Source organism: Aplidium turbinatum, chromosome 16 (genome assembly GCF_918807975.1).
Source record: "Aplidium turbinatum chromosome 16, kaAplTurb1.1, whole genome shotgun sequence".
Lineage (NCBI taxonomy): Eukaryota > Metazoa > Chordata > Ascidiacea > Aplousobranchia > Polyclinidae > Aplidium > Aplidium turbinatum.
This window is the reverse complement of record NC_137487.1, coordinates 11,063,345-11,135,433: the sequence shown is the minus strand read 5'-3', so window position 1 is coordinate 11,135,433 and position 72,089 is coordinate 11,063,345. Positions and strand designations below refer to the sequence as shown.

General features: G+C 36.6%; 3 protein-coding genes across 3 annotated transcripts; 1 reads left to right on the top strand and 2 right to left on the bottom strand.

The window, feature by feature from the left end:
- The first annotated feature begins 24,401 nt into the window (after nt 1-24,401).
- Nucleotides 24,402-42,462, top strand: LOC145785204 (uncharacterized). The gene is made up of 15 exons (XM_082596893.1): nt 24,402-24,810; nt 26,092-26,206; nt 26,822-26,991; nt 27,872-27,975; nt 28,315-28,357; nt 30,842-30,962; nt 31,907-31,985; nt 35,051-35,197; nt 35,535-35,769; nt 37,163-37,290; nt 38,898-39,097; nt 39,397-39,467; nt 39,612-39,862; nt 40,747-41,172; nt 41,258-42,462. Exons 1-15 carry the CDS (start codon nt 24,479-24,481, stop codon nt 42,118-42,120), a joined length of 3,285 nt encoding a protein of 1,094 aa, XP_082453019.1. The 5' UTR covers nt 24,402-24,478; the 3' UTR covers nt 42,121-42,462.
- A 4,907-nt stretch (nt 42,463-47,369) lies between these two features.
- LOC145785995 (spondin-1-like) lies at nt 47,370-50,896 on the bottom strand. The gene is made up of 3 exons (XM_082597685.1): nt 50,694-50,896; nt 49,302-49,466; nt 47,370-47,831 (listed from the first exon to the last, which is right to left on the bottom strand). Exons 1-3 carry the CDS (start codon nt 50,799-50,801, stop codon nt 47,532-47,534), a joined length of 573 nt encoding a protein of 190 aa, XP_082453811.1. The 5' UTR covers nt 50,802-50,896; the 3' UTR covers nt 47,370-47,531.
- Nucleotides 50,897-54,693: 3,797 nt separating this feature from the next.
- On the bottom strand, nt 54,694-58,658 carry LOC145785764 (spondin-1-like). The gene is made up of 6 exons (XM_082597471.1): nt 58,503-58,658; nt 57,957-58,121; nt 57,062-57,226; nt 56,545-56,709; nt 55,713-55,877; nt 54,694-55,465 (listed from the first exon to the last, which is right to left on the bottom strand). The coding sequence occupies exons 1-6, from the start codon at nt 58,608-58,610 to the stop codon at nt 55,169-55,171; spliced, it is 1,065 nt and encodes a 354-aa protein (XP_082453597.1). The 5' UTR covers nt 58,611-58,658; the 3' UTR covers nt 54,694-55,168.
- Nucleotides 58,659-72,089: the final 13,431 nt, after the last annotated feature.

The following is a 72,089-nucleotide window of genomic DNA, read 5'->3' as shown; positions in this document are numbered from 1 at the left end:
ACAAAAATTTACATTATGCGAATTTTTGAAGTTTTGTATTGTCAAGCCTACCATGCTTGAAACATCATTGCTGTCTTAAACAAGTAACAACTCGAAAAAAGAGTAAAACGTTTTTCTTTAGACAGTGCAATATGATAAAACGCGTTTTTTGTTTGAAACACCAGAAAATTGTAATTTCTTGATCTCAATTTTGCTGCGGTTGCTGCTTAAAGTGGTCTTCTGAAACATGGCTTTAATCAAGATAAACTACACACTTCACGTGGAGATTTGTTGAACAAATATTCAATCGGAATTATTTATCAGTCAATCAATGTAAGCAGAGTTAGAACATAACATCAGCTAACCTACTAAAAGTCCAATCTACCAACACACGTCACCAAATACATTGATACCCAAGAGCGCGGCACCGATTAACGCGTCATAAACGAGGCAGATTTTAATACGTTCAGATCATACAAGGATATAGGCTTGCATGTTATAAATCCGCTATTGAAGATCTTTAATCATATACTGCTGGTAGGCTATTTTAAGAGTCTTAAACGTCAGAATTATTAAAAGCGTTATTGATTTAGCTTAAAAGTTAAAAGACAATATAACGAACATTACCACTTACATATCATTTCACGGAAGCTGCTTTATTCTGGTTGGATAGTGTAACTTTAGAAATACCTTGGGACTACTACAATAGAACAGTAGCTTGTTGTTCTGTCGTGCTTAAAGGTTGTTCCGTTGTTTATTAATGCCAATTTTGTCAGTTGTTGCATTCCGCAAAACTATCGTATTGCCAATTCATAGGATTAATATCGATTAATATTAACAAGATTAACAGTTGAAAATGGAATAACATCGCCTGCAAATGTTAAATGTCACAGTTGTTTGCGCCGTTTGAAACCAACAAATATATCAACGCTTTCTAAGAAAGCTCGCTTGCCCAATTAAGACCCCCGGAGGTGTTCGTTAAATTGGTATTTGAGCACATTCAAGCATCTTGAGGCATTTGAGCAACTCCGAAAAGTGTAAAGCGCAATAAATTATTATCTTTTGTCAAGCGATGGCTAAGGCAAGTATTCTAGATCTGACAGAACGAGGAAAGGATTTTTTCAAAAACTAGTTTTCTGTTTACGGCTTTTGTTTTATGAAACTCAACCAACTAATATGTGAATCCCGGTTTTTAATCATTAAGGGGGTATTATTTTAGATAGTTTTTATAACTTTTAAATAATCGATTGTTCTGCAAAATCATGGTAAAAAACTTTCAAATTTGTTTAATAAATATGTTTCAATATACTGCGTGCAGTGCTGAGCTAAAATAGGTCTAACCTTTTGTTTTGGGAATCTACAACCAATACACTATACTGTAGGCTACTGCAATTGAGTAAAAAGAAATTACGTAGCTTATGAAAACCTGCTGCACATATAAAGCTAAAAATGCATCCTACATGAATTGAAGTATACCATGAAACAACAGTAATAAAGTATCTTGAACATTGTTATGTGGAGAATTTTTGTTATGTTTTGTGCACGATAAAGACGTCAGTTAGATTGGCTAAGGTAGTGTTGAACTGATATTGAGAAGCAGTTGCCATAGAAAGAAACTAGCGCAAATTTGTAGTAAATGTACACTCATCATAAATAATCGATATTTTACATCACTGTTAGCAGTGGTGTACGCAGAAATTTTTATGAAAAAGGAGGCTGAAAAAAGTCAACGAGACTACGCGTAGACTACACGCCGTGTAGTCATGGTAACCTACTTTTAATTTTACTCTACGGCAGAAACAAAATTAGGCCTGTAATCGGTCTCAAAACGTAAGCCCAGAATTATACTAGTGATGAAGGTAACACGATCGTTGAGTAACTTTTTTACCAGCGTCACATTTTTGGTAAAACAAAGTGCATTTTTCTTTATTTAGTGATCTACACATACCAGTTATTTAAGCGTGGATTCTCATTCATGTCATATTTGTTTTGTGTGCATAATGCAACCAAATTGCTACAATTTTGAAATGAAAAACAGAATTTTTTTTCACAATGAAATAAAACATTATGTCAAAAATTGTCAACATAAAACCAAATCAACAAAATCAAAACTCATTGCAGCTGAACCAAGTTTGTCAATTGTTTTCTTAAAATTAAAGAGAGTGGTGCTAAAAATTACATTAGCCACCAATGAAAAACAGACTGACATTTCAAGCGGATGATTGCCTGGACCGATAAATAGCCTTCTTTTGCTTTAAACAGCCCAACAATGCTCAAAAAAGCACAAAAATATGTATGTCTTCCTTAACCCTGATTGAGCCAAAGCTTTATGGCATAAAACCTTTCATGACCTGATAAAAAAATAAAAGTTCACCCGTAAAAAATTTTTTAAAAAGTAATAAAACAATACAAATTTCAGATACGCAGTTTAATTGGGTGGTTTGACCTCCACCTTTTTGCGCACATCACTGAGCATTGAGTAACTGAGGCATTCCAGACTCTTTTTCACGTGCTTTTTTGCACAGACGTGGAAGATCTATCGACTGAGCAATGCACTGTTTGGAAACGCTGAAAGATGGCTTTTGTTTCAAGAAACCTGTAGGCTACAAGATATCATAAATTAAAGATAGATTGTACTGAAAAAAATATGTCGCACTGTGTTGCACTTGCAAACTCGCTGATCAATCTAGTTCAAACACGAACTCATAAACCTATGCAATATTTATGTTCATCTTTAAAGCAGACGGGAAAGTGTAAACAGACATTGCTTAGCACGAAGTTTTTCTGCTCATGCAAGAGTTTGATTTCGCGAAGGACAAGATCTTAGGTTACAAGCGCTTTTTGTAAGGTAAAAGTAAAAATTGAAATGCGTTTTGTGTAACATTTATTAATAGTACATAGAGTTGAAAAAACGCGTCTGAAGATGGAACAGAAAAGTTAGGCTTTCAAATCTACGGTTAAATTTTCAGTGCCCACACGTGAGCTAAACTCTGCCCAATAGAAAGTTAATAGGCTACATTGTGGTCTACTTTGGCAAAGTTCAATAAGGTTATAATGAAAATTTGTGCAAATTAATTAAAAAAAAAATCAATGAAAAAGATACTGTTGTGTCAAGATGAATAGTTTCTTTGTAAGTCTCCAAAATTTTGTGCACTAGCGCGAGGATATTACTTGCTTTCTTTGTTGATAAAAGTATTCAATACAATATGGTCCCAATCGATGATTATGAAATAGCCTGCTTACTGTAAATAAGGATATCTTACTCTATTAGCCTATTTGAATAATTTTTTGTAGGCCTATAGCCGAAAGTAGCAATCAATACCTAATCAAGAGCCGGCACCGCGAATAAACTACAGTATAGCTGTATCCTGTATTTATCTAGAACACAGTAAAGGAAAGTGCAAGTAGTGGAAATGAAAATATTGCAATGGTCTCTGGAGTTGAAAAAGCAGGATAGAGTAAGAAAGGAAATCATCAGAGAACGAATGCAAGTCGGAGAGCTAGAAGACAAGTTAAAAGAGGCATGCCTTAAATGTTTAAGTCACGTGGCAAGGAGAGACGAGGATTATGTGGAAAAAAGAATCAGACAATTGAAAGTTGGTAAAAAAAGCGAAAAAGGCCGAAAAGAAGATAGAGAAATTGTGCAGGAAATAGTGAAAGTGAAGGAGGAAGATGCTGCTGACAGAGCGATGTAGAAAGCTGCAATCTGCACCGGTGACCCCACTTGAAGTGGGAATAAAGTCAAAAGAAGAAGAAGAAGCTATACTTATCTATGAGGTTAAATTTGCTTTTGTCATATCAAAGCTGACACGTTACGTCGAAAATTAAGTAAGACACAGTTGCATGCTCTTGGTGGTGTCGAAGCAGCGTTTTTTCAAACGTCTTGCCAGAGCTCTCACCTCTCGGCCATGCAGCCAACAAGAGTCATTGATTGGACTAAACATGTTCTGAACTTAAGTAGCTAAATTATTCAGTTGGTCTTGATCAGTGGTTTTCCGCCTTTCTGTCTTAGCAGACCACTTTTGGTGCCCAAGAGGCGGTCGCGGACCCTAAAATAATTATCTATAATTTTAGTACCGTACTGCTTTATAAGTTTCAAAACGACACACTTAGCAGAATTTTCTGAACTCGCGACGCACTTATGACGATTGATGACATTGACGAAGTTTTGTTATGAAATGAGCTATTGTTGGCACATAGGATCAAAAATCAGTAATTTATGTGCTGATCTGTGTTCCCTCTGAGGTGTGCAACTGAGCAGTGTGATTTGATTTCTGTGCACTTCTGTGCACACTGTGCAAAATTTCCGACTTGCAACCGTAACCTTGAAATATTAATACTAATTGAAAAAAATTATTGCTCTCTGAAATTTTTTTTAGAGGGACACTGGTGCTAATTTAATGTTTTTCTATAAATTTTATTGAAAATTGACAGATTTTGTTTTGCGATCTTTAACTTACAACGAATTTCTCACTTTCTTTATGTGTAGCCCAATCAAGATTTTATTGTAACCACAGTCATTGCAAAACTGTGAGTGCTAATAGAGTTGGTTTTGTTGGTTTGGAATCTTTATCCTCGGACTGACAAAGCCTTGATTGGTTATTCCTGGTAGTTTCGCACACTTGTAGAGGCTCTTGGCGCAGGGCCAGTTACCGAGATTGACGGAGTGAAGGTTCCGATTGTTGAAGTGTTGTCGCCGGGAGATCATTCCATCCACTAAGCGCCGCTGAATGGAGAGCAGTCCTTAGAATGCGTTGCTCATGTCAATGTGCACACCCTGAGAGTCGAACCAGCGCCGCTTGATCGTGAAGCTTTTTCGGTCACGAAGTCACGCGCTAACCAACTGAGCTATATCGTGGCGGAGAAGGCTGCTGACTGATGTTTGCATGTCTAAATTAAGCATTGTTTAACAATCCGCTGGCTTGAAGGAATGAAATAGAACATAAAATGGCCTTATAAAAATATTTTCTCTTTTACATGAAATGTTTTTAGTTGAGAAGCCGAACTTTTGCGCGACGGCCTTTGAAATTTCAAACGACGCACCAGGGCGTCGTAACGCACAGTTTGAGAATCAATGTAACACGCAAATAAAAACATAAAAAACTTTTAAATGTCGTATTTTATCATTCGTGCTGAAAATTCGGAAACTTTCGAGGACCCACTGGAAGCTCTTCGCAGACCCCAGGTTGAAAGCCGTGGTCTTAAATATTATAAATTAGCCTACTGTGCATACAGTAGCCTAAAGCATTTTTATACAGTGATGCTTGATTGCGCAATGCTACTTGATGCATTATATTGAAAGGTTTTAAGCTTTTTGTTCTGTTGACAGTAAATGCTTTGGCAAGATCCTTTTTCTATTTTGTTTTCATGGCAAAACCACGTCGTTTTAAAACGTGCAAAGTAGGGAAATGTAACGGCAATAAAGCGAAGCAGTGCAATGAATTTGTGCAGTTATTTCGATTACGACTAATTGTGGTGCCTCTGTGCTTGGAACTATTTTAAATATTTTAGAGAATGTCAGGTAGCCTGGTTGGGCTTTGAAACAATATGAGAATGGTAGCCTACAGCAAGGCCTATATGAAATTGAATACGTGAATTCAAGAAGGGCACAATTCCCACGAACCTGGTTTTTGAGATAAATGCTTTTTAATTATTTTGGTTATTGGGAAACATCGGTATGTACAAATGCATGTGGTTCAGATTTTCAGACTGCATACCTCATTATCTACCAATGTCCTGCAAACGGACCCCAGGATAGATATGTGAGCTTAAGAACGCTCGATGACCACACAATCGATTTGCTGTTGTGCCTGGATTTAACAATGTGATCTGCGGCGGCCTCAAACGCAAGAAGATAAGAATGAATTGATTATATGCTTAGACGCACAGGTAAGAAGCATTACGCGCGGAAATTTCACTAGGTAAAGATTCTGTCCAGAAACTATGGAAAAGTTGAAGCCCAATTGCTAGAGTTGGACCCTTTTTAAAATCAATGGGAATATTGATCGGGTATTTTTCATGTCTAGGCTTCACAAATCTGGTTGTTTGTTTTCAGGTATAATTTATAAGACATTGAAAGGAATCGGAAAAGCATAAAAAGTGAAATAAAAAAAACTGGATTGAGCCCTTATTAATTCACGTAGGCCTATTTAATTACAGTTTATAGTAGGCTATTACAGCCTAACATTGGCATCGCTCTCTGTGGTTACAACAAAATTAACTTTATCTGAGTCATGAGAAATGCATGCCACTAAAGTGAAGTCGTAGTCCTACTTTTCGTTGTTCTGCAAGAATGCATTTTTGCATGATTTTCGGCTCAGTTTTTATTGACCCATGTAAGCGACACGTCAAGGAGCAAGAATACTTAACTTTTTAATCTTAACTACTGTATCCACCAGGTACTAGAGAGCAGAAGCTATTATTTGAAAGGTGTTCAGCAGAGAGTTGGTAGTCTTTGCTTCTCAAGTTGTGTTTGTGGCTACATCAGAGTATCCCCTAAGTAAGGAGTGTTAAATGGCCTGCAAAACCGACAGCGTGGAATATGCAAGATCGAATTACAGGACTACAGTTGCAAAGTCACTTTCATTTCATACGTGGCCTATCAGTTGTCTAAAAAACTAAAGCACCGACAGAGTAAAAAATGCTTATTTTTCTCATTCAATTTTTGTAGACCAAGCCTTTGGCGAAGCATCACAATTCGCATAGACTCGACAAAAACGAACGTATCTGTTTTTGCTTTATTTGCTGGCAATCATCTACTCAGAGCCAACGAGAAGGACCAACTCAATTGCGCAACTTGTTTTTTTTACACTTTCGAATAAAACCGGTCTACAAAATCTACGAAACATATTTCGTGAGGCAATCAGTCTAGCTGAGTTTACGGTTTTAGTTTGAGCACTTTTCACCACAGACAACTAGAAGTCTAGTTTATATCTGAAGCCAGTGGCGTACGCAGGATTTTCTCAAGGGGGGAGGCATTGAGAGTAGCGTAGCCAGGAATTTTGAAAGAGGAGGTTTTGACGACCGGCAGGCGAAGGCCGAAGGCGTTTTCGCTTAAGACGACACCCAGGAGCGGGGGTCTGGGGGCCTCCCCCAGAAAAATTTGAAAAATTACTTTGAATTTGGTGCATTCTGAGAGCATTTTCAACAAAAATGTGGGTATGAATATTCCTGTAAAATGGTGCTGTCAGGTGGCATAGCAAAAGGATAAGATCATGTTTTCTTCGGCATTTTTTGGAAATAAAGCTAAGTCTCTATGTTTTCTTGTTGTTAATTCCTGGCTGAGATGTTTGAATGTTTGGTATTGGCAAAACTCGCTCTTTTAATGCAGTTTTGTTTAAAATTAGGCAAGTTTTTTTTAGACTGAAACCATCATTCCCAAGCATAAAGAAACTGAAAGCATCATTCTCAATATCGTGACGTCACACGCGTGCCAAAGTGGGGTTGTAACCCCTAAGGCCCAACCCCCCCCCCCCCCCTTTGGCTATGCCACTGAACCATTGATATCCCAGACGTCTTCATGATATCCCAGTATGGTTTTAGTTTAGACTTTATCCATTTCTCTCTCACTAATCACAATAATAGGCTTACAGAACACTATGCTACATTGGCATACCTGGGGTGGGGTAGGTGGATTGGGCCATGTATTTCGTATTGGCTTAGTCTATAAAACAACATTGTTACAGTAATTGCTTTGACAGAACAATGCAAAACATATTAAATGCCTTAATCTACGTCGTTAACTACTAAAACATTTTTAAAGGGGAGGGGGGCCATGGCCCAATCCCCCCCCCCTGCGTACGCCACTGTCTGAAGCAATGCATAAGTCTATTTACCACTTTACTCCTTCAATGTCAAAACCCATTTTAGTTTCACACTTTTCAATCGACAGATGTGTCAATGTTCAGTAGTAGACTTTTGTTTCTATCGAATCTTCTAAATTTGGTTGCTACACCACAGACTGGCACATTCTTTTCGACAGAGTAATAGATTGAAAGGTCCCACTTACTGAACTTGGTGGTAAGCCGAGACTGTTGCTATAATACCCTTTTACTTTAATCCTGTCATCGGATCTTTGAAAGAAGGCGTGAGTTGGTGCAATTTTCATGCGCGTGCCGGATTAAGATGTTTACAAAGAGCCAACATCAACCAGATCAACAGGATCGTGCTTGATCTCGTTTCGGAACTTGTGATTTTAAATCTCAACGTTTCTTTGTTAAACGTTTCGTGAGTTATCACAATTTTTGTGATTGTTTGGGTGGTTATAACTTGAATTGTATGAATTCGGTGGTTATAACATGATCAAAATACATTGGATGGACGACTGTCTGGTACTGTATTAACTTATATGCTTACAAATTTAGTAGGCTACTATACATATTTACAGTAGCGTTGAGAGGGGAGTCTAGGAGGTACGTTTGGACCTTGGCCAGGATGATTGTTGGGCCCCGTAACCGTTTCAATGAGGCTGGAAACTTGAACACACCACTGCGTTTTAATTGGATATACTGCGTTTTCATAGACGTTTTTTGATTTGAGTCCCGAAGATCTCGTAGGTATCGGGCCCCTAACTGCAAAAGCGACCCTAAGCACCAACTGTGGTAGGCTACCCTTCCATAATTTTAATAGGCAATAATAATCTAGCATAAAAGTAATAGGCATCTTTTATGGATTCAAATAAAAAGCATGAATTTGGAAACAGTTGTGTAGCCTTAACAAAGCTAGTAATCAAAAAGATTCTTAAAGCAACGTGTTCAACAATAGTTGCTGTAGGAAGAGAAAATTTCTTACCTCAAACAATGCTTTGACAGTTTTCGTTTTGTGCGACAGTTGATGTGCAAATTTAGCAAATTGGTGTTAAGTTTTCCATTTTTAATTTGAATGTGGAAGAGAAACTATCAATGACAACTTGTTTATGCCAAAAAAGAAAGCTACCGTGAAAGATTTCCTGCGGTCAGAAGCCTGAATCACTATCCGTCCACTTGAAAGAAAGCGGTAAGCTATGCTTTTGGTAGCAGCCTACATCTGTAGTTTTAGAACCTACTGTGAATTTTGTATTTTCTGAATTAGACTTATGTGACGGGTGTGGAAAGTTATTATACTTATCATTTGTTTATCATACGTCTACTAAATTATAACCCAGTCCATTGGGCGTGCAAACCTTGCAAACAGAGTTGAATATATTAGGTTGCTGTTTTATTTGAAAGTACGAATCTTTGCAAACACAAAAAAAGTGAGCAACGACATCGAAGGATTCTCCTTCACGATATTCTCGGTTATAATCTATTGAAGCTTAAATAAACAGATATTGTTTGATTTTGCAGATTATGAAGCAGAAAAATAATAATATATATTACAGGCCACGTAGTCATTGCTGTTGGTTTTGTTAGGCCTATCTATCTACTTATTATTTGTTATGTGGTTCAATCACATATTTTCAATCTTTCATTCGTAAAAGAACTATGTCAGTTTCCAGTTTGTAACACATTGTCACTTGTCTTCCAACCAATGGATTTATGAACTTTTTAACATTAATCGCAAGATGGCGCTTGGTATGGGTAAGTTACTTCTGAACGTCTGTTGCAACTACTTTATCAAAAAGTGGGGACTCATGTTGCCAACCTTCTCGTCGTGAGGGCTGATAATTCAAATTTATGAAGCAAATGGCAACAAACAGAGACCGCAGCTCACATGGCACCCGGGATGGTAAAAGGATAAACCCTCGGCACCGGTGTCCAACGAGAGAAATTCATCAAAAAGTGGAACGTTTTTATTGTTCTTTTTCACTGCTCATCTTTACGAATATTTGTTGTCATTGACATCACATAACAATTTGGTTTCACTGTTTTGCTGATTCTTAGACTAGTTTTTTGCAAGTAAGAATTTATCAGGAAATAAGGTGCTTGGATTTTGAAAGATACTCAATTTGCATGAGAAGTGAAGTAACAAGGAAGGGCTAAGCATAAAAAAAGAGTTCATAAAGTTTTTAACATCCTGTATATCCAGAACTTGAAGACATCAATCTGTTTCTTCATGTTTTTGTAACACCGTCCAAGTTTCAGAATTGTATAAAAGTTTATTTTTGTCGTATCCAGGCTTACGCCCGGTAGTTGAAGATTTAAATAAAGTAGACGTGAAGCCATTGAAGCCAATCTTCGTGCCCACCTTGCTAAAGACACAATCACATGCGCTCTTAAGCGGTGTCGAACGAGCGCCGTTTCAAACCAGGGCTCTTACTACATGGCTATGCAGCTGGATAAAAGGGTTACTCATGTATAGCATTTAAATATCTATTCACAAGTTGCTAAACTAAAATTTTGATTAAAATATTTTTTATTTTCCCAAATGCAGTTCTTGCGATTTCTGTCCGGTTTAGGATTTCATGGTCACACTTTTCATCTTCAATTATTGCATGACCAAGATGGGAAAAGTTGTTACTTTTTGGGTATTTTCATTATCACCTGTAATTTGGAGTAGGCTACTGGTGTGTCTGGTGATTTTAAGATTATCAATAATTTGGTCTTTTTAGCATTAATTTTCATATTAAATTCTTTTTTAATTAAATTAACATTGTCCAATATTTCTTGAAGATGTTCTTGCCATTCAGCTTACAGAACAGCAAGCTATCATCAACACAGCTAAAACTTGTTACGTTTAAACAGCCAACTTTTATCTCTGTCTAATAATTAATCAATGCGTCAAAAATCACTTTGGTATATAGAATTGAAAAAACATCATGCAGAAAATATACGCTACACATCCTTGGTGTACTCAGTGATGGGCATTATCGGCGATAATTTACCAGCGATAAATTTCTATCGCTTATCGTTATCGCTCAATTATTTTTTCAGTTATCGTTTATCGTTATCGCCAAAGACATATTTGATTATCGCCGATAATAATCGCCGATAAATGTTATTTCGGATCAACACACAAGTGGAAAGACCATGAAAAGTAATATTTTTACTAGCCACCTAGTTAATGAAACTAAAATTGAATACAGATTGAATCTAGATACAATATGATCTTTCTCATTTACCTATGCGACATAGCCTACCTCAATCAAATATTTTTATTCCCACTAATACAGAGCCCAGGCGCGGATCTATGGGGGGGGCCAAGGGGCCCAGCCCCCCCCCCCCGAAATTTTGTGAGAAATTGTTGAATGGTTTTATATGCTTCTAAACAGCTGATATTAGTCCCACAGCGGACTTACAACCCCTTTTTTGGCACGCGTGTGACGTCACGATATTGAGAATGATGCTTTCAGTCTCTATGTCTCTAAAACAAAGTTTGCCTAATTTTAAGCAAAACTGCATTAAAAGAGCGAGTTTTGCCAATACCAAACATTCAAACATTTCAGCCAGGAATTAGCAACAAGAAAACATAGAGACTTAGCTTTATTACCGAAAAAATACCGAAGAAAACATGATCTTATCCTTTTGCTATGCCACCGGACAGCACCATTTTACAGGAATATTTATACCCATATTTTTGTTGAAAATGCTCTCAGAATGCACCAAATTCAAAGTAATTTTTCAAAAATTTCTGGGGGAGGCCCCCCAGACCCCCACCGCTGGGTGTCGCCTTTGGAAAACACGCCGTCGGGCTTCGCCCGCCGGCCGTAAAAACTCCCCAAATTCCTGGCTACGCCACTGATTGTTCATATATGTTTTATCTTTTTATTACTTTTCAATTCATTTTTAAATTTTCTGGCCCCCCAAAAAAAACTCCTACATCCGCGCCTGACAGAGCCTATATTGTAATTCTTATCTCAACAACTCAGCATTCTGCTATTGCTTTAATGATAGTGTTCACAAAGAAAACAAAAAAAAATTATCAGTAAATTACGATAATTATGTTATTGTTCTAAAACAAACACGACTAATTTGACAAGCTTGATGGATTTCACAGTATGCACATTTTTACTACCCATAACGCTTAAGATTACTGATAAATTTTCAAGCATTTTGCGTTTTTTGGAATTTTTTTGATTATTGCTGACTTTGCTGTAAACAGCTCTTTAAGCAGAAAGCAAAATACAAAGTTTGAAATTTTTTATGGTATTTTCATTTGATTTAATTATTTTGCTTACTGCACGTAAGCGGCAGTGTAACTCAATTGATAAAAGCATCCAACTGGTATCTGATTATCTGAAGGTATAATTATGAGCATGGCGGTTACCTCAGTGGTTTGATTCTGGATCAAGAGGTTGAAGATTCGATACCCACTGCCGCTGTTGCGATTCTATTCATGCATAACTTACAAAAAGTTTTGTCCCTTTACAGTATATTATGTTCGATTTTTTGTAATGTTGATGAAAACAGTTCGTGCTGTATGGGATGGGGCAGCGCTAATCAAGAAAAAAAAAATTATTGTTATCGGATATTATCGGCAATAAGTTTATCGTTTATCGTTATCGTTTAACTTTTTCGATTTATCGTTTATCGTTATCGCTTTAGACATTTTTCGTTTATCGATTATCGTTATCGCTTAACTGAAAAATGAGTTATCGCGCCCAACACTGTGTACTCCACACTTGACGTTAATTCTATTACACAAATGTCTTTCAATGCAAATAAATGCTTTTTTGATTCCAGTAGCCTACAAAGATTGATTATTTTGTGCAAAATAAGCCTATAAGTGCACTGTGCAATTATGCACTTTAACTAAAAAGTTCTTACATAATAATTAGTAAAAGGCAATGATAGCCCGACTGACACACATCCGAAAATTCAATCAACCCACATTCAAAAAGTTAACCAGCCCACCGAGAAAATTACCGAATTCCTGGTGTTGTAATCCGCCCCTATACATAACATAACAGGTGTAGCAAACTAACGATGTAACAGCTTGTCGTGACTTACAAGTTGAAGGTAATGAACATAAATAAAACAGCTACCAAACGTAAATATTTCTGAGACAGCTGCTTAATTTCCTTTGGCTTGCAAAGCAGTTTTTGGAGTAGTCTAGAATCGAAAGGTATTTTGAATATAAATAATTAAAATTCTAAAACATGTTTTGCGGAATACAACCAAACTGCCAAAAATATATTTTGAGTGTTTAGAATATTTTGTAATTATCTTGGAATAGGTCGATGCAATAATTAGGAATATTTGCATACATCAACAGAAAGAAATGCCTTATAACAATTAATACGTTTGATGGGTTGTTTTTGTTTTGTTACAAGTGAACAAACTGTATCGGAAGATCCGTATTCATTTTAACGGAAAAGTAAATGTTTTAAAAGTTTTGAAGAACATGAAACATTCACGAATAGTTTTTGAAATGTACTTTTTTCAGACTTTTGATATCAGTGGCGTATGCAAGAAACGGTTTGGGGGTTAATCCTTCATTGACTATCGTCCATGTTCGTTATCAGCTTTATAATTTTCGTGTAAATCAAGTTTTTATTAAATCTGCGTTAAGCTATGCTTTTGTTGTCTGTTAGCCTAGTTGGGCTGTTTAAAGAAAAAAACAAACACCTCAAGTTCATAGCGATTTCATGTTTCAGTAACGGCATTCAAAGTATCTTTTTAAAATAATGCCCTATCGCAAAATTGCAGATCAGTGCTATTGAAGTTAATTTTTTTACCTCTAAAAACTGTTTATGAGCCAGTGACGATGCCGGATCAAATTAAGATGCTAAAACCATAAATAGATCAATTTGTTTAGCTACTCTTGAGTAGTTTTTGCTACTCTTCTAATGCTTTAACTGCTTGAACTCTTGGAAAGTTTTAGTGGATGTGTTTTAGTGGATGAAAAGTTTTAGTGGATGCATTTTTGCTGAAAAGTTTCTTGACTTAAGACACGATAATTTTATTGGTATCGGGCCCAAATTATCCCCTAAAGTGCCCAGTGTGCGCAGACCTGTACCTCAACACTTCAAACCTTTTTTTGTGGTGTTTGATTCCTTCATGTAATCGTCGCGTCACGACGACTTTGTGTTACCCTAGTGGAGATTTATTGTGGCATCACAATTGACATCACAATTTGTAAAACCAAAACTTTTACTCAAATGCTTGGCAACTCTGTTTTGTTTATTCATCAAAGAAAATATTGGCACAAAATGATGTGAACTGTAAACGTAATGAAGAAACGTTAAGATAACGAACTACTTGCATTTTAAAACTATCAAATCTTCCCGAATATCAGCTGTTAAACTATCCGTAAACGCTTGAAATGTTTGAATTTGCATGGTCGAGAACTTTGACCATTCCACGCTGGCTACCAGTATTGAGCCTTACTGAAAATGACGTCAAATCAAAATGTTTTGTAAACACGCTTCCACTTGAATTTCTTTTACGTACGTTGGTGTAAAAGCTAAACGTTAGTTCAAGACTAAAAATTGATAAGACAGTCACAAGGTAACATAAAACAGGTGAGTTTCGACATTTTGGACTGTTTTAAACATTTTATACAAAGAAAACCACAGTGTCCACTGCACCATGGTACTGTACGCAGGGATGCGAAACTCTATCCGCCGCGTTTGGTATGTCCGTTAGACAGGAAGAGTTACATTTTTTCTGAAATAAATTTTTTTGTAGTTTTAATGAGCTATATAGGAATGTTGAAGCTAGGTTCTGAAGCGACGTAAGGTATCTTGCCGAGAGAAAGTTTAAAGGGAGTCGTAGGAATTTGTTAAATCAGACTTGACCCTTTTAATGTGGTCGAAAAAGTGTAGTTTCTAGCCCGTACAGCAATGTTTTTAATGCTATTAAGTGGTCTTCACTATGGCCTAATTATTTTATCATGTACCGTTGAGTAATTGTTTATCAAATGTCCTGCTGTTTTATACCAGGTGTACAGAGCTTTATACTCACTTGTTTTTTTCATTGTAGACGCTTTGTTGTTAGAGTTCTAATAATTGCAGCCCATAATGTAAAAAAAATGTTTTGGTGTCTTTTCCGATAGATTTATTTTAATTTTTCATATCGATATCTTCTACAAAAAATGAATTAAAGCCCTCATGTGCTATTTTATATATATTTTCAGGATTCCTAATAAATCATTAATAGCCATGGTCTAAAACAAATTATTTTTACATGTAGAATCGATTTTACTTCTTATTGATTTATGAAATTAGAGTGGCCCAAGTTAGCAGTCAGCAAAGATGGAGTAGCTTTTTAGTACAAAGTCATGGGTGGCAAGCAACCAAGTTACTCAGAACAATATTAGGCCTACACCTAAGGTCAGACATACTGCGGTTGGCTTAGCTAGAAGTGATTGTAGAGTGGAAATAAAATTTAACTGGCAGGCAGATGCACAACCCTAAATTAAATTGTAAACAAATCGTCAAAATTTGTGAAATGTGTGGATTTGAAATTGAGTTTTGTCGCTATCGATTTGGTGTCATTGCTGTTGCAAGTGAATTACAATAAACGTCCAGAGCTGTTTAAAAATAGCAAGATTTATTTTTTGATAAGAAAATGCCAAATACAGTAATATGAACAAGATTGATTTGTCAATAATTCACTTTTTTTACCTTTTTATTTACTTTTTATACTAAACATTTTTCACGAACAAACATTGCAGTAATGTAGCGTATAGCAGATTTAATTTTAGCTTTCAGTTGTGGATATCTTAACGCTTTATCGATTAAAATTAAGAAATACTGTAATGGAACTAGATCAAGTGGGAATGCTTGTTGTTGTTTTGAAATTTAATATCGTGAGAAATGCAAAAAAAATATATTCAACCAACTTGCAAGTCAAAGTTGGTGAAGAAAAATTTAATTAATTGCATTCCTTATACGTTTTTCGACAATAGCTAATGATTTAATTTTTATAATTTGATTTTATTTGCTTCGGGCCAGCCTTTCTATTGTGTTGACATTTGTCGTTCAACTAAAATATCGAATTCCTACACACACAAAGAAGCGCCTGGTTGTCATGTCCAATCAGTATTTTTTTACAATGTCTACAGACATTGCAATGTCTACAGACGTTGAGTCAATGCAAAAACGATTGATTTGCTAGCTGTGTGAGAGCTGCATTGTCAAACACAATGAAGAAAGCATAGTATATCTACGTAACGTGTGGAATTACTAACTAAAATGGAGGGTTGGGCAAAGGTCCCTCATAACGTTTGCATAGTTTATTTTTCCAAGTAATTAGACTATAGATTGTTTTCAAGAAGCTGCTATGTATGTCAATAGAAAACAGCCAACAAATTGTCAAAGTTCGAAGTACGGCAAGGACTTTGTGTCACAGCGCCTATCGAATGAAATGCTACATAGTATTTTAAACTTTTGGCTCACCTAATAAGTTCCGAACATGTCCAGTGTATAAAAACTGGATTGAATATGAGCAGAATTTTAGAAATTTTGTGTTTTCTTTGTCACCTTCTGATCATCAAAAGCATCTTACTGTAGATTGGTTACTTGGTATTGCCAAATGCCAAGTAGGTTTACCTTATTAAGTAAATTAGGATTTCTTAGATTTCAATCATCAGTGTAAGCAAAACGCATGATTGGCCAACCGTGAATTGACAACTGCAATTTACGACAAATGAATTACACAACATTCAAAAATCCATCATCTACCACTTATCTTTTGACATATGATTGAAAATGAAATGTAAGATTGTTTGCTAAACATATGCCATTCCACGCCTACGTGACACCTTCTGTTGTTCTGTGAGCAAAGACTTGTTAACGCAGATTTTACGATGGCTAAACGTATTGTCAACGAAACATTAAGTGGTTACTTATTCGATTCAAGGCTCCAATCGATGTCTCTTGTGCATTGTTGGTTGATTTTCTGGTAACCTGTCGTTTTGAAATCAAATTAAGTTTCTAAAGCCTGTGCTTTAGCTTAGCCTTGTGCAGCACCAATTCGATCAAAGAATGTTGCATGAAAAAGCTTTCAGTCTGTAGCAGCTAAGGTAAAGGTGGCGCAAAACCTTAGGCAGCAATTGCTTAGACTGCATTTGTTGTACTGTGTAGGTTTTGTAGTGTAGGCCTATGACTTTAGTTGACCTTTGCATACGACCAAATTATACCAATGTAACTTACAGTACACTACATGAAGCAATTAAGATGATGCTATAGCGTCGAGTTTGAATCGTTTTTAGTCTGGCATATCATTCCCAGCTCTTCCAACATGGGTAACCCTGTGTTGGCCGCGCCTGACAGGAATCAATGCACGCAAGCCTCCACACTCCGACAACGTGAGCCGTGACGATCTAGGTCTAGGTCGTGGAGGATGCTATAAACATTCTGCTTTGTGAAACTCTCATAACTACATGTATCTGCAATGTACTAATTAAAAATACACACTGTTTTTATTATTTTTATAATAAGCAAAATGTGTTGTTCGAGTGTGCCTGATCAGACATTTACAAATTAGATTATCGTGTGTACTGTACAAACTTGTGATACCCTTTTCTACCATAAGTTTCTATCATAAGAGCAAATTGGTGAATATTACTGGTAGCAACAGACAACACTGGGCTGTAAAAAGCTTTTAGTAAGCCAAAAGATGAATTTGGAGAAGATATTTGTACAAAGTTTTGATTCAAGTGTAGGCCTATTGTAGTTATGGCTTTTCGAAAGACTTTTCTTTTGGCCGAAATAAAACGAAACTTAACTGTCTGTATCAAAAATGACTTGTTACGAACGAAATTCTCCGCAGGACAAATATTTGATAGCGAAACGAAGACAAAACAGATATCGCATTTTTCTTAGGACGTAGTTTACGAAGTCTTTTTTCTAAAAGCAATGAATAAAACAGTTATCCTGCGACTAGCAGAAAATGGACTACACTATAACTACCCTAAAAGAACAACGCTTTTGTCTTAGATGCAAAGTAATTAAAAGCCTTTTCTTTTAAACATCCTGAATAATTAATCAATGTTAGCATGCTAACAATGCAAACCGATCACTTGTTGTACAACACTTCACAAAAATACTTTATGCTTGATTCAACATCAACACATTCTTCTTTGTCATCTACCACATTCTTTTTTAATTAATTTTACAATGGACTTGTTTGAGGTGTAGTTTTCCAAAATAGTTGAAGCTACTCTTCTATAATGTTTTGTTTCTAAGAGTCATGCTCTGTCTCCATAACATTCTTGTGCTACGTTTATTCTTGTTTATTTGATTAAACTAAACTTAGTAAAGCGATTATTATCAGTTTTCAGTGCTTGACATACTAGATTTCCAAAGTGTTATCTGTGTTCTAATGATCTAATCCAGGGGTCACCAAACTACGGCCCACGGGCCAGAACCGGCCCGCGAACTGATTTCATCTTGCCCGCCACGTGCTGCAGAAATAACAGCTGCACTACAACTGTTAAGGAAAAAAGTTACCAAACTTTTTGTAAAGGACTGACGTTGCTGTTTATCATTAGGTCACCACAAATGGGGACAGCCTAGGCCAAATTAGGAAAGATGTAGGCTAATGTTTTTTCAAGAGCACGGGATACCGTGTAGTGTATCACAGCAGGGGATAACTTTTCCAGCAACCTTTCGATTTTCATCACAACTTTGCTATTCCACCGCTGACTTTTTTATTTATTGCGCTCAATTCAAGTCAATGGATATTCTAAATAGTTGTATATCTTTTCACAATTTGCATCCGGCCGGCAGCTGTTAGTCTCGCAGCAATCCGGCCCTCAGAGAAAAAAGTTTGGTGACCCCTGATCTAATCAAATGGTTAAGACTTGGGAGATAGTGGCCTTTGTTGTACCACAAACACAGAGAACTTAACAAAAACAACCGGCTGTATGTTATTTTGTTCATACATACACACAAAACAACAATTAATGAACACATGATCCATTTCATGCTGAAACGAGTTACGGTACGTACTTCTACTTGCTATTTTTGTGTGAGATGTTGAAGTGTGCGCAGCTCAGAGGCATTGCTTGTGCAGCCTTAGTAACTTCATTTTTGTCATTTTTTTCTTCAGATGAAGTCAAAGCATGTTTTTCTGACGAGGGGACAGTGTTTGTGTTGCGGCAAAAACGTCGGATACGTTTCTTCCCATTAGATATTTTTAGACTAGTGTCTGCGTAAAACAACCCAATTAAATTAACTTTGCAAAGATTTTGCTAGTGCTCCGAGCTTTTCTTGCACAATATTATGGAATTTTTATAGTTGAGTGGCTTTCAATATACTCTGGTTTATGAACTTCAAAGGTGTAACATTTCTTAATTAAGCGGATCTTTTGTTCAAATGCCACCCACAACTAATGTGTGAAAACGTTACGGTAACGTATATGATATGATACAAGGCAGCCATGCAATTTGCTGAGTGGTTTGCTCCCGTTTAAGAGTAGCTGTCTTCACGTGCAACCAGAACTATTTAACATTTGACGAAGCAATGCGATAACTGATCAACGCCACGCTTGATTAAGTTCAGATTAAGGTCATGAGAGCTTGGCTGATTCGACGCAACAAGTTTGCAGTGCGTAGCTTTTGCGTCAGATGACACGTTGGCGAACGTGACTTTTCACAAACGGGTGTAATGAGGACTAATTTTCTGACGTACTGTGGCATGGCATTTCTATGACTCAGTCAAGGGAAAGATAACCTCACCAAAGCCACACGATGCGGTTTTTCACGCAGAGGAGCACGTGAGCTTAGGTAGATCACTGGGATTATGTTGTTGGCGATTGTTTGTGAAATGAAGTTTAGATAGCGCTAAGTCCTGAATGCATTCGAGTAGTGTACTTTTCTCGGTTTGTAAGATTTCAACATCTTATAGAACAATGCGTGATATCTTACTTGAACATGCCATAAGCTAGTACACACTACTGGCATCGGGAAAGATCTAGCTACAGACGAATTTGCAACAATTTTGATTTATTTTTTTTAGCTAGATGAAATTGAATGCGAATTTATTACAGCGAAGCATCACTTTTATTTAAAGAGATCAAAATAAATAATTTATGCTCAAAAGCTTTTTTTTATCTTTCCCAATTTACCTTTATGAGCATTAGACTGTGCACAAGCTTGAAAGCCAGGAGAAAGAGATTAATTTCACTTGGTATCTTGGTGCATAATAAAGCAGGACAAGAAGTCTGTGTGTGGAGGTAGTATGTCATTTTTTCTAATTAGTATTCTATTTCGGCACTGCTAGTCATGTTTCTTGTTGGTGATTTATCAGGCCACAGCAGAGTTGCAGAACTTTGTAAACAACAAAAAAGCACGCTGTTCTCTTGCTAGAAGCACTGATGCATTCGCTGCGTTTCTATGTCGTTTTTTTACTTTGTTTTTCTTGTATGGAGGAAAGCAGATTATGAGTAGGCTGTGTTTTTCGGAATATTTTATTAGCATGACAGTGAATGGATCACATTAAAGTTGTTTGGAAGAGTAGTAAGTAGTGCAAACATTACTAAAACAAAACTTCGCTTTTTGGGACTGTAGTATTTTGCTTTTGCCGACTAAAAACAAACTTTGTTAGAAATGCCGTAGATTGACTGTGGAAATATTTAACTTCAAACCAAGAAGAAATCTTTTCTCGGCACTTGTCTATACTTTGAGAAGCTGTCATAGGGCTGGTTGATGCAGGCCTTTTTATTAAACAGAATATCTGAAAACATTAGCAGCAAATCACAAGCGTTACATCAATGCAAAAACTGCGGATTCTAATCATAGTTTTCCCATTTGTTTATTTGCTTTGCAAACTTTTCGATTTGAATTGGATACTAAAAAAGCGTCTTCACCGGAGCGAAAGCTTCATTTACTTGTTATACAGAATTTAAAAACAAAATCGCGTTATGTAACAAAAACGATCATGTTTCTGTTATTAACAAATTTGTTAGAAACAACAACGTTTCGAAATATATTATTTCAAACACAAAATCTTTTGTCTTGGTTTTGCTTCCACTGTTAAGGGGGACAACTTTTCTTTCTGTGTGAACTCCAAATGAAATGCATTTCAAAAAGTTGTCAAGCATTGAGGGTCAAGGCCTCAAGCTCAGTAACAATTTCAAAATTAAAAAAAAAATTTTCGACCTGGGACACAGTAGGTATTCTTACTAAATCCCGGTTTCGACAAATGACTGTTTGATTTCATTTCAACCGAAAAGTTTTTTGAAGTTTGAGTTCTATAGTTGAAACGTTATCAAATTGCTGTAAACTAGAAACGTTTGAAACAAAAAGAATTTTTTTTACTTGAAGTTTAACTGAAATGAAAACCAAGGCAACGAAGTTTAGCAACAAAACGAAACAAAAATTAGACACGGCACCAGTGAAAACAGACCGGCATTTTTAGCGGGAAATGTGCCTGGATTTATAGTAGCCCAGTTATACTTTAACCTGCCTAACTAGGCTTATAAACAACAAAAACAATGCCTAAAGCAGGCAAAAGTATAAAAAAAATTGATACCGATTACTCCTTTTTGCTCTTGTATTAGGCTACGTCACGGACAATTTCTTGGCGATAATTGTTATATACAGTACAAACAAAAGCATGTTTTTCTGACCTCGGTTTATACAAAAACCGTTGCGTTGATGAAGAAAATAGACGATTACTCATGTCAAAAAGTCATAATAACCGATAAAAAGATGTTACGCTCAATGGAGGGTTTGGAGTTGGACCATACATGCAAGAGTTCGATCTCCGAACTCCCTTTGCTCTGCTAGCAGTTGTAGAACAAAACCTATTGGTTGTTGATTTAGCCTTCGATTCTAATGCGTTTAGATTTTACTTTGTTATGCAGTCTGAACATTTTAAAAACAGGCCGCGGTTCGCACGTACAATGAAAATCAAAATTTAAGAAAATATAAATGGATTTTCCATCAATGAACCCATGCCATGACTCCAGCCAAGATTACAATGGGCCAATGTAACCTGTGAGCTCATACCAACGACTAGCCTAGCGATTGCATTTAACTTCTACAATTCAATACTTTCATTGCTGACAGATTAAATCAAAATAAATCTCGTAAATACCACCATGGTTAGCCTAGTGACATCTGTCGCTGTGTGAATTCATTTATTAACAAAGATCGATGTTTGCTACCGTGTGCAGAGAACAGCAGCTAGGCAGCTAGTGTACTGATGGCTTATTGGAGTAGGGTTGGAGAAGACAAATCATGTCCTTCAATAAAACGTTAGCTGACGTTGGTAAGTGGTCCATGCAGATGTCAGCTCTAGGTGTTTACGATGGTGGCATATTCTCGAGGTACTTGTGACTTGTTAGCAAACGCATATTGTAAAACACACAGCTTCTGTTTCTCACGTATCTGTCATTTCTCATTTCTTGCGATAAAAAAGAAAATATTGGAATAATACATTTTTTTAGAAAATAAATCAATACTTGGGATTCAGACCAACTGTACGGTGCAGTTTTGTCTCGATACAGAATTGGTAGTTCAGGCAGTTAAATTACGGTTTAATTGTTGTGCGCATGTTTGTTTGGTGAATCTGAGACAGTAATTCAGCAAGAAATTAAATTATCATAGGTTTAAATCAGATGGCTTTGAAGAAGCATATGGCGCAGGCCCGCAACCAGGGGGGGGCATTGGGGGCATTTGCCCCCCCCGAAATTTTTTGAAAAAATTTTAAGCGTTCTATGCAGTATGAAATGTACTATGAATAGTACGTCGTACACGTAAAGCCATACTATCGAAACCGAAAGTAGGCTACGCTGGTTGGAAGCCATGCTAACGATTTTGTTCGATAAACTATAGGCTGGCATCCTCATTATCTGTTACTCAAATTCCAGGCGCGGAATTGGTGTTAAACAAAATTGCCAAATCAAGTAGAAAGTTAGACATTATGCTCTAAATTAAAATGTCATTTTGCATTTGCAAAGTCAACTTCTTTGGGCCTACAAACATAAAAGCTTGTTGAGCCAACAAAATGTTTCAGGATTGTAATTTGTAATTACCGTGTTGAGTTTATTCATATGTACGGTATCTGTTTGTTTATGTTGATGTAAATATATGTTATTGATTAATTTATGACTCCAGTCGTGCCAATGCAGTTCGTAGCCTACAGATGTTGTATTTTATTTGTAATCGACTGAACACATTACTGTATTATCGTAATTTTCTTCCTTGGGTAGTCATAGCTAAATGAGAAAAGGTTACAAAGGCTAGTTTCCTTTAATGCTGTACTAAACAAAAACGTGATTGACATAAGTTATGACCATTGAACTGTAACATGGTAGTGTCACACATAGGCGTAGCCAGGGGGGGGCGAAAGGGGCCATGCCCCCCCCCAAATTTTCAAAGTTTGAGTTCCGAAGTTGAACCCTTTGTTGAAATATATAATATAATTTGTAGAAATTTATATCGTTTTTCAAGACATCTGGCTATTAACACCCCCAGGACTTGTTTTAGGCACACAGAAAGACACTAATAAATTTTGTAAATCGTAAATCGCGCAAAATTTACGCGATTTACGCTTCTTTTAACTAAACTGTTGAAGCAATTTCAGAATCGCTTAGGCTACCGTACTCTGTTGGGTTTTTGTGTAGCTGAGTTTTTTGTGTTCTCTAATTTTAGCCGCAGTTTTTGCCCGTTCGTGTTTAACAGCTACCTTTAATAAATTAATAGCTGTTTATGTGCTAATAAATTTGATACAAATATTACCCTGAAAGTGTTTCCAGAAAGCGCTATAATCCATTATTTGAGTGTAATTTTGCAAATATTTTCCGGGGGAGCATGCCCCCGGACCCCCATAGAATACGCATGCCTTCGGCACGCTCTAACCCCTCACCAGCTTTATTGCTTCCCTTGCCCCACCAGGATACGTCACTGCACATCAGGTGGCAATGTTTTAAATCAAACACTTTGTTGTTCTCTTCAATTCATCAAATATTTGGCCGCCCCCAAATTTTTTTTCTGGCTATGCCACTGGTGTCACACACTCTTGTCCCTTATCAATGGGCGTGGACATTAACATAAAAATGTCACAATGCATCATTTTAATGTTTGTTCTTTGATAAAAATTAAATGCCCCCCCCCGAAAATATTTGCTGGTTGCGGGCCTGATATGGCGTGCCGCTGTAGAATTGACATTTTGTGATTAAATTGCCTTGCCAGCAAGATATGTGAAAGTAAATTACAATTTCAGCTACTCCCCAAAAGCAAAATCTTCAAACAAAGCTTTTTTTTGCATTTATTTCTCATAAGAAATCAAGTATTTTGTTGCTCGTCGTTTGGCGCATCTGTTCGTGAATACCCAGTAAGATACTGCGCAGTATTGTACAGTGCGCAGTATATTCTTATGAATATTTTAAGCAGGAACTGAAAATCAGTTAGTTGTAAACTTGAAAAAAACAATTGGCGCTATTTTTACTGCGAGTATTGGCACCGTTGATTTAATTTTACCCATTCATGATCAGCAAAAATTAAAGATTTCCTTTGTGATGTTGTGTAGCAGAACATTGTTTTCCTCTGTAATATGATACGTAATCAAACGCTGTGCTCACCTACTTTGTCCTGCGACGATTTTTCTCTCTACAAAAATTCTGACGATGCGTTTTCTAACATTGGTGATCGTGACCCCATTGCTCGTTTGAAACAAAAGAGTAAAAGTATGCTGGCGATACAAACCACTATTCCTCCGGATATCCAACCAGAAATGGACAAGATACAGACAATGGACACATCACAGAACAATTATGACAATTTGCGGGTGATGCACTCGAATCACATGAAAAACCTTTCTCCTGCTGGCATAAGAAGACGTTGCTTCTCGGATGCTTTGCCTACAGCTGGTGACAAGCCATTTATAATGTCCCAATCAAGTGATCCACTAGTAGCAATGAAAGAAAATACCAAAGACAAAAGCAAAAGACCAGACAGCAGAAGAGGAAGCAGAAAGGTTTCACTTCTTTCAGCTGCTTTAAACAAAATTCAGAAAACTATGTAAGTGTTGCATATTCGAACATCAATTTGCCGTTACACATTGCTTGTATACTAACACATTTCATAAGATTTTATGGAGCTTGCTTCCAAGTTGCTCTTGTGGATCACTGTCAAGTTCCATTAACGTGAATTTAAGTTTGATCGTTCATTAAAACTACTGTATTTAATTTGCTTGCAATCATCAACGGTGATTAGACAAGTCAATGAAAAGATTTAGAAAAAATGTGCTTGCTTGTTAGTTGGGCTACTGCTGTTGCAGAACTTCGCTAGCTCAACCACCCGTTAGACCACAGTTAAGTTGGTTGCATTTGTGGAATGATGATTGAGATGTCTCATTAATGCAATAAGATACACTAAACACTACCAAGAACTACTTTGTAGCCTAAGCCATGGACTTCTAAATAGTAGCATCTGGACTGGACACTCAGTGGTCAACATGAGGCCAAACAGTTGGTACAACAGTTGGCCAACAGTGGACCAACAGGGTTAGTTACTTGGCTGTTGGCCCACTGTTGGCCAACTGTTGTACCAACTGTTTGGCCTCATGTTGCCCACTGAGTGTCCAGTCCAGATGCTACTATTTAGAAGTCCATGCCTAAGCTACTCTAGTGGTCTAGTTATTGAAGAAGTTGCTAGTCAAAAACTCTTGGTTGTTGGAGTAGGTTGTTAGAGTAAAAAAGCCTATGCCCTGGCCTATATGCTAGTTTTTTTGATTTCATGAAGTAATGGCTATCGGTAATAACAAAACTGTCACTCAGGACAGTTTGGGCCACAACAAAGAAATCTCAAAATGGAAATTATTGTAAAACAAATCAGTTCTTTCTCATTTTTTATGTTTTGTTCTTGCAATGCCTCCATAAAAGAACAGAAATGTTTTTGCAAACGATTGAAATAAAAGAAAAATGTTGTCTGCAAAGTAGATAAGGCAGGTCCACCGGATTCTGTTGAACGATTTTGAGACCTGAAATCTACTTAGAAGTCTGGAAAAGAAGAAAAATTTTCTTTGGTGTATTTTTTGAGGCCCGGACCTCACATTGGTACCGAGGTCAAATTATCCTTTTAACGATCATTTTTACAGCAGAATATTTTGAATACAGTAATTACAACCTTCGAATTAGCAAATGTAGAAGAGGAGTGTCAGAATGTCGATTTCATGCCTACGTTTTAGACGGCTATAGCCATGTTGTTTATAGTATGATCTTGTCACGGCTCAAGTAGTCAACTATCTGCAATCTTTAAAATTCTTGAATCCACAAAAAAACGGTATAATGTTGCATTTAGACACAGAAAAAAGATGTCAGGAGTAAAAAAGGATCACGGCCAACACAAGGAAAGTGATTGCGATCGGTCTCGGAGGATTAAAGCTCGTCTCAATGTGGGAGGAATGATACATGAGGTACGTACTTTGATCACAGTGCTGCATTTGAAAGTATGGTGCTGGCCTGTTTTGTTGAGTTGTAACCCAATCACTTCGCATTTGTGTCTTTACACTGCAAGTTAAACTTCAAGGCAAGATGACTGGCTGAATTCTAAAAGCCAAGCCATTGTGATTACTGGCATCATATTATATAGCCTATAACAGTCTTTGATGTCTTAGATTATTTCGACAAATGAAGTTTTATTTTCATATGAGACCTTTCTCGAAAATTCTTGCAATTTCCATCTCAAAACCAACTTTAAGTCCATACGGACAGAGCTTCAATGTTGCAACTTTGACTATATTGACGTCTGGTTCGTGTTGATCAACATCGCTATGTCCGAACTCAATCTAAAAATATAAACACCGGTACCTGCAAAGTGACGCAAGCAAAGATTGGAGCAAAGAAAAAAAAAAAAAAACGTTGGTCAAATGTGCCCACTAGATATGATATTTCTGCCAGTGTATTTTTATTGCAAAAAATAAACCAAGAAACTCCGAGCTTTTACATTTAAGTATTTTTTCTATTAATATATGTCATTTGCTTTGCGACAGCCTGCCTACATCAACCAAGCATTGCATTTTTTCTTTCAGACTCAGTGGCGAACGCTAGAGCTACTGCCCAATTCAAGACTTGGCCGGCTTCGTCACTGCACAACACGTCATACAATATTGGAAAATGCGGATGATTACGACCCTAAACAAAATGAATATTTCTTTGATAGGCACCCAGGAGCATTTTTGTCAATTATCAACTTTTACAGGTACGGATAAGATTGGGTTTAATCGATATTATTGACTTTTAAGAGTAAAGAAATTATTTTTAAATAGGTTTAGTATTTGCAAATCTGATTTATGGTAAGTTCATTTGTGGTGCATAGGCGTTTTCAAAGTCTGGGATTAGAAAATCTGATTTGTTCTTGCAACTGCGCCAACTTTCGCATTAAAAATGACAGATATTACACAAAAATGTAACGGTCTTGTGGAGTTGATTGAAAAATTGTTGATTTATTTGTTCTTAAAACTATTCGTATTGCGCGGCCAACCGCAAGAACAATTAATACAACACAGAAGCAACAGGTTCAGATCGATATATCTGAAGTTTAGGCAGTTTCAGTACCTACTTACACTCTTGTTTTTACGCAAGACTGTTTTAAAGTGATTAACACATGCAAGTGTGACAACTACCTCTGTACATTTGTTATCAGGTGCTTTATGAAACAAAAAGATGACTAAAACTTCATGTTAAACTGGAACATGCCAGACAGGAGCCAATGTTTTTTTTTATTTTACAAATTTGCATCAGTGTTTAGTTTCAAGACGTGATTTAAAGAGATTTTCGTAGATCCTAACTTTTGTTTTATCCCCCAAAACTTCAAATTATTGCTCATGTAAACTTGAAATGTGCTGGCAGGACACTTTGAGAGAAAAATTTGCGCCTGGTACCAATGGGACTCTCGGGTCTCAAATCAAGAATCATTTAAAAAAACGTACAATGTCCAAAGAATAAATTTCCGAGCCCCTTGAAAAGGTCGCGGGCCCCTAAATTTATCCCGGCCCCTTGTTTAAAAGCATCCCTTGGACCCCTGTCAACGCTACTTGGTGTTAGTCTCATCAATCATGTTTGTCTTGAATTAATTCTAGAACTGGAAAGCTACATCTTCCAGAAGATCTATGCGCCCTCGCATTCAATGCTGAACTTGAATACTGGGAAATCGATGATATTTTCATTGAGTCATGTTGTCAAGGTATTTCCAATTGACTTCTCCTAACAAATCAACTCATTTATTGATGCACTTTTTGTCTTTTATACACATAACATTTTGTACAAAAACATGGCTTTGGCATCCTTTTCTTCACTGGATGAAATATTACTTGTTGTTGAAACCTTGTTGTATATGGTGTTTTAACGTGCTTATTTGTGTCTGCCTCAATTGCTGTCTCAAATGCATTAGTCTGACACAAGACGGACTATATAGTCCGTCTTGGTCTGACACCAATCTAAAGTTATTGATATCATGTTCTTGTTTCAATATATAATTTGCTCGCTTTTTTTATCAGCTGGTGATTCAAGTGTTGTGATTTAGGGCGATATCATCAAAAGAAGGAACAAATCCTCGAAGAACAAAGGTAATTTTCAAGAAGTAATGTTTCATATCACCAATGGTTATAAATTTGATGAAACTTTCCCACAGTTATTTACAACTTCTTGGATTATTTGATATACTCTTGTAGTTTAGTAGGCGTAGCTAACGAGGCAAAAGCAAGAAGTAGGACTGTAGAAACTGGATCCACTGCTTGCTTGTATTTTGAGTCAAAGCTCTAATGAATATTAACTTGCAATGGTTGGACAGCATATATATTTTTAAAGTGTTGCTGCCAAACTGCTATAACTACAAATCGGAATAATTTGTGCGAATTGAAAAACGTTTATTTGCCCTTTACATTATAAAAATGATACAACAGAGTTTTTAAAATACGTCAACTATATTTAAAGCAACAATTCTTTTTTAAGACGATTTATTGTTTTTGGTTGCGTAAGAATTTTCCATCCAACGTTTTGCGAGTGAAATTATAAACATATTCTTGCGATTTACGTTGTTGCAAGCCTAGGTCCTGGAGGCCCAGACGTTTGTGAACCTCAAAAACGCATTTAACAAACGCATTTCTATTGTTTTCGACAAATAACTTTCGCATTCCTTACGGTAGTCTTAGGTCTGGCGTCAACACGCAGTTATCCATTTGCTTGCAATGCCTAACAGCAGTTTATCATCTATCAAGCGTTTGATGAAAAACACAAAGGCCTACAACTACAAGTGGATTTCTGCGTTACTGCCTGTACTTCGTTTTTTGTCCAGCATTAATTTTGATTACTAGAACTTAGTCTGTTGGTTAGTGACGTAGCTCGAAAAAAGTTTTAGGCTGGCGAAAGCAAATTGTTGGGGGGCAAACTTTATTCAATATGAATTGCCATGGTATTAAAACGTTGTAATAGTATTAAAGGCTATATTTGTTTTTTGGAAGAGGATAAAATTTTTGGGAGCGATTATCCCCTTAAGCCCCCGTGACTACGCCCGTGTTATTGGTTTGTAGTAAACTATAAAGTTATGATTTTCTGCTTCAAATTTTACCATTTACATTTTATATGAATAGAGTTTGCTGTTTTACCCACATAATTTGAAAATACTGAAGTGGAAACAAAGTTGTTCTACAGTATTTTATTGATCAAAAGGTGTTGTTGATAGTTTTAGAGAACAAAACTTACTCATAACGAAAGATAAACGGATACGTTGGTCAAAAAGGTCAAGAGAGCTGACTTGCTACCTTTGGGAATAGGCTACCAAACGCGTCATCGATCACAAGCGGTGTTTACAAGTCTAATAAATTCTTTATTTTGTTTACGAGGAGGCTACATTTTGGCGTTACGTGCGCATGGAATTCAATTAGAACCAGTCGATTAGATTAAGTCTAGACCTAAAATTTGCTTAAGAAACGGGTATAGCCTACTGTAGCTTACATTGGCGCTTCGTTATCTAAGTTCCTAAAAACACGCTTTTAGTACGTTATGGTATGAAATCTTTTAAGTGTGATCATCAAACATCGAATTGATAACACAGTATTTGAATGACTCTGCCTTTATCGAAAAGAAATTTGCTTTAAAAAAGATTGACGACTATTTTAGCTGGAAGCCTAACGCTAACGGTTTCGCTTATTACAACTCTTCGACAAAACAAAAGGCGTAGCCTATGTGTGTGTAATTTCGTGGGTCCAAAATCGTAACTTGCACTCTCACATATTTTTATCTCGAGGCCATGGGATATCGTATTGGTATTGAAAATACTTTTTCATCATATTATTGGACAGCACCTAACACTGGGCTGCAAAGGCACTAATACAATAAGCAAAGTAAAATTTGCTTGAAAATTAATAACGCCTTGCAGGGGCTGTATCCACTTTTTGAATTCGGGGGGGGGGGGGGTGATTTCCGGACAGTGGGCTAAAATCGCCATAGTCATTTCAACAACAGCTTTCAACTCCTCTTAGTCATTCCAACCACTCCAATGAGTGGGGGGGATGATTACCCCCCTCACTCCCCCCCCCCCTTGGATAGAGCCCATGACGCCTTGTACTTTGAGAGACACACTACTAGCCTGTTGTTTTACACGAAAATATTTTGTTTTCAATTTCATTTTTCAATTAAATATTATGCTTAAACGTTAGTTTAACTTTCTTGTCTTTCGATTTAACTTTAATGAAAGATTAATTTCAAAGTAAATGTCTAGTTGTTGTTTTTTAATTTGTATTTTGTGTTAAATGAAATATTCTTTCAACGATTTTAAGTCATACGTAGCGTGTGTTGGTGGAAATAAAATAAATGATATCGATTTTTGTCTTCGCAAGCGGCTCAATGGCATAAAGGTTATGCTTGAGCGCCTTAGATTACGATCTTTGACAAATCACTAGCCTAATCCACTGAAATGTTAATCAACTAAGTATAAACTTAATTGCTTTAAATTGATGTAGAAAGACGTAAAATCTGAACACTAACATTTGCAAAAGATTGTGGTAAGGTGCTGTTGAGCTGCAATCAGTAAACTTTAACAATATCATTAGAAGAGAGCTTGACATGATGAGAGAAAGAGAAGGTGATGATTTCAAGGGAATGTGCTGCGCCGGAAGAAGACAGAAAATATGGGACCTCATGGAGAAACCAAATTCATCATTGGCTGCTAAAGTAAAATAGTCAAAATATGACTGTGAAATTTTATATTTGCTTTATGAAAAGTTCTATTGTAATTGCATGAAAATATACAGTAATTGACTTTGTGCAGCTAAAAACCTAACTGGCAACACTTCATTGGTTGTTTTGCAATGATTATTTATTTATGAGCTCCATATGTTTATTTTGGTGACGTTTTGATTTCTTCAGAGAGCTGCCAAGCACCCCCTTCATTCTATGTGAGCGAGCAATCGCTATATAACTTTTATTTTCCAACTTATATTCGTGATGCAAAGCAAAAGTCTGAGTTGTTGCTTTAGAATCTTGAAACTAAATCAGTCAATCGTCTTTTGCTGTACTGGTTAAAAACACTCCATTTCTTGCATACATTTACAATGACAGTCAACTGTGTGAGTGAAGGCTGAGGGCATTTGACCGTCATTTGAAGGGATGTTGGTTCGACACGCATTGAGACTGAGAGCGTGATGCGGCTTTGTTTTAGAAAAACACTGGTATTCTTAAATTTGGGCAAGAATATTGGCTTCCGTGCCATTCGTGCCATTCGATATCCTTGTTTCAAATGTTCATTACTAGGCACAGACCTGGGTTTTTAATACAAAATATATGAAGATTAGTTAAATTAACGTTTAGTCGAACTGTTATTTAGTCAAACTGTTTAGTCAATTTAAGTTTAAGTCAATTTAAGCTCAGTCAATCGTTTAGTCAAACTGTTATACAAAGCATTTCTGTAAACAAACAATATAACTCCAACTAATATTGTGTATCTTCGTCATTCTAAAGTCTTTTTGAAAGATTCTGAACTCCTAAAAAGACACTGTGCACCGGTTAAGTAGCACCCGCCTTGAGCGCACGTTATAGGTTGTTTCCCTTCAAAGTCTATTTTTATCTTTTCAGACGTTCTCATCAAAGCATCTTCTCTTACTAAATATATATTTCAGGTCATAGCAATCATATCCGTCCTTTTCATTGTTTTATCAACTGTAGCACTTACACTCAACACTCTTGAAGAACTGAAAGGTAACTATTTTTAATTTACCGAGAAGTTAATGGTTTTGATCTTTAATAACTTATATTTTTTGATCGTTATAATTTTCTTGTAATTTGACTTTCAGTTGTCTATAACCAGGGCCGGATTTACCAATAGGCTAAGCAGGCTGAAGCCTAGGGCCTCAACGTCCAGGGGCCTCGAAATTCGATTTCAAAGTTTGTAATTCTTTTAAAAACTAATACAAAAAGTTACAAAAAGTAAAAACAAATACGAAAAGTTTAAACCCTACCTAAAGTAGGCTACCTGTACTACCTATATGTATCAAGCTTTTCAGAGTAGAAAATTCTATACACAAGTTGCAAACAGTCATTATTACGTCGTTACTCGTTTGCATCATAATAAAGGCAATTATTGCGCGCTTTCTGCTGGAAGCTTCTATGTTAAAGTGCCGCAGTCTTCTCTGCAAAAAACAGTATGAAATAATCTAGTGGTTTTCTTGGAGAATCTAGTGTTTTTTTTTTTTTAATTTTGAGACTGGCAGCATCAACTTTCCTTCTGTTGTTAACGAAGACGATTTAGATGATTTGCAAGAAGAATAGGGAGCTTTGCCTCAAGCGTGCAATGCTCTGCATGATAGTGATAACCTTAGCCCACCAGAGTTTTGGCTAAAACTGAAAATGGACAACCAAGGTTTAAAACTTTTAAAGGAAGCGTATCCGGAAGATGTTGACCCGAGTCCCGAAACTTACTGATGAACTTCTATGTGCACGGAAAAAATTAACACTGCCTTTCAATATGTGGAAGCTATATTAAGACTGTTTCTAAGCTTAATGGTCACTAACTGCTCAGGAGAGAGATCTTTCTCAAGGCTCAAAAGCATCAAAAATAAACTGAGATCGACAATGTCTCAAGTTGCATGATTTTGCATTGACGAAAGCTAGAAAAAAAATTGGTAGCCTAGTCTTACTCTATTTCAGGGGTCACCAACTGGCGGCCCGCCACGCTGTATCGCTGCGGCCCGCGGAAAGTATCAACGTACAAGTATAACCAAAAATACTTTTCTTGAGGAGTTAAAGAGCACGAAGGCAAAAAATACTTTCCGGGAAGCATATTTTCGCTTTGCATACGATTCCACCGACCGACCAATCAGATTATAGTTCTAGGTGGAGGTTGCTTAAAGCTATTTCAATGCGATGTCCAGCCACACTGTCCCAGTGGTTGATTAAAACGTCTGTTTTCGAATTTCGAAAATGTCTGTGAGCATAGGGTAGCTTATTTTAAGTTTGCAAATGTCATGTAAACACTAGTGTGCGTTTCACCGTTATTGTGTTTCACAAGCAGTGTTCTCTTCATGCAAGTTTTTGTTGGCAAAATGGATCGGTGTGCCAACTCAATTAATATAAATTGGCAAAATATTATATATAAATGTAAAGACTTTTTCTGATTGTATTATGAAAATATTTAGCTTAGTAGTAGTACTGCAAAAAATCTTCTCTGTATCGTTCCAATTTTAATATAGCTCCTGCCGAAGTTCTGCAAAATGTTGTTAATCAACAAATTCTTGCCACGCTGATAAGCATCGCAAGTGACAGTTGTCTATAACAAAAGAAAGACTGTTTTATAGACTCTCACAAAAAAGATGAAAAACCAACTCATTGCTTTTTTAAAGGAATGACTGTTCATGAATTACGATAGAACTACGATTTTTGGGGGATTTCCACAAGCATTTGTTTCATGGTGCCTGGTTTCTTTTTCCATGTTATTGGAGCCTATTTTTCGCTGATATGTTTGCAGGTCACTACTGTTGCCTGTATTGCGATGTGTCAAACATTTCCTTGTTTACTGAAATTGTTAATTGCAAGATATCTTCTGTGAAGCGAAGTGACAACACCACTCTTGCTTGGCGATAAATATTCTGATGAAACCGCTCGCCTCGCTATAAGTGCGCAAAACAAGTGGCCTCGTTTATTAGGCATTGTTAAAAAAAGTCAAAAGTGGTGTAAAAAGGAGCTTGGCCTGGCAGTAGCGTTGTTCGATTAATTTTGTTGCTGCGGTATTCTAACATAAATATGAACAACATGTAACGCTGGATACTGGGTACGAAATGCGTTCTTTTCTAGCATAAGAGTCAACCTACCTAAAATTTTATTAGTGCGGCCCGCCACAGCTCTCCTTAGTGCCAAAGTGGCCCGCATGCAAAAAAGGTTGGTGACCCCTGCTCTATTTGATGGCTGTAACTATTTCTTATGTCCTCGTAAACAGTGGCGTAGCCAGGGGGGGGGAGGTTGGGGGTTTCAACCCCCTTTGGCACGCGTGTGACGTCACGATATTGAGAATGATGCTTTCAGTCTCTTTATGTCTCTAAAACAAAGTTTGCCTAATTTTAAACAAAACTGCATTGAAAGAGCGAGTTTTGCCAATACCAAACATTCAAATATCTCAGTCAGGAATTAGCAACAAGAAAACATAGAGACTTAGCTTTATTTCCGAAAAATGCCGAAGAAAACATTATCTTATCCTTTTGCTATGCCACCGGACGGTACCATTTTACAGGAATATTCATACCCACATTTTTGTTGAAAATGCTCTCAGAATGCACCAAATTCGAAGTAATTTTTCAAAATTTTTCTTCAGGAGGCCCCCCAGAACCCCTTGCTGGGTGTCGTTTTAGGCGAATACGAATACGCCGTCATACCCTCCCCTTTCAAAATTCCTGGCTACGCCACTGCTCGTAAATCAACTTTACAATTATTGTAACGGTTGTTTGATCAGAGATATTAAAATTAAAAGCAAAACTGCCTTAACTAAATTTTTATTCTTTTAATTAAAAATTTGCACCCATGAATGTGGAAAATGAAAAGAACGAAGAGTTTAATGCACTCATATTTTTAACATTAAGCAATGACATGTGATGTTGTTTAAAGAGAATTTCTGAGCTCAAAAATAGGGAGGGGCCTCAGAAATGGAATAGCCTAGGGCCTCTCATGGTCTAAATCCGGCCCTGTCTATAACTGATGCAAAGTATTTATGGTCTAGTTGTCAAAGTGCAAAGTATTCATGGTCTAGTTGTCATGGTTTTCCATTGTTCTTACAGGATCGGATGGGTTTGACAATCCTGCTTTAGCTCACATTGAGAGCGTTTGCATCGCTTGGTTCACGATGGAGTATCTTGTGCGTTTTGCATCCTCTCCTAACAAATGGAAGTTCTTCAAAGGAGCGTTAAACATAATTGATTTACTAGGTATGAGTTTGTTGCGAGGTATATTTGTCTCAATTTGATAGAAATGCTTGTTAATGCGCCAAATCAAAAAGCATGAAATAATTCACTTCTAATCGCTACAAAACAATCAACTTAACGTGGATGAAACCCTGCAAAATCAAAGATAAGACGTCAGTTTTTTTGTTTTGCATGTACCCATGATGCACCGAAAGTTACTGAAAAGGTTTTAGGCTATTTTAAAGTAGCCCTACTAAACTAAAAGCAATTTTATGAGAAAGTATCTCGATACCATACCACGCTGATCAAAAAAAAAAAAAAATTAAACCACGAAATATTGCTTTATTTTTTTCTCTTGCAGCTATTCTGCCATACTACATCACTATTTTTCTTACAAAGTCAAACAGTCAAATTCTGCAGTTTGAAAATGTTAGGAGAGTCGTTCAAATATTTCGGATCATGAGAATTATGCGGATACTGAAACTTGCTCGCCACTCCACTGGACTTCAGTCTCTAGGATTTACTCTTAGAAGAAGCTACAATGAACTTGGTCTACTTTTGCTCTTCTTAGCCATAGGAATAGTGATGTTTTCCAGGTATGATTATTCTACTCTGTAACACACTCAAAATGCATATATCAAATGTATTATGACAGTTGATTTTATGTTACGCTGTTATGCTATATTTTGCTTCGAGTTATCTTTGTAGGCGCTTGCTCTCATAGCCCAAACTTTAGATCACAATACTACAGTATTCCCATGGCCACCTGGAGATGCGGCCTGATTTGTCACATTTTGCAGATTTTAATTACAGCTACTGCTAGTGCTTGACTGACATTTTTTGAGATTTTTTTACTTTTTGCCTTCTCCTAATGACATAAAACTTTTTTGTTGCCTTGGGAAAATGAGAAAAAGTAAGTTGAAAAACGCAAAATCAGACTGTTACTGAAAAATTAACAGTCTGACTAAAATCAAATTTTCTTTGTTTTTCAACATGTGAGGATGTTAAAACCTATTGTGTCATCTGGGGAAAAGAGTAAAGAAAGCGTAAAAATCTAGTTTTTAGAAAAATTTATTTAAACGTTCGCCCAAAGTTAGAAAAACCTGAAAACTTCTGCAAAATGTGACAAATCAGGCCGTATCTTTAGGTGGCCATGAGTAGTCTATACCTCATCCCTGTAAGAAATAATAAGCTAACTAATTCAGTAAGCACCATACGAGAACTATTTAGGTGAAGTCGAAATATTCACTCAAAACGTTTTTAAAATATGTATGTGATTTTTAGTGTATTTTTTATGACATTGCCAATTATCCCATCCCTTGTGTCAGAGGCAAACACTGAGCGACATTAGCCCAATGGCCACAGTGCAAACAATATCAATTTTGTTTGAAATGCCTGACATTTGCATCAATATTGCGATTTGCGGCTAATGGCTAAATTGCAAAAATCTTGGCTTAATCTTTTGTTGCACCGCTGTTTCCTTGCCTGTATAACAATCAATTTTCAGAAACCTATCCAGCAACATAAATAATAACTGTCCTTAATGCAATGGGAGTCTGCAAACGTCTCCTTCGGAATTGATGAAACAATTAGGCCTACACGTTAATTCTGGCTATTTGTTCATTTTATTTTTGTGCTGCTACTGTAGGCCTACATTAGCATTCTGTAAAACTAAAATAGCTTAATTGCGAGGCCTTACAGTGTGATCACCAAAAACAATTTATCCAAAAAAAAATTGCTCATATATTATTCATCCTGGAGCAGCTTTATGGAAACCTTTTGAAGCAAAAACTACGATTTGTACGCCCAACATCTTGTCCATGAATTATCGAACAGTTAGCCAGTTTTCAAATATTTTCTAGTGATTGGAATAAAATTCTTATGAAAACTTACCTTTGATGGTAAATTAACGTTTGTCAGTTGGTTGAAAAATGTAGATTCAGTTGTTTGTACTGTCATGATATCCCGTGTAATTTTGCTTATTTTCAGTTTGGCATACTTTGCTGAAAAGGAGTCAAATCCAGACCAGTTTAGCAGCATTCCAGCCTCCTTTTGGTGGGCAACTATCACCATGACAACTGTTGGTTACGGCGACATTGCCCCTGTCACATTTTTAGGTAAGCTTCAGTTTTATTCAAACTACGTTTCTAAAGCTGTTCGAAGTGAAAGTTTTCACAAGAAAGTTATTTCGAAAAAAAGTGATAATTTCGAAAGATAACAAAATACTTTGAGACCTTGAATTTTTTTGCGTAAGTCTGAAATATCCTATCGTGTTTAATACAGAAACTAAACACTTTGTGTTTCATAAATTTTTTTCGAAGTGGTATCACATTAAAATAGAAACAAATTAAAAGTGACAGCCTATGTGTTGATATAATACACGATAAAAATCACAGACAACAAAAATCACAGTCAACAATAAAAATCAATTTTAAGTTATCCACTAAAAAAAGGGCTACACACAGCCTACAATGGAGATTGTTCGAGGACTTTTGTCATATTATGATACAGTGAAGCCGTATTACTGGTTTTTGTCTGCCAAGAGTATAGTCGCAATGCATCTACAATGCTACAATGGCTACAATGCATCTTTGATATTTTACAATTGCCAAAATTCCTCTCGATGTCCTTGTAATTTTGAATTCGCCGTTTCATTTTTTTCTTTATGTCTTTTGTAGCCTAGTTGGAAGTAATAGTAGCTAACTGTTGTCGCCAGCAAGTGCAATAGCATACGTCAACCATATGTCATCGTAAATACAAATTGTGATGAAAGCGTTGTTTTAATAACAACATGTTTAAAGAAATCGATAGTATTCTAAGTATTCTAACTTCTAAGACACTTTTGCATTTTGAAGCAAGTCTCACACCTAAAGAAAACTTTCTATACGAAATCTTTTATTGCATGAAATAACACATGAGTTACCAAATAATTTGAACTTTTCATTTCAAATATCATTTATTTCCGATTCGAAAGCTGTTCGAAACAGTTTGGCAACCTAGACGACGTCAGGGATAGATATCCCTGGTTGACGTGTAGACAAAAATGAGCCAAATCACTCATCAAACATATAATGAAAGCAAAGTCTCCACCCACTTGTCTATCAGTCCATCCGTTTCACAACCGACACATCCATCTGTAGAGCAGTAGAGGTGACCTAAACTGAAAGTCACAATTCAAAACACCAATCGTCAAAGGCTTTAAACCTCTCAGAAGGCCACCATGCAATGTGATTGTGCAGCTTGATTATAAAAATTGCTGACCACCCTCTTTTTCCAAACAATGTTGAAATGTGCACTACCTGAGGAAAGATTTTTTTTGTGCCAGTTTCTTCATTCTCTTATTCACTTATGGTGATTATTGTACATCCACATCAACTGTTTGTTGGAAAAAAACAGTTTTTATATTCAATTTTTATTACATTAGCCTATATTTTTTATTTTGTAAAATATATTTACATCGGTTGTGTTTTTGTTTGTAGTTTCTCTTCTGGTTTTTTGTGGCCGTGTTATAGCTACTAGACATGTAACCTACTTTACTACCAATCAAAAGCCTAGTGCACACGTCTTAAATCCATCAAGGTTTTTCCAGCTTTCCCACTTTATTGGAGTTGTAAAATACCATTTATTGTAGAGTAGCTAGTGTTGTCTGTTTCGACCCCATTACCCCAAGGACAAAAATGAAGAGGGTCTGATATTATTGTGCAGTGTTCATACGACTTTTCAGGAAAACTCGTGGGAGGAATTTGTTGTGTTACCGGTGTTTTGATGATTGCTCTTCCCATACCAATTATTGTCAACAACTTTTCGGAGTTTTACAAAGAACAAAAGAGACAAGAAAAGGCTTTGAAGCGTCGCGAAGCTCTGGAAGACGCGAAACAGAGTGGCAACATTGTAGCAATGAACTTGCGAGATGTCTATGCTCAGGTAGCCATCTAGCGGTTTAACTAAAATAAAATTTACTTGTCCCATGTGTTTTTCTTTCCAACTGTTTATCAAAAGCACAAACATTAAGTTATTTTATGATTTCAGGTAACGAGGGTAGTTTAATTGGTTTCAATATTGTAGTTAATATTTATTTAGATTTCCTACACGTGCTACCTTAACACAGGCCTGCAGTAAATGCAAGTCAAAAATTAGCCTTTGAATTACTTTCTTTGAATATTTAAACTTCTAAATATTAAGTAAATTCATAAGATAGAACAGGCCCTCTATTTTTGTTTCAGTCATTAGATTTACTGGTGGGAGAGCGTGATGGCATTGAAGACTCACCAAGAGATAGAGCCATTTACACGAGGTACGTTGAATTTTACTTTTGAATTTTTTTTTTTTTTTTGAAAAAAAAACGATGTAGCCTACAAACAATTTTTGAATTAGTAGCTGATCACATTTGTTGGGTGCTTGGGAACAAAAGTTTAATTTTCTGTGCTTATTTGAACAGATCCACTAATAGTTCTGTGCAAGTTACTCCACTACATTCAAACTACATGTCTGCGGACCGGGTCAGAAAATCGATCAAGTCAGCAAATGGATTTGACCAAAATGCGTGTATGGTTGAGATGTCTGAGTCGACAAAAAAGTTTCCATTTTATGATGCAGCACTAGTTGGTTGTAATGGCAAGTCTACAAAGTCTAATTCTCTTCCAAATCAACGCGAGGAAAACAACAGCAATCAAAATAATTCTACTGTTGGTAAGTTAAACTCAAGAAAACGGCACGCAAAGTAATACCTACTTGAACTGCGGTATAGTGTATTCTAACTAAATCTGTAAAGTCTGGTCTTGCTGCATAAGCTATATAATTTTATTTAAAGTGTGAAATAAAATGAAAAGTGAAAAATGTAGGTCATTTAATTCAATGTGTGCATCTAACAGCTTAAAAATGCTCACCACAGCACAATGGCGCCACACTTTGATTAAAATATACGAGCCAAGATTTTATACAACGCTAATTCAGTTTTGAGCAGAAGTTTGCGCACCCTGCTTTAACATGTATCAGTGAAATTATTTTTGTCTTTACATGCTAGTCTTACAAAAGGCAGACAAAACAAAGTAACTTAAACGTGTTTATCATAATGTATTACACCAAAAAATACCTAACATAATTGAAATAAAATAAACTCTAACGTTTTCGACACGTAGGCTACTTGTGTCCACATCAGGAATTACAATTTTGCAATATACATAAAGCGAAAATTATAAGATATATTTGAATACGCACTATAACTGTAACAACACTCTGAACTGAAAAGCACAAACTCAAGGTGCAGTTTGAACTCTTACAAAAGATATCATTAGACTTGCTGTTGTTCCGTTGCATAAAATAAATTGTAAAACACTTCACTTCTTCCTACATAAGAGCTATTGTTAAGTCATTTTGAGCTGTATTGTGTGCCACCGAAACAAGCTTTTCTAGTGGTCAGCTCATGATGATGCGCAAGTTTTAAACATTTAAAGCCGCTTTTTATACAGTAGAATAAATTTTAATTGTTTTTTGTGTGTATGGAGAAAAGTATATGAGCTCCATTTGACGTCAAAATGTATAATATCATTTCCAACCAACTTCTCTTGTTGCAGGATTTTTTTCCAACCGAATAAACAGCCGACAAGATCACTTGGCATTGAGTTCACGGCTTCATAAGCTGACATCAGGCCATCGTTTGCAGAGAGAGATTTCTGACACGCTTTCATCAAATGACTTTACAGTTTCATCTCCACATCGTCTTCCTGAGATGCCCCGTGACGTCGATTCCGGATGCAGTTTAAACTCCTCCACTAAGCACAAAACGTCAAATCGGACGCAGAGTGGAGATTCCGCAAAGACCTTTAGATCTAACGAAAATTTTGAAGACAATCATGAACGCGCTGGTTTTGTCTCAAGGTCTTATGACGTGTATAGGACTGGACCGAGTGGAAATTATTCAACCGATTCATTTGTGAGCAACGATGGCACAGGAGTTAGCATCGCATCGGATGATACAGGCGTTGTTCTAAGTGCAGGCAGTAAGCATGTGCATAATTATTCTATATTTTTGCTGGTTGTGTTTGAAATTGAGGTCTTTATTTTTATTGAATATTATACTTTCAGCAGGTCGGGATGATGTTTCAAGCGTTGGATCAACCAGAGGTTACGAGTTTTCTCCGAAACTTGATTTATCTTACTCAGACAATCATCAGCTTAATTTATTTGATCCTAGCTCCTCCTGCAAACATCCTCCTTTGGCCATGATAAAGGAACGAAGTTTTGAATCACAGAATCACGCCGAAATAAACACTCCCCAGGAACAGCCTCAAATCGAGAACAAACATCCTTTGTCGAAAAACCAAAACAACAGACCGGCGACTTCAAACCAAAAGAGAAAAGGTTTTCTTGACACAGATTCTTTGAAACTAAATATTAATAACAAACGTCCAAGTTCGTTCCCTGATTCAACAGAGTGTAGAACCACTTCAAGCAACTGTGGTGACATTTCTTGCATCACCTGCGACACATCACCAAATTCGATAAAATCCACAGATTTTGTACCAAATAAACGTGAGCTTCGAAAGTTGCCTAATGTAGCAAACAAAGGATCGGTATATTCTTGGACTACAGGTTCCAGTCAAAGTAGAACAAACAGTGATGTGAAACAAAAAAGAAATTCATTTTTCACTAAAAACATTTCATCCCCTGGAGCATCAAGCGAAGCATCGAATCATCACAAAAATAATAGCGACGTCAATGCTATGGCAGAACTTAACAAACGGAAGAAAAACCATCAGTCCAGTTCAAAGAGCGGTGCTTCAAGTGACGACACTGTAAGTCATCTTCCATCCTCTGGATGTATATTTGACATTGATGACGTCGTACATGATACGAGCAATGCTATTTGTGAAATTTTACATACGAGTGACGCAATTGAAGTGGTAATGAAGCATGCAAGTGATGAAATCAGCCAAGCTTTGGATTAACCTGTACGGTGAAGCGGTGAAAGAAACTGTGCGGATATCTACAGTCTCTATATGATGTATTTCTCTGTGTATACTGGACACAGGCTATTTAAAACTTATTTTGTTTTTGCAATTATTCGTTTATTTCACTAACTATTGATTGTGTTTACTAAATGCAAATTATTTGACAGCAGATTAATTTAATGTGGCTCATATTATAGAAAAGTATTGTAATCCACAGCAAAATTCTATAGGCCATAGTTCAACCTTTTCTAAAACACTCCTCCCATTTTTTATGAAATATCCTTCAAGCAAAAATTGATAAATCTAACAATTTTGTCTAAATTTTTAGTTTTTTTTAGTTTTTATTAGAATGTATGGCAATTTATTGGCGACTGAAAGTATGCAATTTTTACAAATATAAAGCATGAAAGCTAAATATAATAAAAAAGATGGTTCAGAAAATAAAATTTTCAACGTTCAAAATTGGTGAGAACGCTTTTCCTAAAGTGAAAACCTGATTTATCTCATTGATATGCCAGTAGCCGCTAAGTGTTGTAAGTGTTATAAATTGTAGCCACAAATCCAAAATTTATTTTTTTTTTTCTTGTGCGTGCCAGTGGCTGCTCTACATGAGAGGCAAAGTAGGCAGTACCTCGATTAATATCATAAAAGTTTTTTTTAATCACACTTTATTGATAGGTTACATCTCACTAGTTTTTTTTACTAAAATAGATCAAATTAATAATTTTTTGAAAATTCTTCAATTTAACAACAACGCGTGGTACGAATAACGACTAAAACTTACAGCATTTTTCTCTTCTGCAGTAGAAATAACTTTTTTTCTATAACTTCGTAATAGCGCAGCTGTGCCATCACTCTGAGAAGGCCAAATCTGTTTTAGTTTCAGTAAATGTGTTGATAAGGAGCAAAAAGCAGAATTAGGCTATTTTCAAGTTACTGCGGGTGAGATAAGGCAACTTCTTTGTTACTAAACTGAATTGTCATTGAAAACGTTGTTCCAAAGGAAATTTATATAAAATTTGCAACTTAAACTTGCCTGGAAAGATTCCCTGGCTTCGAGAGAACTTCGAGAGAAAGTTGTCATAGATTGTCTTTTCTACAGCACAACGTCAAACTCAAAACATAGGCATATTGTTTTTTTTTTATTTGTATGTTTTTTCTTAAATTGATAAACTGGCAGCTTTTTTGTTAAATCTGGCCACTCCCATAAGCAAAACTATGATAGTTAGCCTAACTGTTTTATGAACCTTACAGTGAAAACTTGACCTCTAGGCCTGAAAATTAGTTTAAATTACCGTAAACGTATGTTTTTTTACCTCTTCAAAGTTTATTGCCTAAAGCCACTACTATGCTATTAAGGTGTTATTGTCGATCATGTTTTGAAGGTGATTTCACACCCATGCAAGAGATGTCACTTACCATGCATGATATTATATTGAAGAGTATTATTTTGTTATACTAATGGCTCATGAACTAAACCTTTGTGATAAAAAACTGAGAAAAAAAGTCAAGCTATTTAGTAGGCTTGAGTCTACAATGTAAGCTAAAGTGATATTTTCACTTCTAAAGTAAAGAAATCAAATGTATAAAATGAAATGAAATCAAATTTATAATAATGGTCCAAACCACTCTTTTAATAATCATCAAAAAGCTCACTACCTTAGAAACCACAACCACAAAACAAAGCAATCGCTTGCAAAACACAATAGATCAGGGCTTCCCAAAGTGGGGGTCGCGACCCCTTGAGGGGTCGCGTAACGAACTTCGGGGTCGCAGATAGTATACAAATTTTAGACAAAGCACTGCATATTAACACTTATGTTCAAGATGCTGTGAAAGTTATTAACTTTATTAAGAGTTGCGCACTCAATAGGCTACTTGTATTTTGTAAGTTTATATAGTGAAATATGGAATAAGAGTTTAAACCCTCTTTGCTGCATTGTAAACGTGGATTTCAAAACTAAAGCTAATGCTTTAAAAATTTATTAGTGTTAAAAAATAAAGTCGTGATTTTTTCAACGAAAAACAGTTTAGACTTTGTCCGCCGTGTTTGTAAAGACTTTCTTGGAAAGGCTTTTCTAATCATGCTATTAGTTAGGTTTGCTTGAAAAAGGGGAACGAATTTAATTGGTCCTTCCGAAGAGAAAACATGTATGTTTTTACATTGATATCTAAAGTTGGAGCGTTCATCAAAAAATTAAACATCTAGAATTAAAACATTGAAAATGATTTATCTGAACTGAAATATTATAATTTACTGAAAAGTTTTGGCTAACAATGGTGTGGAATCAAACGTTATTAAGCCTCTGGTTATCGACACTTGTCAAGTCTCCTAGAATTGGACAATACCAAGTTAGATTGGATCCAAAACCCATTTGCAACGCAAAAACAAAGTACCGAGCACCTCTCTTTAAAATCTCAGGAAAAATTTGCAAATTTATCTTTTGACTCTTGAATTTTCTGGAAAAATTTTCACACTTTTTGCCTAAGCCGAACGTTAGAGCGGAATATTCACCATTATGGCTTAGCAGTAACCGCGCTCCGGCCATTTGTCTCCACGTATATGTGCATGTTAGTGTTTTCAACGTTGATAAAATATCGCTCCAGCGTAAGTAACATTGAAACCGCCCTGGGACCAGCATTGACAAACATCGAGTTTTGTTTCCAGTAGGCTACAGGTGGTAGGCTTCGAGAACAAATAGCTTGTTTTTAGTTTTCGTTTTAATTAAGTCTTTCAATAAATATAACAAACGTATATTTCGCATTGCTTATTCTTTTAACCGTAAAGGGGGTCGCAGAAAATTTTAGAAGATTAAAAGGGGTCGCGAGCAAAAAAGTTTGGGAAGCCCTGCAATAGATTGATAGGTCTATGAATGTATTTGTATACTGTCTTAAATTATCAGGTGAGCAAAAGCGTATTTTAACAGCAATTTTTGATCAAAAGAAACAAAGCCACGACAACAAGAAGCAAAATAGACTCAACGTAGCTTACGCTTATCATTGCGGCCCTTAACAGCTATTCCGTAAAACTAAAATAATAATAATTAGCCACCCATGGTCTATTAAAAATTGCTTAAAGGTCCACACTTTGTCGACCACTGTATTAAATTCTAGTTAATAAATTCGAAAGAAATTGGTTTACACTGTGACTGTTGGTTTGGTTTCCACTGTGTTACTGCTTTTGGACAAATGAAGAGGAAGTGAAATGCTTCTCATTTAGCCACCTAGCTAATTCACTTTCGGTGGGAGAGCTTTGTTCTTGCATGTTGGATTTATTGGTTTAATACGCAAAGTAATCTTGAAATTTTGTATTTATTTTAGTTTTATTTGAAATCGTTACACATGGAGGTGTTTCATTTTTATTTTTCCTGAATAAAATTGTGTTGTCAGTCGTTAAGTAAATAGTTTTTACTACATTTAACGACAGTTTAGTGAAATAAAATGGAAGTCAATGGAAATGTCATTACGGTATCATCGGTATGTAGAAAGCAGAGATGTACGTATACGCCGCAAATTCTACGCCGCATACTTGTGGTGTAGACTTTTTGTTTGCGCTAACGCTTGCGGCCACATTTTTTTGGATAGTTTGCGCTTGAGGCTACGCCGTAAAGTTTTCACGGTTTTTTAGCGCATAGCGTCAACGCATACTTTTTAATGTCTTTTTTTCGCTACAACACGCCAATACCTCCCAGCGTTGCAGTTGAAAGAATGTTTTCAATAGGCAAAGACATATTGGAACCAAAACACAGGAAAATGACAGATGAATGCTTTCAGATGCTTGTGTTTCTTCGTGGAAATTCAAAATAAAACTTGTTTGTTTCGAGTGGTTTATACCGTGTGAATGTTTGGCACCTAGCAAACAAAATTAGTTCACGCTAGTGCATGCGCTGACGTTGACGCCGCCAACTTTTTTTACAAATTGCGTTGACGCATACGGCGTATGTTTTTTCGAACGTTTGCGTTTACGCTGACGGCGTCAATATTTTTTGTATGCGCGTACATCACTGGTAGAAAGCAATTTTAAACTGAAAACGAAATTCAATAGTCTGCGTTTATCGAGCTTAAGGTGTTGTCTCCAATGAAGTCGGATGGTTTTTTCGTTTTTTTCACCCGGTTTCTACGCGGACTTGTTTAGATCGTCCTCCTTCGTCAAACTAATTTTGTTGCTCTTCTCCTCAGTTTGCTTATTCCATGTTTCCTTTCTCGCTCCCTTGACCTTCCACTCGTCACTTTAGTGGTCTTCTCAAAACATCATCTTTCTCTCACTTCAGTTCATTTTGTATTTAGTTTGCTTGCATTCTGATGCAAAACAAACATATTCTAGCCCATTAATGTATTACGCAGGGTCAAAACAGGTTGTTAAAATCTACAGTGTGAAGTTAGTTAGCGAATCCTACCCTTTTGGCAAACATTCAAATGGGAATTGAAGACCGCGTCTTTCAAAGATAAAGCGCAATGTCAAGACTGATGTCATCGTACAGCCTCATTCTCAGTAGATTAAATATTGTGGGGACTAGCGATTATGAGGGTGCTATCAAAAGGCCTTTTGTAAACACTTTCTGTGATGTTTTATAATTAATATTAATACGTTGTTAACTGATTTCTTCCAGTGCCACTGCATGAAAAATACAGAAAATGCGTTTTAAACAAATCTGCATTTCAACACTGTCAGTTTGCCGAGTTAATGCAATATCTGAATAGTTTTACAAAACAACTGGCCTGTGTCTTCTACCAACTTCCAATAATGCAATCTATAACTCAACAATGCAATACAAACTGTAATGACTTAAAGGTAGACCCAATCTTAAAACTGCAAAATGTTATCTTTAACTTAGCCTATATCCTTTTTATTTTGTGGTTATTCATTTTGATTGAAATTATTATGCTTAGCCCTAATCGTCCCATAAAAGGTGGTAGCCTACTGGTTGATTGGTTTTGAATGTTTATCCTCGTAGGCTACTGACAAAGCTTTTGATAGGTTATTCCTGGCAGTTTCGCATACTTGTAGAAGCTTTGAACCACTTACGCAGGGCCGGTTACCGAGTTTGACAAAGTGATAAGTTTCAATGAAGTGCTGTTGCCGGGGAATTATTTCATCTACATAGGTGCCGGTGAATGAAGAGCAGTCCTGAAATGCATTGCTCAAGCGAACAACTGAGAGCGTACCAGCGCTGCTTGATCTTGAATCAGGCGTTAAACCACCGAACTAACGAAGCATTACTGAACAGAGCTGCGAATTTGGACAAGTTTTATTTGAGTTCAATTTTCAATTCCTGAAAGATTTGCAAGTAGGCTACAACTGTAAGGCTAATGATGTTTAAGTTTGAGATCGATGACTTTCCATTAATATGATGAAAAATGTAAAAATTTTGGATCAGACTTGGCAATTGGAAGTAGCCTAGTAGTTTTTACTCTTTTTTCAACTTCTCATTTGGTGTCTTAATTCTACCGCAACACTTTCGTGTGATGACAGACAATACAAGTAAAAGCACGATTAAAATGCCTAATCCTTGTTTTGTCTGCGCCCACAAAATAGTTTTTCTCAGGAAACTAAGACACTCAGGTTGATCTTTGCACTCAGCAATCTCTTCCAAAAAGTCACAATCCTTGCCGTCATTCTGAGGGCCGGTCACAACCTCTCGAATTCTTCTCCTCTGACCTTCACCACAGGTTACGTCACAGGTGCTCCAAGGAGACCAAATGGTAAGCTGGAAAAGAGCAACGTCAGAGATAAAGCAATGATTCAAGACGTTTGTTTGATTTGTATATGTAGAGGTGGATATCTGAAGCTTTGAAAGTAGCGCGCCTCAAGACACCACACGTTATGTCACAGGTGCTTCAAGGAGATCAAATATAATAAGCTGGAAAATAAATAACGCTTGAGATAAAACGTCGATTCAAGGTAATCATTTGATTTGTATATGAATAAAACTCATTTAGGATCGAAACGATTGGAATGCTTGGTCAATCAGAACAGTGACGTAGCAAAAACAGTAATTTTACTGAGGCAGAAGAAATCTTTACTTTAAAACAGAATTAATGCAGATAGGCTTACTTTCTATTTGCGACAGGAGGCTCAGCAGTTGTTAAGGAGGCTCAGCAGTTTGCTCAGCTGCTCAGCAGTTGTTAAGGTAAACTAATGAAACTGACCTCGTATTTGAAGTGTGATAAATATTGTCAGTATTGATTGACACACGTTTAAAATGCAAAAACATAACTCACTTATAAATTAGAATACGTTTTCATTACGAGAGTCCAAATTTGGAATCGAAAGTTGATTATATTGGATAGGAAATTAAACTTATAAATATGAGTCAGTTGATTGTTTCAAGCACTTTACCTCGTTTATTTTCCAAGTCTAGAAAACGTGTGCTTAATTTTAACCTATATTATTTGAAGAGGGGCAAGAATAATTTTTGAGGAACAATTGCTCCTCCAGGCTCCCAATAGCCATGTTCCTAAATCAGAGCAAAAACTACAGAAACAAATTGGAGAGGTAAAATTATTTTAGCAATTATTTCAAAAACTAAACTGTTTTTCTCATCAGTGCTGCAAATCAAATGATACGAATATGTGGTGCAGCTTAACATTAAACTTAATTGCGGCTGAAGTCATGTGAGCTGTAAAAAAAAGCAACTTATCTATTTAATTCTACTTATTCAAAAAATATGTCATTTTCATTTTGCATATCTATCTAAATGTCGAAGAATTCCGTAAAAATATAGATTGTCAGACCTTGTGGTGTGGTTTTGAATTTTTATCCTCGGGCTGACATAGCCTTAACGAGTTATTCCTGGTAGTTGTGCATACTTGTAGTTGTAGAGGCTTTTAACGCAGGATCAGATACCGAGATTGACAGAGTGAAGTTTTCTGATTGTTGAAGTGTTGTTGCTGGAGAATTATTCTATCCATTAGGTGCCGCTGAATGGAGAGCAGTCCAAAAAATGCGTTACTCAAGCGCACACCCCGAGAGTCGAACCAGCGCTGTGTGATCTTGAGTCGGGCGCTTAACCACTGAGCATAACCAGTACTACTGGTCATATCTAGAAACTAGAAGTTCGGATTTTCTTTTGCAGCCAAATGTTGTGGAAATCAGCGCAAGTGCTGCACTGATCATGATACCAGCATGTCAGATACAACTGATTAATCCGTTCTTGTGCATTTGGTACTCTGTTTACCTTACAATCCACAGGGCATGGATGTGTATTACATTTATTGGTCTCAACCAGATGCGGACAAGCTGATCCACCATTTGCTGGATGACGAGTAACCGATCTGGATCTTGATGAAGTTCCTGTGCCGCATGAAACTGTGCAGGAAGTCCATGCGGAAAATCCAGTTACCTTTACAGAAAAAAAAAAATTAAATACAATTTTTATTGAACAGTATCATTTCTGTAGTTTCGGGAGAGAGTTTGCTTTTTTGTACCAAAGACAGGCAAGACACAACAATACCACAAGGTTGAGCATTAACATTCGTTTAAAACGTTTGACTGTTAAACTATTTGTAAATATGTAAAATATACTGTAACTGTTGTAATGCTCAACCTTATTGTGGTATTGTTGTGTCTTGCGTATCATTTCTATCAAGTATCAAAGAAACAATTGTATCAAATACAAAAACTACAAAGAGCATTGTCTTCAAAACTCTTTAAAGTCGTAATATTTAACATTAGGCTATGTATGCTGCGAAACAAATCTCCTACTACTATGTTTTTATGCACCATTGCGACAACACAGCAATAAACTGCAATAACAGATGCCACACTGCAGGGAACTGGAAGCATAAAAGAGACATGTATTCAACTCGAAGCATAAAAGAGACATGTATTCAACTGGAAGCATAAAAGAGACATGTAGTCAGTTGCTCCAATTTTGGCATGCCATTTTAAGTATCTGGCAAAGACACAGCTGCCTGCTTTAAAGCAGCGTCGAACCGACGTTGTTTTTGAACTTTGCGGAAACATTCTTACTCTTGGGCGCAGAGTCGACAATGCAATAAAATAGGTTTACTTCGTTTCAGTCTCTCGCGCTGATTGTCTCTTCTGTTACCATACCCAGATGACGATATTTTTCACGACTATATGAGACTACTAAATGAGACTACTTATGACGCTACTAAAGAGCAGATAATCTTTGGTCTGAACTTCCCGAGTACTTTGATGCTTTTTACTCTATTTGGCGGTCGGATGATACTGGGGTGGTTGTTTATATGGTTTGCAGGTTATTACGCTGCGCCATAGCCGCAAAATGACGAAAACGTCGCTCTTCATTGGTGTCTGTTGCGTATGGATGAACAAATGTCACTTACATACGAAGGAGACTTATAAGATGAACCCAAGGACTAAGTTATAGACTACATTGATTTATCGTTGTTTTCGTGACAGTGTTTATAATGTTATACATTATGTAAAGCTACAGTTGTGACACTTAGTATTTTATTGCAAAAACAAAGCTGCAATCTTTATAGTAACCTTATTCCGGTGTGTGTGTGTGAACTGCCATTCACACAAGTTAGGTTTTTTTTTAAATACTTTCTAACGCGTAGCGCCTTAGTTTATGTTCACTCACTGCACAGTTAACAGCAGGTGATCTTCTTCGGCGTCGTTTTCCAAAAATGAGAGCTTCAGAACAATCCCAAAATAACCAAATCAATGCCACGTAGAAATATAATCGCATTATAGTAATAAAAGTTATATGGGACAAGTGCACCTAAAACAGTTTTTTGTGCTACAATAAACAATTATTTTAATATACTCCAGAATGTAGATTGATGTCCATCTAAATTCGAAACCATAATGTATTTATTTACTCCATGTTTTCAAACTTATGAGCGTGGATAGGCTACACCAGTGGTTCTTAACCTGGGCGCTACCGCCCCCTAGTGAGCGCTGTTAACTTTTAGAGGGGCGGAAATATTCAGGGGGCGTTATAGGGGGCGCTACATTCAGAAGGTGTAACGATATTTTCCTCACTGCAAATTTGCTTTAGTAGTTCTGCTGGGGGTACGAGAATCCACCGAGGATGAGGAGCTATATACAGTATAGAGATTGTGTTTAACAAGGGAAGTAGTGATTCTCTCTCAGAGCATTCTATGTTGGCCTATACAGCACAATGCACAACACCATCCGACAAGCGTGGACGTCGGATGGTGTTGTGCATGGCCTTTGTTGTTGATAATGGGCATTGTTTCCCTTTCCTTGTAGTAAGTAAATGGCATTTTGTGGTCAGCTTTTGGCAGGGACAGCGGGCAGGCAGTGCAAGCAAACCATAAGGACTGGTCATAATAATAGTCAGTCAATAATGGTTATTAGTGTAACTCTTACTAACTACTAAAAAATCAGCAGAGATGTGCCTTAAGACTTTTAAGTTAAGAGCCTTAAGGCACATCTGTGCTGATTTTTTAGTATTAAAACTAACATCGGCTTAAACTAGTTTTTTCTTACTAACTAATTACTACTGGCTGTAGGCTAGCCTTATAGTCTTGGAAGAAAATGTCATTAGTAGGCTACAGCCCTTATATTATGGTGGGCGCCAGACTATGGAAATCTCTGAAAAGGGGCGCTGGGGAAAAAAAGGTTAAGAACCACTGGGCTACACAGTTTAGTGAGTCTACGATTTTGTAGGTTGGTTGGCCTACATTGGTGTACTTTTTGACCTGAACCTTGCCAATATCACCAGTGTCAATGCACTAGACACAGTTTTATCAAATAAAAAACACATTTTGTTCTTAAAGCACATCTTCATTTTCAAACGTAAGTGAGTGAAAACGGTCAAATCCTGACTTGAAAAAAAAATTGTGGGCTGCTTTACCGAGATGACGCAGAGTTGGTAGTGAGTGAGAAAAAGGATGATTAGCAGGCTATGCCAGTAGGTATTTTATTCAATAATTATCAGCAGAGTATCATCATCTTGGATTGTTAGCCTTCGGGCACGTCTGCAATATCAAATTTTGCCCTCTACGGGTTGGGAGACCCCTGATTTGAAGTATTAATACGAGGAAAGAAAACTTAAAAAGTAGGTTATGAATATACGAAAACTTGGTGGCCCGCTAAACGTTTTTATAAACTACCGGTGCTGCTGATCGACGAAAAAATATTTTGTGAACCCTTGGGCTAGTCCACAACCAACCAAGAATGTTTTTCACTCGTCGTTACAGTTTTACTTTATACAACAATTAGTAACCTAGGATATAGTCTCTCTTCATCTAACCCTGCCTTCAGGTATATAATTCTTTGTAGTTCACCAAAATTAGCTAATTCTTGACAAAGTTTACTGCTCTGATTGTCCAGAATAAGTGTGTAAACTGCGATAAAAAAATCCTGACTGGCTTTAAAAAAATTATAGTCACTGCTCGGTTTTGCTTCACTGGGCAAGCTTTGTTACTAAGTCAGTTTGAAAGAAATTTTGTCAAGTGACACTACCGTAGATGCGAAAGAGCTTATGTTGAAAACCAAAATACGTGTCTATTCAACCTCAAACAAAAATTTGTTAACTCGATTTTAAAAATTAGTTGATGAAAAAATGATTCTAGACTAATCAGGCTATCGATTTTGACATGTTCTTTATAACAGCGACCTGACACAAAAATGTAATAAATTCGTACGTATGATTCATTTAATTATTCTGACGTCGTCATTGTTATACAGATTTCAAAGTGGTTGAAACTTGCTACACCATCTCTATCTCTTTCTGGCTACGCATTGCAAAGTGGTTCAGTTTAAACTTTAAGAAAAAAATCATCTTAATTTTTATAGTTTTGAAGGCTTTTTTCATTGTCACGAATCATGATCAGTAGCGTAGCCAGGAATTTTGAAAGGGGGGGTTTTGACGACCCAGCGGCAGGGGGTCTGGGGGGCCTCCCCCACAAAAATTTGAAAAATTACTTTGAATTTGGTGCATTCTGAGAGCATTTTTAACAAGAATGTGAGTATGAATATTCCTGTAAAATGGTGCTGTCTGGTGGCATAGCAAAAGGATAAGATCATGTTTTCTTCGGCATTTTTCGGAAATAAAGCTAAGTCTCTATGTTTTCTTGTTGCTAATTCCTGGCTGAGATGTTTGGTATTGGCAAAACTCGCTCTTTCAATGCAGTTTTGTTTAAAATTAGGCAATTTTTTTTAGACTGAAAGCATCATTCTCAATATCGTGACGTCACACGCGTGCCAAAGGAGGGGTTGTAACCCCCAACCCCCCCCCCCCCCCTCTTGGCTACGCCACTGATCATGATCATATGCAGACTTTGAAGTCTAATTGTACAAACGGTGATATCAGCAGCGAGCAGGCAGATGGCGTAGGACCATTCCAACAAAATTATCTATTTTTATAAAAACCATAGACTTACTGTTTTACAAAAGTCAAAAGTATATTCTGCTACTGATTTACTGAAATAGCAGTTTCACTTTGTTTGAATGACTGTTGGACTGTAGCCACATGACGAACCAAAACGAGTTGCAAGTCAACACATCAGCAAACACGGTATAAGTCAGGACGATTCGAATGAAGATTTCTGCTGTTAAACAGTAAAAAAAGTTTAGCTATCATCCAGGGCTGATGAAAAAGCGTTTATGGCTTTGACGTACAACAGTAGGCTAGATTGTAAAAGTATGATTATTATATAAGCCTATTATTACCATTTCGTGCTTAAAGTGACTAGGCCTACATAAGATCAAATAAACAAAGCTTTTGATTGATTGTGGAATCTTTATCCTCCGACTAAAGAAGCTTCTTTGAGGGCTGAACCCTGAATGTTTCACATACTTGTAAAGCCTTTAAACCACTGACGCAGGCCCGGTACCCAAGTTTGACAAACTGAAGTTTCCGTTAGTTGTTGAAGTGTTGTTGTCTGTGAATTTTTTCATCCACTCTTAATGGAGAGCTGTTCATAAAATGCACTGCTTAAGCGCAAGTTCCAGAGCCGAACCAGTGTTGCTTGATCTTTTAATTTCTTTGTGCACAAAGCTACACTGTTTGAATTCTTCAAATTGACACAGCTTGATATGCTTTGTGTTGTTCGCAAGTTAATGATATACTGTAAATGGTGGTATTGCGTAGGCCAAGATACCCCACATCAATACAAAACTTTATCCTGTGCTTTCGTATTAAGCCAACCGTTGTGAAATGCTTGAGTGAATAAAGGTAAGGCTACGAATGTTTTGAAATGCTACATCAGCAAGCTTTTTCCTAAATGTCTTGACGACATGAAGCCTACCAAACAACGAACATAATCATGCCTCATTTTTGTTCAAGTGTTTTTGTACTTAATCCCTTTTCAATAGAAACGAGAAGTATACGGATAACTTCCTGATTGTAACTTTCATTTTTCTAAGCTTAGATTGCAAAAGCGAAATCACTTCTTATCTTGCGTTACTGCAACATCGAACAAGCTGTGTAGGTTCATCTGACCACCACAGTGGAGGGCCTTTCCACCATATCAGAACAGTCAGACCACTTCCACGTCAGGCTACACTTTATCCCTAGCAAAAACTTCTACATAGGATACTTAACTTATTTCATTGCAAAAGACAAACGTTCACTTTATCTTGAACAGCATTGCAAAACATCCGTGGATTACTTAGTAGGGTCTCTCTGACCAGGGACTTTTGGGTAGGCTTACAAATGATTGTAGATGACCGCTTTTAAACGCACTTTAGCACAAAGGTATGGATTGATTTTTAAGACACTGTGACCGTCCGTTTGTAAATTCACATACTTCTACCGTCCCCAAGTAATAGCCTATGCTGAAATTGGTTAATTCTTCAAAATGTTACTGCAAAGACTCACAACTTCCAAAATTCTCTATTAAAAAATAGCCTATGATGATTTTGTAAATCAGTGGATCTCAACATCTTTTCATACCAGATGATTTTTAGCCTCCATCACAATGTTCCATCACAAAATTAAAAGTTCCGCATCGAGCTGAGACTAAAACTTGTTCTATGACTATGTTATTCAAGCACTTTAAGGTATCAGTCAGATCAAACTACAATGCACAAACAAGCACACAATGATTCGAATTTTTCATGTGAGTTTTGTTTCAACAAAAGTTACAGCATTTTAAACTTTTCTTTCGATTGCTTTTTACCGCAGCATTTTCGCGTTATGAAGGCTAATGCAAGTAAAATCACTGCAATAACACCCAATCCTTTTCGTGTTCGCGCAAACAAAATCATTTTTTGAAGGTGATTGGGACATTCGGGTTGGTTTTCGCACTTTGCAATTTCTTCCAGCGGCGGGCAACCCTTGCCGTCATGTTGAGGCTCAATTACAATCTGACGAAATCTTGTGTTATGGCCTTCTCCACATGTTACATCACAAGGGCTTCTCGAAGACCAGGGAGTTACCTGAATTAAAAAGCCTTGATTAACCTTGCAGCAAACAAAATCAAGGTATAGGCTATCACTAACAAAGCTACTTGCAAGCTGTATGGCAGCACGGTTAAAACAACTGCTAGATGCTCGCATGATTACTATTTATCTACAGCGCGTGCCAAAAAGACGCTTACAATGTGCTTGAAGTAGTATATAAAATGGCTTGCTTGTGTCTTGTAAGCTTTGCCATAGTACATTCACTCATTAAAACGTATTTTACCTCACAATCTATGGGACACGGTGGTGCACTGCATTCATTAGTCTCCGTTAGGTGAGGGCAATCGGTTCCTCCGTAAGCTGGCTGACGTGTAATCGATCTGGTTCGTGTGGTACTTCCTGTACCGCAAGAAACTGAACAAGGGGATTCAGCGGAAAAATCCGACACCTAAGAAAAAAATGGAAGATGTTTTTCAATAAATGTTATCATGTGTTTATCCTGTAGCAGATATTGGCCACGTACCCCCTCCCCAAATTTTGCCTGTGCCTCTCAAAAACTATGACAACAATGCAATATCCTATGTAGCCTAAGAAAACATTTTGAACGCTTAACTAGTTAATAATAATTATATTAACCAATTCCAATGTTACTAGAGTAGTTTAATTTCGCAGTTACGGAATGAAATATGTTATTAAGGAAAGGTGGGGACACCTCACGTGAGTTATCAAAATTTAACTAAAAGACTATAGCCTACAACAATATACAAAACTTTGTCAACGATGAAAAAGTTATTTCAAAATTATCTTCGACTTTAAAGAAATCTTGCAACTCAAACTTCTACAGAAATAAAATTTTAATTTCATGAAGTGTGCGTGTTAAACTAAAAGCTATGGCCTATTTGGATCACAATTGCACGAAAAGCAACCAAAACAAGGTAATTATTGATAAAGTTTCTAGGGAAGAACAAGCTTATTGCATCTTCGGACTGCAGCTTTTAAAATTGTCAATTTTCTTTCAGAAAATTTGCTTCTTTTAAACTTTAATGTGCCACAGTTTTTTCTTGGTCTGCTACTGTTTCTATCAACCAACATATGACGACAATGCAGCCTTATACCTCGCAATCGATCGGGCATGGTTGTGTGTTACATTCAGTTACTTCAGTTAAGTCTGGGCAGCTTCTTCCACCATGTGCTGGATTTTTTAATACTGTCCTGGACCGTGTTGTTGTTCCTGCACCACATGAAACTGTGCAAGGAGATGGCTCAGATAAATCGGAAACCTTAAAAGCATAACGGGATTTTTTAACTTATTGAATGCATACTTTTTTTTAAAGAAACAAGAAATGTTGAGTTAGGACATGTCAGTTATGTATAACCTATAGACTACAGTAGGCCTACACTTGAAATATCAAGCAAAACGTGTAAATCTTAAAATCAGATCATGGGTCAGATGTTAAGATCGATAGATAGGCTAACACTTTACACTAATCACTACAAAGTTGTTTTTGTTAACTTTCAGATAGCTAAAACATTGAGAAAAACATAAATGACTATTATTCCACAGTTTGAAAAACATTTGTCATTTAATTTCGCTCATTTATGTTCAAATATCAAAAACATGACGTAGCTCACCTCACAATCAATAGGGCATGGTTGTTCATTGCATTCATCCGTCTCTGATAAATGAGGGCAAGCCTTCCCACCATGAGCTGCTAGACGTACAATAGATCTGGTTCGTGTTTTAGTTCCTTTGCCACAAGAAACTGAGCAAGGAGACTGTGAGGAAAAGTCTGACACCTAAACAGTTACAAAATCAAGTGAAAATTTATGATTCAATCGTTCAAAGATCCATGCCCGATGCACATGACATAAAAGCTTTGCTAAAAGGTAATGCAATCATTTCACTCAATACAATATTTTTTTCTGACTATATTTTCACATCAAGTGGGGTCGCTGATGCAGATGGCAGGCATCCACGTCACATTGCATCTTCTTTTTTCACTCCTATCTTATAATATTTATTTGTTACTTATCTGTATAAGCAAATGCCTATAACCAGGTGATGCATCCAATCGGACATGTTTAGATGGGTGAAACCAATTTGGGAAGTAATATGTGAGGGTCGATCAAGGAAAACGAACAACGATTGATTTTAGGTTGAAAACATTATCGTTTGAAGGAAGCAAAATGAAATCAATGTAAGGTGACATTGCTACCACACGTATCTTAATCACTCCTGTTCGTTCTTGTTGGTGTAAGTGTTATTTAGGTAGGCTAGTTGCAAAAGGTGAGGAGCGGTTTATACCAAAATCCTCACTTTTGTGTAAATGTGGCGTATAGCCTAATACATTTAGAGTACTAGCATTAGGGTACTAGGCTACTATTAACGTACTGTGAGTATAATAAAACATCAAGTTTTGAAGTATACATTGTTGTTCATAGCTTTTAAAAAATTTCAATAAAGCTTTTTGATTTAAAATACAACAGTTAGTGTATTTTATAACCATCAACTTATAAGCAGAGCAACCTGACAATCCACAGGGCATGGATGTGTATTACATTTAGTAGTCTCAACTAGATGCGGACATGCTGATCCACCATTAGCTGGATGACGAGTAACCGATCTGGATCTTGATGAAGTTCCTGTGCCGCATGAAACTGTGCAGGACGTCCATGCGGAAAATCCAGTTACCTTTGCAGAGTATGCACAGAGAATGGTTTTCTTATTATAATATGTAGCTTACGTTTTAAGTGCAGGCTATTAAATTCAATAAGTAGCCACCACGGACACACATTTAGTTCAGCATGTTTGGCCTCGTTTTTAGAGGTATCTAAACACTTGAACCAAAACCGAAGAGTTTTAAGATAGCAGTGTTAGAAAAACATGTTAAAGCAATTTTTGTTTATAGCTAAAGTTCAGTTGTCTTTCGTTTAAATTTAAACTACTCTGACTTGTTCTAGTCAAATTTAAAAATTAGTCAAAAAAGTATAGTTAAGTATATACAACAAGTGATTGTAGTAAAGATAATTAACAACGACCGTCATGTTAGCGAATAATTGAAAAACGACTCACCTGGCATTCGATACGCGGTGACCTTCTTCTGCGCCGCTTTCCAAAAATTAGAGATTCGGAAAATCCAAAAAAGAAGCCAATTGATATCACATAAAACAGCAATCGCATTATAATAAAAGTGTACAAACTAAAGCATGACAACTGACAAAAGCAGGTGCCGCTACATGGAGAGCAGTCTTTACAATGCGTTGCTCAAGCCGTCAAGCGCATACCCAGAGAGTCGAACCGCAGCGCCGCTTCATCTTAGTCGAGCGCTTAACCACTGAGCTAATGGAGCTCACTATTAGGCCTTTGTTATTGCACAATTGTCACAAAAAAACGTTAATTCTTATGAAACACAGTGGGCCATACGGTTAATTAACTTCTGCAAGTCTTATTAGTTATTATCCTTAGCAGGTAGCCCAATACGTAGTTTTTGCCTTTACTCATCCAGCACTCGTATCTAAGCAGACTTCGTAATTCTAGCTGGACCCATTGTTTTTCTGTTCCTCATTAGCTAACAACACTGCTTGAGATTATCAACAATGACTAACGAATAAGTATTTGAGGTTCTTATCCTTTTATTTTGCTGCTTTGCAAATCTGATCATTTATCAATCACCATCCGCGGTATGTTTTGTTGAATAAGCAAACGCTCTTCTTGTCAACTGATAAGACATTGCGCTTTCGTTTTGTTACTTCTATCCGCACCATAACGTACACAGTATATTTAACGCTACTGTAGCACACAAATGGTAGATAATAAGTTTGAGTTAGGCTCTATTCATCTTTGATCAGCCATGAAACCGCGCTTGAGTGACTGCAAGGTATGTTTATACGGAACTACAGTATAGGCTACTGCAGAGTGCAGATCCCCACAAACATTATTCCAGTATCTTATTCGCACTACGTCGTTAACTGAACAGGCTTCATCATTTTTTTCCTGCTGAAGACGCTCAAATAGCTCAGTTGGTTAAAAGCCCGACTATCGAGGAAGGTTCGTCATGACCAAGCGCGATGGCTCGGAGTGACCCCTTGAGCAACGCATTTCAAGGACAGTGCTCTTTTTAACGGCAGTTGATGGATACAATAATTTACAGACAACAATACTTCAGCAACAAACGGAAATTTCTCTCTGTCAATCTCGGTGACCGGACCGCGCTGGTGGTTCAAAGTCTCCACAAGTAGCCTATGAGAAACAGCCAAGATTAAGCTATCAAAGAAGCTTTCTCATACCAAGAATATAGATTTGTATAATCAAACAAAACCACACAACTTCGTAATCATTTTTGCAATGTTTATTTTTTATATACAATTTTAGTAGACTAAACTACACAGGTTTTAGCCTACTCTTTAAAAACCAAACTACATTTGAAATTATTTGAATTATGACTTTCATGTCCGTCCTGATAGGTCAGTTAGATATGCGCCATAGATATTTTGCAAGCGGAGAGCCGGCAAGATCAAGCAAGAACAATTCAACCTACAGATTGTGCGATTGAGAAACACACTTCAAAAACAGCTCTATTCCACGGGATCTTGCGTTGGAATAATCTTTTGATGATAACACTTCAACAAAAGTGGAACCTTCACTCTATTAATTTTCATAGGCGAAATAAATCAAATACTTCTTAGTATAATATCAACATCAGAGAGTCATAAGTAACTAATTGGCTTTTAATGACGTTAACTTTTGAGTCAATTTTATAAACAAATCCATAAGCTAAATTAGTAGGCAATAAATCATTGGTTTTCAACCGGGGTCAGCGGACTTCCAAGGGATTCGATAAAAGTTTTCAGGGGGTCAGTAAAAGTTTTTATATTGACAGCATGATTGATAAAAATTACAACAGTTAAAAATTGTTTGTGATTTATTTATGTAATACAGTAGTTTCAAACATTTGCCTAACCTATATATTTGTGATCATGCAGAGCATAGCCTACTTATCAAAGGGGAGGTCATTATCTCTCTTTCGTATGCGACAAGGTTGTTCAAATTTTAAGGCAAGTGATGGAAACCCTGGTGAGTGTAGCTTTGTCAAGTGCTGCTATACCAAGCTTTCCATTTTGTGCCTTGCAAATGGGACATTCAAGAATGACATGGTCAGAAGTTCGTTCCTCCGTGCCGCATTCGCAGGACGATGAGGGAGCCGAACGCCACTTGTACATGTTGGAATGGAAGCGGCCGACTCCTGTTCAGGGAAGTTATTATCACATTACAGAGTTGGATCAATTAATATTGTAATTGAACGTAATTAATTACATAATTTTGTGTAATTGTAATTGAGACTTTTTGTTGTTGTGTAATTATAATTTGAAAAAATTAAAACAACGTAATTATAGCCTAATTGTAATGTAAGTAAAACTTTTGATTCTGTAATGGTAATGTAATTGAACCTGAAACTATGTAATTGATCCAACTCTGGTGGTAAACTCATGTAAATTGTAAGCAATAAACAAAAATAAGGCATAAAAATATAGAACTTAAGAGATATTTACAGCTTTAGCCTACTCCAAAAATATTACCATCTTCTATATGAGGGTTAACGATTTGGAAACTTTCGCACTGTTAGCACGAATTACATTCAGCAAATTTTTTTGTTGATTTAAATTTTAAGTCAATCAAATGTAACGATTGTATAGGTGCATAAACAACATAAAGAAAACGTTACGATTATTTACTGTGTTATGAAATGACAATGACGTATAGGTCTAAGAAAGGTCAAAGTTTATGAAATCCCTTACCAAAAACTGTACTTTAAGCTAAATACTGCAAATTTTTAAATCAGTCATTTTTAAAGGTGATTTTTATTATGTTGTAAGAGATGATCTGATTTAGGCTGCCCGTTGATACAAACTAAAGCGTACGTCCTTACAAGTCTACAAAAGTTCAAATAACACAATAACCAATGAATGATGGAAATGCAAGGTTTAGTTCATTCTGCTAAAACGTAGCCCTGGAAGCCAGAAATTTTACAAGGCGACAAACATTGAACACTTCTGTGTTTCCTTGAGCAAAGGACAAGGCTTCCCACCATTGGAAGGCCAATTCCACACAAGCCGATGTCTTTCTTGATAACCAGTTTCGTTGCATTTTAACCAAGACAGCCATTGTCCGACCTAAGACAGTTAAATTTATTGTATTTCAGCAATAAAGACGAAAAATTTTAACTTTATAATATTTACTGCACCATGAGCTTCATTTGCGTTTTGGGTGGGTTATGTTTTATCAAATGAGAGCGCTGCTTTGTGCAACAATTGGTATTTTAACAATCTATGTATGCTATGATGACTATTATTACTTTACTAGTTTCCCCAAGGTTTCTAAAGAGAATGACTTGACAATAAATGTTGATTTGTTTTTTCGTTTAAAATTTCTCCGAAACCTTTCAGCAATACAATAGGCAACATAATATGCCTATCTAAAGTGGTTACATGGGCTTATGCATGATATTGTTATGACTAAGAATTTTTTTACAAATAATGCTTGTATCACTATCCAGATAAAGACTGCAGTATTACAATTTAAAAGTCATTAAAAATGTCTCATTAAAACTGAAAAACATTAAAAACGCGTCGTGTTTGTCTTTGAACCTTTCGTGTCCATAATAGTTACAAAGAAACTTCTCGCGACTATTGTCTTCATGGTGATTTGTCTTCCACATGTAAATGCAGAATTGCATACACCATTTTCAACAATCGTGTTAGCCGAAGAAGAAATATGAAGTTTTCAATCACTTTAACCAACTGATCATCAAGCATGAGTAAAGCGGTATGCCCAGATGATATCAGTTTTGTTTTCTTGACTTTTGAGTGCAAGTCTGCTTTTGTTGGCACATGACGTGAGCGTTGGCACTTCCAGCCCTACACTATTTTGGTCTGTTTCTGCCACCTATTTTAATCAGTTGCTCAGTCTCAGTAATCTCAATCATTCAAGTAATTCTTTGTCAGTAATAAACTCACGATCGTTTGATCACGCTTTTGTGAGGAGATCAAAATAAGGTTTCGTTTTGTTATTTCGCGTTGAAATGTAGCCTATTTTTGCTAATTCTTTACCTTGCAATCTGTTGGACAGGCTTCTTCTTTGCACGCTTTTTCTTCAATCAGTAGTGGACAAGAAGTTCCTCCATGTGCTGGTGAATAGATAACTGTTCTCTTCCTCTGCATTTTTCCACCACCACACTCAACGGAACACGGAGACCAAGCCGAATATTCTGATACCTTTGTAAATAGTAGTTTATTTGGTTAGTGCATATATTTTTTTAATTAGACTAAATTCAGTCTCAGTATCTGAGATCACTATTTTATTTTTTTTCAATTTGGTTTTAGCCAAGGTCTACCGCGAAAATGTTTAACAATCAACAACTTTATTATTTTCAAGCCGTCACACAATAAAAATGAAGATACTAATATACAATATGAAGGAATGTTAATATAAGATATTTAAACATAGCAAAAACTTAAGTTTGACAAACCCAAATATAAGTTGGAACAATTAGTTTTAGTCTTTTAATTCAGCCGATCTAGTTTTTATAAGAACGACGCACTCCAGAGCGCAGCCCAAGTTTATTAGATGCGACTGGCTGCTTAGGTGCCCTTGGTCATTCGGATTAGTGTCTTAAATGGGCCAACAACATGTGGGTTAAGCCCACCCTTTTACAAAGCCATGAGGAAGCCATAAGAGTGCTGCTTTGCAATCAAATGTATCGTTCCTGAAATCTCCGGTGATTTAGTCTGTTATAGTTGTAAATAGCCTGAATAACTCTTGAAATAGGCCTATAAAGCTGATGAATAATAAAGACTGTGGACGTCTTTGACAATTTTAGAAATAGCCTACAGTTCTTTATATAATACCTGGCAATTTTCCGAACATGGTTTTATGTTACAATGCTCATGTTCGATCAAACTAGGACAAGCAGCTCCTCCAACACCTGGTGGATTGATTACATCTCTTGTTCTTTTCATAACTCCTCCACCACAAATAGCAGAACAAGGAGACCAAACCGAAAAATGTGACACCTTTGTACAAAAGAAGCATCGTCTAGTTCTAGTGTTAAATGGCTGTTTAGTTTACTTGATTGACGTGGTTTTGGACATTGTTATTTTTTCACCTAAAAATACCGCTCTTGCGGAAGGTATACTGGAAAGGTGACGCAAAGCGGTCTTTCAAAAAAGAAAAAACGCTTTTACCGAAGAAGTCTCGTAATGAAAACGTTTCGGTTTCAGTGTGTATTTATTACTTTGGCATAACGGTTCCTTCATGCTAAAAATCATTTAGGTCCACCCTTCAAAATTCTCTGAAGTTCAAAATTAAAAAATAATTCGTGTTAACCCATCTTTGGGTCAGAACAGACCCGCTGGTCTATTTTACCTTATAATAAAAGTGATGTTACGTTTAACCGTACATATGCAGCATGATCGTTGTTTATTTCACAAGTGTAGATATGTAGCCTACAAACGATTGTAACGTATCAACACAATGACTATCTACCAGCCTGAAACTGCCAGTGTCAACGAGAGCCGCATCACGAGATTTATCAAGCATTCCGAATGGATCCAATTTTATTGATTTTAATGATAGCAATAAAAAAATGGCAAGACTAATCTGTTTTGAGTTGTATTTTTTTTTCTGGTATGCTGCATTGACGACCTTAGCTTACTACAAACATATAAAGCAGATTATGTCTTACTATGCAATCGACAGAGCAAGGTTGGGTGTTGCATATTTTTTCTTCAACAATATTTGGGCAGGCATCTTCGTCACCCGACAGCATGTTTTTGAACCTCGTTGACGTTCCACCACCACAAGCGGCAGTGCATTGACTCCACTCCGTAAAGTCATCCATCTGTAAAAGATACGAAATAAAATATAAAATAGTGATTGAATCCTTAAAAATGATGTTAGTCAATGATTTAACCAGTCTATCTACGTTTAGTAGCCTATGCTGTAGTGCACAAGGTTAACATACAAGTGTTCCTGTAAATATACGATCTTGCAATAATTTTAATAATCAGCTAGAGGGGCAATCTAAAACTTCTTATTTTTTAAATCTGAACTTCCAGCTTAGATCTAATGATTATGACAAATATTACCAATCGTTTTGTATGGTAACTGTTAAGCCACGTGGGCTAAGCTAAACCACACTCGCAGACGGTGACTTTTTAAGAAGGTAGATGTGTCAGAAATATGATGAAGAAGTTAGGCTCCTTAAACCAATTGCAATATAGCCTACAGCTTATTTAGTCTACAACTCTTCTTACCACACAATCAATGGACACTAATAGCGCTAAAGATCGTGAAAAAAGCATGAAGGCAATGTTGATGTAAAGTATGCAATACATCGTTGAAACGCCAGAGAGGATTATGATTGAAGTAGCCCAGAGTGAGCTTAGCAAGGGTTTGCAAAGTTTAGGTCGACAATAGGCAAGGCCTATTCTCACAGCATTCTGCACGAAAAAAGTAGGTTATAACAAAATTGTTAAGTAGCTCATAGGGTAAAGCCAGCAAAACTGAAAAGTTTTGCCACCTAATTAATAAGGCAATAGACTACAACTAAAATAGTGCATTTTACGGTGCGGACTAGTTCTTGTACCCTAGACCTATAACATTGCCAGGAAAAATTTAATTATAGCTCATACAATTTCAAAACAAATTTTATGTCCTGGTCATATACTGTCGAAATAGTTTGAAACGTTTTTTTCTTCGCATTTTATAAACGGATTTCATTCCATGCCTTAAAACACACCAACAGAAAGCGATCAAATTGAAATGGTTGTTGACTGTCTGGAGGCTGTGACCCTGTGCTAAAAATTCTACAGGACAGGTAATGCGCTGTTTGAGATTCCATTTTATTTACACGCCTGTGTGTGTCTAAATAGCTGACGTTTTTCCTTTATCTTTTTAATAGGATTGCTTATTCTTGATTATTACTGAGGTAGTGATGCACACAGAAGACAATAAAATATTGATAAAGGATGGTTCTATGTAATTAAAAAGAAAGTTGATCATTCTAAGCTACGTGTTTTATATCCATACGTATTCGCAAAACGTGCATGGATTTTTGAAATTAAGCTTGACGTAATGGATTTTCATGCTTTGCTTTCGTTACAACGTTCGTTCTTGGGTAATATTGAGGAGGTGATAAACAAAAAAGACAAATGGGCGTAATTGTTCGTTGAGTTTCTATGTAATTGAAAAGGAAGTTAATCATTTGTTTTAAATCTTTATTGAGCTGCATGATTTAGCAACATTTTGGATGTTTGTGATGTTTAAAACTTTTGCAAATCTGAATAATTTTAATGTTACTTTTGTTAAGTATATTACAGGCACGCGTACTCGCGTAGCCTGAGAACAACGTCAAGAAAGAAAAGTAATTTTAATGATTTTTGACGCGCTACTGTGCAGTACCTGTCCGTTACGTAATTTTAAGTAGAATATATTTATTTATTACGACATGCCTAAAGACAGTATGAATTAAAAATCCAGGCTGATTGGAAAATAACTTGTAGGCTACTGAAAAAAATGTTAAAACGGTAGTCACCAGTAGGCTATCTAAAATAGGACTATCACCATAATACTCTATGTAGGCTTATGCAACCTATAATGTACATAATTCAAATCAATTAAGTGAAGTCAACCTACTGTAGAAACTGATGGTAGCAATTGGATAAAAACAGACATAACTTAGCAACAAAACAACATTTAACACTATAATAACAAAATAGTAAACGTTTTCTGCCAGTGGAGTATAGCCAGCCCCCCTGGCTACGCGACTGTTTTCGGCCATGCATAAGCCCTTATTAAGCCTTTAAATAAAAAAATTACAGTAGGCCTATGTAAGAAATACTAGAGAAACATAGGCTACAATAGCCAGTAACAACAAAAGTATGATCTGATCTAAACATTTGAAAAACTGCTCATCTTATATACAAAATGACAACTGAAAGACGACGCAGCACAACAGGCTAGGTCAAGTATTTGAGTGAGAAAAAAATTAATTGTTTAAAGAAAGTAGCCTATCGGAGATGAAGCTTTGAAGTCTTGTGGAGCTCATAGGAAACACAACTTTAAGCTCCATTGGTGGTAGCCTATGCCCAGAATTCATAGGCGTAGCCAGGGGGGCGAAAGGAGCCATGGCCCCCCCCCCAATTTTCAAAGTTTGGATTCCGAAGTTGAAACCTTTGTTGAAAATATAATATAATTTGTATAAATTTATATCGTTTTCCAAGACATCTGGCTATTAACACCCCCCAGGACTTGTTTTAGACACACAGAAAGACACCAATAAATTTTGCAAATCGTAAATCGCGCAAAGTTTAATCGATTTACGCTTCTTTTAACTAATCTGTGGAAGCAATTTCAGAATCGCTTACTCTGTTGGGTTTTTGTGTAGCTGAAGTTTTTGTGTTCTCTAATTTTAGCCGCAGTTTTTGCTCGTTTGTGTGTAACAGCTACCTTTAAAGGGGTACTAAAGGAAAAACCTGACTTGGCGATTTTCCACGTTCTTTGTGTTTAACATGCTACCATAAAACAATTTTCAATAAAATTTTGCCCCATTGCGGTCTGACCACCATTGTGCGCGTGCTTTTGTCAGAGCTTTCAAAATGAGATTGAGCCTGAGCAACGAAGCGTGCGACTGTACACACAGTCTACGTAACAAAAGACTAGCGATCAACCGATCACGCAATAATTGTTACAGGGATATCTAAAGTAGGGGATGCGAAGGCTTTTATTCCGTCTGACAATAGAAGGGCTTTTGTTCATCGTAAATAATCTGTGTTTATCGTAAAATGACAATTGGCACCGATAGTAGTTTAATAAATCTTGTTATGATAACTTGCATTGCGCTATTAGCATCAGACCTGGATATTCACAGCATGCTCATGGTTGCTTGTTAATTCAACTACCCATATACTTGCTTTACATCTAGCCTACTGCAAAGGCTTTGTTAAAAAAAACAGCTTACTGGTAACTTTTCAACTGTCTTTGTAAACAAGTATTCTTTAAATATGGTCTACATAACAGTTACTAACTGTCTTCTGTAGCTCATTGTACCAGCTGCACTACAAAACTTTCTACGATTTAAAAAAGAACCACATGTTTAAAGCACTACAAACTACCGCCCTGGTAGTGTCATGAGAATAAGGCAATCGCTGCGAGCCTTCATATCCCCTTCTCTAGATATCCCTGAATTGTTACTGCGGGCGATTTGACTGTAGGCTATGTATGTATGTACATCAAAACAGCGCATTTCAACATCAAAACAGCAGATAGTTTGCTCAAAACATCAGATGTGGTAACGTGGCTTTTGTTATTGCTGTCTTTTACGTATTCTCGAGCAGTGTTTGCACGTTTTGGTCATTTTGAAAAAAAATGAAAATAAATGAAACACTGGACTTTGGGCCTTGCCAGTGCCATTGAAAACAATTTTTTTTGGGTAATTGTTTTTGAAATGTATTCTTGAATGTTCAGTTTACTCATTTTAATGCTTAATTCCGGTTTGAAATTTTCATTTAGTATGCCTTTAATAAGTTAATAGCTGTTTATCTGCTAATAAATTTCATACAAATATTACCCTGAAACTGTTTCCAGAAAGCGCTATAATCCATTATTTGAATGTAATTTTGCAAAAATTTTCCGAGGGAGCATGCCCCCGGACCCCCCTAAAATACTCGTGCCTTCGGCACGCTCTGACCCCACCATCTTCATTGCTTCCCTTGCTTAACCCACCAGGATACGCCACTGCACATCAGGTAGCGATGTCTCAAATCAAACACTTTGTCGTTCTCTTCAATTCATCAAATATTTGCCCCCCCCCCAATTTTTTTCTGGCTACGCCACTGGCCCAGATAGCCGCACTGATGGATCGGTCTTCAGCGGTGTTTATCAAGAGTAGCCTAGTGCGGCCTGGGCTGTCTTCAGCGGTGTTTAACAAAAGTAGCCTAGTGCGGCCAGGACAGCGTTTGAAAAGAATAAAAACATCTTAACCACCAATAGACATCCAATCAAAGTAAAATAAAAAAAAATTAACGCTTACGTTTTACCAGTTGTGCTATAGCCTACAGTCTAGAGTCTAGAACTCTAGACAGAGTTTAGACTCTAGAACAGTGGTTCCCAAACTTTGACCTTGCGGCACCCTATCAAGAGATAAATAGTTTGCGGTACCGGTACCCTGGCAAAACTGGATCAATTTTATGAGGTTTCTGTATTTCAAATAACTGTATGAAATAATACAGAATGAGTTGTAAGGTACAGTATAAAGCGCATAAATATATGTATTTATTCAAAATTCATTGTAAAATTTGGGCTTGACTTCTTGCACAAAGTCCCTTAATAGGCTATCTCGGGGCGCGATTGATACCCCCCCACCCCCCCATTTCTTCCTCGACTATAAGCAGTCGTTCTCTTTTTTTTTAGTTTTTATGTTCATTAATACGGAAAATCCACTTTCACATAGGTATGACGTGAAAAACTGCAGCAAAAGCACAATAGCTTTCTTTCCAACGCAAGGATACCGTATTCATTTTGAATTTTTATCCAGAACTCGTCGAAAGGCATCTGCTTGTGCATAAACTTAAAATTTCCATTGTTATAGTGACATAGCCTACAATCACATTTTAAGTCAAAATCGCAAGTTTCAAGAGTTAGGACCTTGGTTTGGTTTGGTTTTGAATCTTTATCCTCGGACTGACAAAGCCTTGATAGGTTATTCCTGGTACTTGTTCGCATACTTGTAGAGGCACTTGACGCAGGGCCGGTTACCGAGATTGGCAGAGTGAAGTTTTCCGATTGTTGAAGTCTTGTTGCCGAGAAATTATTCCATTCACTATGTGCCGCTGAATGGAGAGCAGTCCTGAAATGCGTTACTCAAGCGCACACCCCGAGAGTCGAACCAGCGCCGTGTGATCTTGAGCCCGGCGCGTAACCACTGAGCTATCGGGGCGGACTTGGCACATTTGGCACATTGGCACAAATGGCACATTTGGCAAAAAGTCGGAATGTAACTTAAAAAAACTTCGATCATTTGTTTTTACAAAATTTATTGGTGTCTTTCTGTGTGTCTAAAACAAGTTCAGGGGGGTGTTATCAATCAATCAATCAAGTTTATTTCGGCATAGCTCCACATTCATTTTCAATGTAGGCTACGCATCAGTAGATATAACAAATCGCTTTTTTGATACAGTATGGAAACTACACCATGGAGGCACCGAAAAAAATTGCCATATGTTTGGGAAAACGATATATATTTCTACAAATTTTATTATAGGCCTATTTTCAACAAGGATTTTTAGATATATTTTTAACTTCGGATTTCGGTATCCAAACTTTGAAAATTTGGGGGCCATATGGCTCTTTTGCCCCCCCCCCCCCCGGATAAGCCAATGCTTGGGCCTTGGACGAGCTTTCAGTTCAGATTTAATTTTGATTTTTTGTTTTACCTTGCAATGAAGGTAGTTAATCATAGATTTTTCTAACTCTGTGTGAAATCTTATTTGACAAAAATATTGTCAACGGTACTCATATCGTTGACAATATTTTTGTATACGGTATTTATTTTTATAAATATATTTTTAGACAGTATTAGACAATTAGACAATATTAGACAGTATTTAGACATTTTTAGACAGTATTAGACAATATTTTTATTTTTGTAAATGAAATTCACCATCATAAAACCCGTCAGAACCAAAAAAATGATTTATATTTGCCTTCTACAACGTCAAACTCTGGTAAGAAGATGCTATGTTTTAATGGAGTGAAACTATGGAATCAAGTACCAAAAGAAATAAAAGAAAAGTCTTACAATGTTTTTAAATTTAAATGTTTATTAAAGAATTTGTACAATGATCACTCCTGAAACGTATCATCCGCTTATTTCTCTATACAATGTTTTTTTATGTTGCCTTGTGTTATTCCATTGTTAACGTATTGTTAATTCCATTGTTAATTTTTACAAATTAAAGTGCTAGTATTGTGCTATATATTATATACCGTATGTGTTAATATTCTTAATTTTGGGTCTTTTGTTTAAATGTTTGGGTGGCAGCTGACTTTGGTGACTTTTTGGTCTTTCGCTGCCATCCTTGTTGTGCGAATTATTTGTGTTTATTGTCTTTTTGCTTTTTGTGTCTTTCTTTTTCGCCAACAAAACAAAAAATAAACTGAACTGAACATACCATTGCTTTGACGAAAAAAAATAAAGTTTTTAATTCTGCAAAAGCTTTCAAACTAAAAAATAATTTAGTTTCTCTCAAGAATTTTGTGCGTATAATTTCTATGTTGTTATGGCCACATTATTCGCTGTAACGATTTCTTAAAAGCTGATAAGAGCATCAGAATTTGCACAAAACCTTGCCTGGTACATGTTTAACGTCTTTTCCTGGTACAGCTTTGTCATAAAGTTGTCCGTTATCCTTTCATCCTTCCAAAGAAATTGAGTTCAAATATATGTGTAAAGCTAGAGTTATTTTATGTCCCACTTTCTTACTGTGCTTACATAATCAATATTTACATAATAAAAGCTATTCTGAATTGAAAATGATGACATCATGCAGATGCATAAAAAAGAATTAGACAGGGAATTTAGAAAAAATCAGCTTAGTTTTGTTAAACCATGTATTTTGAAGAACTCAAAGAGTTTTACCTTTTTAAGTGAAAATTTGCTTATTTGCAGGAATATGGTTGTGTGCAAGAGTGGCCCTCAAATAAAATTCCTGAATCCTCCATAGACTATTCTGTCTTTGTTTTCAATGAATCAATCAGTGGTTTATTTGCCAGAAACAGTACATTGTCGAAATATACAAGTTGTATAGCCTATACACTACAAAAGTGGCACAAGTTGCCAAAATGACAAGGAGACAACGGAACAACCATATGATATGGTCTACCAGTGTTGTAGTGAGACATGACTTGTCAATACTGAGGCAAGGCCGAGACCCACTTTTGTTCTTTGAAGCAAATCTGAGTCACAAAACATTAAATTTGATAAAATTACGAACGAGACACAAACATGCCGAGATTGAGACGAGACTTTGGACAAGTCTTTACTGTACCAGCTAGCCTACATTTCAAGATTGATACCTTGTCATGCTATAATGTAGGCCTATGTTTTCTTATTGTGCTGCTCTATGTCCATTTTTATAAAGTATATATACTTTTCTGTCTAGCCCGATAGCTCAGTTGGTTAGCACATGACATCTGGAACAAAGAAGCTTCAAGATCAAGCGGCACTGGTTTGACTCTCGAGTGTGCACTTGAGTAACACATGTTAAGGACTGTTCTCCATTCAGCAGCATCTAATGGATGAAATAATTCCCCGGCAACAAGACTTCAACAATCGAAAACTTCACTCTGTCTATCTCGGTGACTGGGCTTGCATCAGTGATTCAAAGCCTCTACAAGTATGCGAAATTGCCAAGATTAAGCTCTGCAAGAAGCTTTCCCAGTTCGAGGATAAAGATTGAATCAATCAATCAACACGTTTCTAAAAATATGGTATCAGTGAAAGTTAGGAATTTTTTCAGTTGAAGAATAGCTTAAGGTCTTTTTTGTAAGTAACCTGTTTTTTGATACGGTTTGTGCACCATAAGTAGTTACATATTATACTGT

Coding starts and splice junctions, on each gene's coding strand:
- LOC145785204 (XM_082596893.1), top strand. CDS start 24,479: ATGCTGGCGATACAAACCACTATTCCTCCGGATATCCAACCAGAAATG. Junction 24,811..26,091: donor AACAAAATTCAGAAAACTAT/GTAAGTGTTGCA, acceptor TGTTGCATTTAG/ACACAGAAAAAAGATGTCAG. Junction 37,291..38,897: donor TGCCCCTGTCACATTTTTAG/GTAAGCTTCAGT, acceptor ACGACTTTTCAG/GAAAACTCGTGGGAGGAATT.
- LOC145785995 (XM_082597685.1), bottom strand. CDS start 50,801: ATGCGATTATATTTCTACGTGGCATTGATTTGGTTATTTTGGGATTGT. Junction 49,467..50,693: donor CACCTGCTGTTAACTGTGCA/GTGAGTGAACAT, acceptor TTTTCTGTAAAG/GTAACTGGATTTTCCGCATG. Junction 47,832..49,301: donor CATGCCCTGTGGATTGTAAG/GTAAACAGAGTA, acceptor GCTCTTTTCCAG/CTTACCATTTGGTCTCCTTG.
- LOC145785764 (XM_082597471.1), bottom strand. CDS start 58,610: ATGCGATTGCTGTTTTATGTGATATCAATTGGCTTCTTTTTTGGATTT. Junction 55,878..56,544: donor CATGCCCGATCGATTGCGAG/GTATAAGGCTGC, acceptor TTTTTTTCTTAG/GTGTCGGATTTTTCCGCTGA. Junction 55,466..55,712: donor CGTGTCCCATAGATTGTGAG/GTAAAATACGTT, acceptor TTTTTAATTCAG/GTAACTCCCTGGTCTTCGAG.